At 41.8% G+C, this 72,089-nt stretch overlaps 1 long non-coding RNA gene across 1 annotated transcript; it reads right to left on the bottom strand.

Annotated features, from left to right (window-relative positions):
• Positions 1–9,824: 9,824 nt before the first annotated feature.
• LOC104974280 (uncharacterized) lies at positions 9,825–38,702 on the bottom strand. Its single transcript, XR_001501956.3, has 3 exons — positions 37,855–38,702; positions 23,523–23,658; positions 9,825–10,247 (listed from the first exon to the last, which is right to left on the bottom strand). It is a non-coding gene; the product is annotated as an uncharacterized lncRNA (long non-coding RNA).
• Between the last annotated feature and the right edge of the window lie 33,387 nt (positions 38,703–72,089).

The following is a 72,089-nucleotide window of genomic DNA, read 5'->3' on the forward strand; positions in this document are numbered from 1 at the left end:
CCACCCTGTCTCACGTTGACTACAAAAACATGCTCAGTGTCTTCCACAGATTCCCCTCAGCATGTTCCCTTTTGGAGATGCTTAAGCTCCAGTGAAGACTCTTTCTTGGACACTGGCCTGATATTATTATCTTATACCCTTCCCTACAGGGCTTCCCTGACCAACTAAATTAGTGTTTCATTTAACAGTCATTAACGTAAACAGCAAAAGTATTTGGATCAACATCTCGTGGCTCACCTAGCCCCCCTTGGTTTCTAATACCATTATTTAGTTAAAGATGCAAGGCTTCTTGGTGGAATAGCCAATTCCAGAGCTGAGGCAGGGGAAATATAAAGTGAGTCTGGAGGAACATGCAGTGCCAGATAATAAACAAGAGCTCAAAATAAAAACAAAACAAACAACAACAACAAAAAAGGGTGGTGGGGGAAGAGGCATGTCAAAATTTAGAAGTTTGGGATTATCAGATACACGCTACCATACACACTGCTATCAGATGTATTCAGCAAAGATCTACTGTATAGCACAGGGAAGTATACTCTATATTAAAATAACCTATAAGGGAAAAGAATCTGAAAAAGTATATATATATATATGTGTGTGTGTGTGTGTAACTAAATTACTCTACTGTACACTTGAAACTAACACAACATTGTATATTAAAATACTTCCATTTAAAATATTAAAAAAAAAAATAGGAGTCAAACTGAAAGAGCTTCTAATGGCCTAAGCTAGGACAACTTCATCAGAATAACATAGTATTAGATTATGACCCAAAGTACAAAACATGTTCATGAATCCCCCTCACATAAATTTGTGTCTCTCATGCGTGCATGCTCAGTCACGTCTGACTCTGTGACCCCACGGGCTGTAGCCTGCTAGGTTCCTCTGTCCTTGGGATTTTCTTGGCAAGAAAACTAGAGTGGGTTGCCATTTCCTCCTCCAGGGGATCTTCCTGACACAGGGAACAAACTGGTATCTCTTGTGTCTTCTGATTTGAGAGGCAGATTCTTTACTAAATGCACCCCTTGGGAAGCCACTGCTCAGTGTATCCATGTGTATACATCTTTATGTATATCTGTATGTAATCATACAGATTACAGTTACATCAAAAATTTTAATAACAGTAATTGCTTACATATATTACTATGTGGCAGGTCCTGTCCTTAAACACTATGCAAATATGGATCACCTTAATCCTTAGAGCACCCTATTGGGGTAGATATTATTGTTACCATTTAACAGATGAGGAACCCAAGGTTTGTCACATCAATGCACAAATCACAAAGGATACAATGAGGACAGCACATTGTAGGTACTGGCAGCCATAAGACACCAGTGGGGCACTGGCACCTCAGGCCTGTCCAGCCACTGAAGAGCCAGGGGCATTAGTGTACCCTTTCAAGTCTCATCAAAAGGCTCTGATATAATTTTCTCAATGTCAGCCTAAGATTTAAACCTAACACCAAAATGCAAACTCTCAAGATCTCTGCCATACAACCAAAATAGTAATACCAACACTGTGGTAATAATTATACTGATATTGTATGAAAATGATACAGCTTTACTAAAATGCAATGTAGAGTCTCAGAAGTTGTATGAAGTCTCTTAAGTCTCTGAGGAAAATGTTGTTATTAACCTGTTAAGTAAAAAGACAGTAAAATATCTGCCGAAGCAAGAGAACCAGAAAACTCACTCAATGGAGAGACATAGGAAAACTTCTCAAGCAGAACCTGGTTAACCTGAATGCTGTGTTCCCAGAATTTTAGCTGAGTTCTGCTTTTAAGAGGAGAAACACAATGGAACAAGCTGAATTTTCGTTTCTCTTGAACTAAAACAACAATCACAGCATCCGGAGGTCTTCTGGGTCAGAGCAAAGTCAAGGTCCAGCCTCCAGCCCCTACCACCACATGCCTGTTATGTATTAGAACAAAGAATACTTGCTCCCTGGGGCAGAGCAGAGAGCAGGCAGTAGAAAGGCATGGAATACTGGCTACCAAGTACCTGTTTTGTCCTAAGAACTGGGCCAGGTATCATCCAGAATCCTTTATTGTTTCTCATAACAACCTTTTTAGGAAAGTTTTATTAACGCCATTTCACATGTGAACCCAAGGTTCAGAGAGGTAAAATAACTTGCCTAAGATCACACAGCTAATTAGAGATGAGGATAGTATTTGAATTCAACCAAGACTAGCTCCAAAGACTTCCTCTTTGTAAAACCACAACCAAGAAAGGGTAGTGAAAGATATCAGCAGACCCCTGGGCTTGAGGGAAAGCTAGTTGAGGGAAAGCCCCAGAAAGGACCTTGTGCTTCTATGACAAAATGCAGACCCCAAACTCCATGTTTGTAAGAAGGGGTCAAACCACAATTAGGCAGTGGATGATACATCCTCCTGTTACTGGGTCACCACAGGACAGGCCAGTAATCAAGAGACAAGTTTGGGGCAAGGAATAACGACTTTATTTGGAAAAGTCAGCAAGCCAAGATGATGGGCTCATCCCCACAAAGAACCAGCTTGCCTGAGTTAGAATTTAGGTTTCTCTTATACTAAAAGAGAAGGGAGTAGTCGAACATCTCCTGGCTCCCATCAGCTCCCTAGAGGGGATGTGTTAATTTCTTCCTCCCTGCAGTCATTCACAGATGCAACTGGTCAGGATGTTTGCTGTGAGGTAAACAAATGTAGTTTAGCTTAATGCTCATTACCTGGGAAGCACGGTTTCCAGAGATGGGCCATTATCCATAAATTAAGTTTATAGGCAACATCCTTTTAGTGATTAACTTGTAAAATAATACAAAAAGTTCTTCTCTATAACATTCCTAGGTGGTGGTGGGTATGAGTATGAAATAGCTAACTGGGAGGCACCAGGGAATCTGTCATAGAAAGTCAGATTAGAGAGGTAGATTTCCTGAACCTGGAGAAGAAGAGAATGAGTTTCATTTGCATGTTCCCTGACTATAACCGTGCTTACTATGGGCAGGATACTTTCCTGCTTTTTCTCATTTCATTCTCATTATGTCCAATTCATAAGAAGAAACTGAGACCTAAATTGCTTACCTAACTAACCTAATGTCAGAGAGTCAGTGTCGAGCCAGATACTCTGTTTCCAGAATCCAAGTTCTTAAACACTAGGAACAAAAAACAAAGTTGAAATACTGAGATTTAACCCATATTATTTAGTCTATTAAAAATATTGTTTTATTGCCATTATAATACTGAATTTTATTTTATTCTAGTAATAAATTTTATTAGTATTGAGTTTTATTACCATAGTTTGAATTTTAGTACAACTATAATACTTGGCTTGTTATTAATACTGTATTATATGTATTATTTTAGTACTGTTATTTTAGTTTTATGGCAATAATTATCATCTTTACAGCTCTAGATTTTATTATTGTTTCCATGTTTAGTGTTTTAGCAACAGTTTTTTTTAATTTTATTGAAGTATAGTTGATTTAAAATAGTGTGTTAATTTCTGCTGTACAGCAAAGTAATTCAGCTATACATATATATTTCTATATTCTTTTTCATATTGTTTTCCATTATGGTTTATCACAGGATATTGAATAATATCCTATACAGTTCCCTGTGCTATACGGTAGGACCTTGTTTGCCCATCCTGTATATAATAGTTTGCATCTGCTAACCCCAAACTCCTACTCCTTCCCTCTCCTGCCTGCCTCTTCCTTGACAGCCACAAGAGTGTTCTCTATATCTGTGAATTTAATAACAGTTTTATGGCCTGCGTAGAAATGGAAAATAATGACAATAATGGCATGAAAGTCATCTCATGTTTTTGCTTGTATCAAATGAAGAATGAGTAAATCTAGCACCAGCATCAATGCTGCAATTTGGTTTACCCAACACCTGTTCAAAAGCCTTTCCCAAGTGCCTCCCTAAACAATCATTGCAAAAGTGGAAAGAACTACATTTCCCAGAACTCTTTGCAGCTCGGGTACCCACATGACTTTTAGTCAATGAAGAAATATTGGGTTGGCCAAAAACTTCATTCAGGTTTTACCCTAAGAGCTTATGGGAAAACTAGAACTAACTTTTTTGTCAACCCAAAACATCCACTCAATCCTTGGAAAGCAAAAGTGACATGAGATAGAGGAATATGTTGTAGTGGTCACACTCCATGAGATCAGATCTGAAGCACTTGGTCCTTCTGGGTAGCTATAACTAAAGTTCTGGCACCTCAGGTGATTAAGAGCCAGACATCATTAGCAATGGTATTTCTTCTAGATGACTTCATATTGCAGCTAGAAGTTTCTCCGTGCTGTGTTCTTCCAGTTGTGTAAAATCAAAATAAATTTCCTGGCCTTCATTAACATGTAATAAACCTGTTAATGTCCTATAACAAAACCCATTCCTGAAGTGAATTCTGTTATTTATTTATTTATTACTAAGAATATTCATTAATATATAACACTCCACTCACTGATAGACTTTTGAACTTTTGAAGTGGGAAAGGATATTTAGAGGTTAATAAATTTTAACTATTTCCTACTGTGAGAGAACTTCTTAGAGTAATCTTGACATTCAGCCTTCTTTTTATCCCTTCTAGGAAAGGGGGATTCACTTTGGCTGTTTGAAATCCTTTGCAGTCCACAATGCTCTCATCTGGCATGCCCTAAAATGTCTTCCGTAGGAAAGCATTTGTATATATGCACTTAGGGTTATGTGGTTAGATACATTTGGAGAATAAATGCTAAGCTAAATAGTTACATAGCTTATTGCAGAATTTCTCAGAGCCTTTCATATACCAATATTCATAGACAATCTTCAAGAAGTAGTAAGCAATGCAATTATTTTCCAAACATTTGATGAAACATTTTTCTTTTGTGATGAATCTCCAAGAATTTCTGTCACACGAGATGACTTTCATGATACTTGCCTTAAATTAGTGGATCACCAGAAGAATAGGAATTTCAACTTCAGAATAGATGAGTGAAGAGGTTTGGAAACCAAAGATCATTTGGCCCCCTAAGATAACATTACAGAAAAGCCACCAACTTACCAATCTTGAGATCAATACTTTTTTTCCAAGAGCCCCAACTCAAAAGGAACCCTGCTGTGTGATCTGAGTTGCTGCCTCTCTTCTGGTGTTCCAGGTTATCTACTGATATATCACAGATCATCCTGACTCTTAGTGTTATAAAAATAGTAGAGAGAGTTCCTACACACCCATCACCCAAGGTTCCCTAATATTAACTTCCTATACAACCTGAATACATGACCACAGTTAACTAATTTGGTATAATTCTTATTGACTAAACTGCAGACACTATTAAACTTCACCAGTTGATCTACTAACAATTTTTTTCTACCCAAAGATCCTAGCCAAGATCCCACATTATGTTTAGCTGTAATTTTCCCTTAGTCTCTTCCAGTGTGTAACAGTTTATCAGCTTTGTCTTTCACGGTCTTGGCACACTTCTGACAAGTACTAGTCAGCTATTTTGTAGACCAGTTTTCTCATAATTGGATAGAGATTAGGGTCAAACTACTCACCTGATACCTGGCTTCTAAGAGGAAAGAGAGAAGTTACCTGTCCTCTTAAATCCTGCCAAGCATTACATCACTGCATTCTATTGGTCAAAGCAAGGCATAAGTCCCACCCAGATGCAAGGGGGAGGCGCTGGACATGAGGTGCCAACTGCCCTACAGCCATAAAAGAAATAGACGGTGGCTGTCTTTGAAGACCATCTATCACAACAGGATTTTGAAAAACATTTTAAAAATCCACTTAGCAAGACACATGAAAGCTGGGAATTTTCCACTGTCACACTGAACATCTTTAATTATATGAAACCTGTTTAAAATAGGGCTAGTAGTAACTGCTCCGTATACTTTATGGGGTGTGGCAGCCATGGAGGATTGCTAAGATCATCCTTGAAAAAGAAAAACTTCACGTAGTAGTACAGTTAGCCAATAGATTCCAGCAGCCGCACTTTGGGCATTTGTGATAGCAATTCATGCCAGGGCCACACCCTCCCCAGGCAGCTTTTAGCCAGTGACTGAGTACAGCAGTGAGCTAGAGCCAGGCCATCTCTGCTTGTCACAGGATTTCTCCAAGGAGATCCTCCTCAGCTCACAGATGCATTTTTTTTCCCACATCATAACACCCACCCTCTGAGATTGGATTGCATCTGATAATCATTCTAGAACAGACAACAGTTGTTAACTAATTGCTTTGGCCTTGCATGCACAAACTTGAAAAGCCGCAGTTTCAAAACTGTCAGAATGGGTGTTAGTTTGGAAGAAAATCCCAGAAACAACTGTAGGCCACCCTTTTAACCTCTAGGCACCAAATGCTGTGAGAGGGGATGAATCAGAGGCGCTCAGCAACATTTCCCAAGTAGGAAGCAAAAGACGGCTAATCCCATGGACTCACAAATCCAGCTGAAGAGCCCAGTTCGGATGGCTTTCAGCTCAGCCATGAATTCTTTTATGAAACACTGTATCACCAAGGCTCTTGAAAGTGAAAGTCAGTCAGTCCTGTCTGACTCTTTGTGACCCCAGGGACTATACAGTCTGTGGAATTCTCCAGGCCAGAATCTTGGAGTGGGTAGCCTTTCCCTTCTCCAGGAGATCTTTCCAACCCAGGTCTCCCGCATTGCAAGCAGATTCTTTACCAGCTGAGCCGCAAGGGAAGCCCATGGCTCTTGATCATACTGGAAAAGTTTGACATCCATGCCTCTGAATCAAAACAACTTTCAGGAAAATCTAACAGTAAGTTTCAAGAATACTGAAAACAAACTATTTCACATATATTTTTATTTGGTTATATTTGATAGAGCACTGTATAATAACATTTTTATATGTTCTTTCAAACAGCATTAAAACCATAGTGCTAAAACTTTATGTTGAAGTTCGACTGGCAGTGTTTTTCCCTTCTTAAGGTTACTTATTTCATCTAGTTTGAGACACAATTCATTTTTAAGATATAAAATAAGGGCACATCTTAAAAATGAGTGGTGCCTCAAAGTAGATGAAATACAGTAGAACCACTTGATTCTCTTCCTTTTTCTTGATTCTCTTACTTTCTTCCTAGAACATTTTTTTCTTTCTTTGCCCAATTACTCTTACCCATCCTCTGAGTTTTGGCTTAATTATCACTTCCAAGAAGTCTTCCTTAACCCACCTACCCCTACCCTCAGACTACGTGAGTACCCCTGCTGTGTGTCTCCACAGCACCCCATACTCCACTTTACATACTCATCCTTTACTCGAGCGGTTTGTATGGTTTTCTATCTCCTTCACAGGGGGCTTCCCTGGTGGCTCAGATCGTAAAGTATCTGCCTGCAATGTGGGAGACCCGGCTTCGATCCCTGGGTCGGGAAGATCCCCTAGAGAAAGAAATGGCAACACACTCCAGTACTCTTGCCTGGAAAATTCCATGGACTGAGGAGCCTGGTAGGTTACAGTCCATGAGGTCGCAAAGAGTCAGACACAACTGAGCAACTTCACTTTCTTTTCTTTCTTTCTTTCACAGACTATAAACTCCTTGAAAACAGGAGACTCCTCTGTCTTGCTCACAGGGTGCCCTGCATAGCTGGCACTCAATAAAGATTCATTCAACAAAGAATAAATTATCAAATGAATAAGTGTCTCCATTGCAAGCATATAAATAAGCTCAATCTATTTTGAATGGTGAAGCAATAAGAATTTTATCTCACAGATGAGGAAACTGAGGCACAGCGAGTATGAGGCTAGTTAATGAGAGAGGCAAAGCTAAAATGTCTTAAGGTTCCACACAATAATAGGGATCTCTGACATTTATTGGGTATTTACTGTGTGCCTGGCACAGTTCTGACCTCTGTGTATGTATAATTTCACTTAATTCTCATAGTCACTCAGGGTTAGGTGGATGTTGTTAGTATTCCCACTTTATGAAAAGGGAAATGAGAGTGCAAAGAGGTAAAAATTTCCTAAGATAATGGTGGCTTCCCTGGAGCTCAGATGGTAAAGACTCTGCTTACAATGCAGGAGACCGGGGTTCGATCCCTGGGTTGGGAAGATCCCATGGAGAAGGAAATGGAAACCCACTCAAGTATTCTTGCCTGGAGAATCCTATGGACAGAGAAGCCTAGCAGGCTACAATCCATGGATTCACATATGAGTCAGACATGACTTGGTAACTAACACATACAAGAGAGCTAATAATTGGCGCAGTTGAGATACAAACCAAGGCAGACTCCCAGAAGTTCTACCCTCAGTCACAACATTAGAAACCAGGTAAACTGCATCAAAATATTTAGCAATAGTAAATACTATTAGGTACTAGCAGATGACTTCTTAAGAACATGGTTTCAAGCTGATCCGGGACAAATTGCTTTATCTCAGTGGATATAGATACTAACAAAAACAGAATTAATTCTAGTAGGGTTAAAAAGTCACTTTAATACAAGTTAGGAGCCCTCAGTTCTTTATACACAGCCAACTCTTCAAGTGGCTATATAATCCTGGGTGAATCACTTAACTTCTCTGAAACTCAGTTTCTTCTCTACTTAAAAAAAGTAGGGTAAAGCAACTGAACCCACAAATCCTCTGATGGGGTTCATCACTTTATCTCAAAACAATTAACAGGTACACCAAATGGGAGAGATCAGCAGCGGTTATCATTCTATGCCAAATATTGAATTCGAGGATGTAACTTAAACTCCAGTGTTTGTTCTACAAAATTCAAATAATGTTTGGCAAGGTGAAGGGCTCTTGATCCTCTACCTGAAAGCATAGGTTTTCACATTTCAGCCATGGATTTCTATTCCTTTCCTGCTATAACAATGTTTGCATTAGTAGGGAGAGGGAAGCCCAGACTTGTGTTGACAGAGTTCAACTGTTGGAGAAAAGTACATACCTGGAGGGAGAACAGTGTTTAACAAGAAACAAGGCATCAGTCTCCACCTGACTCATTCCAAGCTGGGCCTCCCTCTGCTGTCGCTTTGTTCCAGCACTAGATCAGAGGTTCATGTGGAAACTTGTTGAAGACAAGCACTATCAAAAACTGCAGCCCAGCTCTGCTGCAGAGGAAAACAAGATTCTAGCCAGATGAGTGTGGGAGCCAAGGCTACTGGGAAGAGCTGGAGATACTTCCCAGGGCTCCAGGGAGAAACAGGGCCTCACTCTTCAGTGTCACAGGACTGCCGAAACTATTCATTTATCCAAACCTTTGGGGAATGCTTTTCCAATAGGCCCTGGAATCCTTTTTCTTTTCTTGACTTGGTAAGAAGTTAAAGGTCATAATAAGTTATTCTCAAGCTTTGCCTTCAAAGCTAGATTCTTATGTCAAGACATCCAGTATTTTCAGGCTTCATGATTGTACTTTGACCAAGATGAATATGGGTGAATTTCTCAACTTCTCAAAGGTTTAGTTTCCTTACCGAGCAAATGAAAATAATAATGCCCACAATTTGAAGATTAAATGAGATTAGAAAGTGTCCCTAACATATAGTGTACTTAACAGAAGGAGCTCCTTTATGATTCCTTTCATGAAGGGTATGCGTGTGCTCACTCACTCAGTCATGCCGGACTCTTTCCCACCCACCAGGCTCCTCTGCCATGGGATTATCCCATCAAGAATACTGGAATGGGTTGCCATTTCCTCCTCCAGGGGATCTTCCCAACTCAAGCACTGAACCTGTGTCTCCTGCGTCTCCTGAATTGGCAGGTAGATTCTTTGTCACTGAGCCACCTTTATACACCTTCATAAAGGGTATCCCAAGATCAAGAAAAAAAAAAAAAAAGAAGATTAAGATCAAAAAAAAAAAAAAATCCCAAGAAAAAAAAATTTTTTTTTTCATTTATTGTCCACACTGGGTTTTTGTGTAAGGACAGACGTTCTCTAGTTGCCGCCAGTGGGGGCTGCACTTCGTTACGGGGCACAGGCTGCTCACTGCAGTGGTGTTCCTTGCTGTGGAGCACGGGCTCCAGGGCGCACGGGCTGCTCACTGCAGCGGTGTTCTTTGTTGTGGAGCACGGGCTCCAGGGTGCGCAGGCTTCAGTCGTTGCAGCACGTGGGCTTAGTCGCCTCTCAGCATGAGGAACCTTCCCAGACTAGAGATTGAACCCGTGTCCCCTGCACTGGCAAGTGGATTCCTAACTATTGGACCACCAGGGAAGTCATCAATCATTTTTTTAATCCTCTAAAACTAACCAAACTTGGGAAAGCAGCCCTTCTACTTAGAGATTTTCTAGAAGATCTTTTTTGGCAGTTTACAACAATTCTTCTTCGCATAAGTAGAACTGAAAAAAAAAAAAGTTGAGATAAATGTATAGAGAGATAGATAAATTGTATTTCCAATTTGTATTTATTCAACAAACATTTAAAAGCACCAGACTTGGAGTAGGATAATAATTGCTTCCTTTTTAAAGAACTTTTATCTTACAATGATTTGTCACAACCATTTATTCATTTGAAATTCCATCATACTTCTTTTTTTATTGAGTATAGTTGATGTACAGTATTATATAAATTACAGGTATACAATATAGTGATTCACAATTGTTAATGGTTATGTGATTCACAATTGTTAAAGTTTATATTCCATCTATAGTTATTATAAAATATTGGCTATCTTCTCTGTGTAGTGTGATATATCTTTGTAGCTTATTTTATACATAATGGTTTGTCCCTTTTAATCCCCTACCTCTAGATATGGCCCCTCCTCCTTTCCTCTCCCCACTGGTAACCATTAGTTTATGCTCTATATCTGTGGCTATTTTTTGTTATAGTCACTATTTATTGTATGTTTTAGGTTCCACATATAAGTGAAATCATACAATATTTATCTCTCTCTGTCTGACTTATGTGGAAAGATACAGCATATTTTTGGATTAGAAGGTTAATATTGTTAAACACTACCCAAGGCAATCTACCACTCAATGCAATCCCCATCAAAACACCAATAGCATTTTTCATAGGCAAAGACATTTACTCATCTATTAGAGGTAAGAGTGAAGTTATAGCAGTCAAGTGAGTGCTAGAAGATCATAGTCTTTAATATCAGATAAACCTCAATTTGAGAATTGGATCTGATACCAGTTCTGTATCCCCCTGAGCAAGTTCCCTTTCTGCACCTCATCTGTGAAATGGGAATAATATGCCTATTTTGTAGGGTTATTGTGACGATCAGATAAAATACTACATAGAAGGTATGATTACACACTCTGTGTGGCATATAGCTTAGCAGACTATCAGTATCATCGTGGCCTTTATTGTAGTTTTTATTGTTGTTCAAGGAGCCAAACTAGCAGAATTAGGACTAAAACTCTTTTTTTTGGGGGGGGGGGTTGACACTCTTTTTTTTTTTTAATTTTTTTTATTTTTAAACTTTACATAATTGTATTAGTTTTGCCAAATATCAAAATGAATCCATCACAGGTATACATGTGCTCCCCATCCTGAACTCTCCTCCCTCCTCCCTCCCCATACCATCCCTCTGGGTCATCCCAGTGCACTAGCCCCAAGCATCCAGTATCGTGCATTGAACCTGGACTGGCATCTCATTTCATACATGATATTTTACATGTTTCAATGCCATTCTCCCAAATCTTCCCACCCTCTCCCTCTCCCACAGAGTCCATAAGACTGTTCCATACATCAGTGTCTCTTTTGCTGTCTCGTACATAGGGTTATTGTTATCATCTTTCTAAATTCCATATATATGCGTTAGTATACTGTATTGGTGTTTTTCTTTCTGGCTTACTTCACTCTGTATAATAGGCTCCAGTTTCATCCACCTCATTAGAACTAATTGAAATGAATTCTTTTTAATGGCTGAGTAATACTCCATTGTGTATATGTACCACAGCTTTCTTATCCATTCATCTGCTGATGGACATCTAGGTTGCTTCCATGTCCTGGCTATTATAAACAGTGCTGCGGTGAACATTGGGGTACACGTGTCTCTTTCCCTTCTGGTTTCCTCAGTGTGTATGCCCAGCAGTGGGATTGCTGGATCATAAGGCAGTTCTGTTTCCAGTTTTTTAAGGAATCTCCACACTGTTCTCCATGGTGGCTGTACTAGTTTGCATTCCCACCAACAGTGTAAGAGGGTTCCCTTTTCTCCACACCCTCTCCAACATTTATTATTTGTAGACTTTTGGATCACAGCCATTCTGACTGGTGTGAAATGGTACCTCATAGTGGTCTTGATTTGCATTTCTCTGATAATGAGTGATGTTAAGCATCTTTTCATGTGTTTGTTAGCCATCTGTATGTCTTCTTTGGAGAAATGTCTATTTAGTTCTTTGGCCCATTTTTTGATTGGGTCATTTATTTTTCTGGAATTGAGCTGTAGGAGTTGCTTGTATATTTTTGAGATTAGTTGTTTGTCAGTTGCTTCATTTGCTATTATTTTCTCCCATTCTGAAGGCTGTCTTTTCACCTTGCTGATAGTTTCCTTTGATGTGCAGAAGCTTTTAAGGTTAATTAGGTCCCATTTGTTTATTTTTGCTTTTATTTCCAATATTCTGGGAGGTGGGTCATAGAGGATCCTGCTGTGATGTATGTCAGAGAGTGTTTTGCCTATGTTCTCCTCTAGGAGTTTTATAGTTTCTGGTCTTATGTTTAGATCTTTAATCCATTTTGAGTTTATTTTTGTGTATGGTGTTAGAAAGTGTTCTAGTTTCATTCTTTTACAAGTGGTTGACCAGTTTTCTCAGCACCACTTGTTAAAGAAATTGTCTTTTCTCCATTGTATATTCTTGCCTCCTTTGTCAAAGATAAGGTGTCCATATGTGCATGGATTTATCTCTGGGCTTTCTATTTTGTTCCATTGATCTATATTTCTGTCTTTGTGCCAGTACCATACTGTCTTGATAACTGTGGCTTTGTAGTAGAGCCTAAAGTCAGGTAGGTTGATTCCTCCAGTTCCATTCTTCTTTCTCAAGATCGCTTTGGCTATTTGAGGTTTTTTGTATTTCCATACAAATTGTGAAATTATTTGTTCTAGCTCTGTGAAGAATACTGTTGGTAGCTTGATAGGGATTGCATTGAATCTATAAATTGCTTTGGGTAGTATACTCATTTTCACTATTTTGATTCTTCCAATCCATGAACATGGTATATTTCTCCATCTATTAGTGTCCTCTTTGATTTCTTTCACCAGTGTTTTATAGTTTTCTATATATAGGTCTTTAGTTTCTTTAGGTAGATATATTCCTAAGTATTTTATTCTTTCAATTGCAATGGTGAATGGAATTGTTTCCTTAATTTCTCTTTCTGTTTTCTCATTATTAGTGTATAGGAGTGCAAGGGATTTCTGTGTGTTGATTTTATATCCTGCAACTTTACTATAGTCATTGATTAGTTCTAGTAATTTTCTGGTGGAGTCTTTAGGGTTTTCTATGTAGAGGATCATGTCATCTGCAAATAGTGAGAGTTTTACTTCTTCTTTTCCAATTTGGATTCCTTTTATTTCTTTTTCTGCTCTGATTTCTGTGGCCAAAACTTCCAAAACTATGTTGAATAGTAATGGTGAAAGTGGGCACCCTTGTCTTATTCCTGACTTTAGAGGAAATGCTTTCAATTTTTCACCATTGAGGATAATGTTTGCTGTGGGTTTGTCATATATAGCTTTTATTATGTTGAGGTATGTTCCTTCTTTCTGCTTTCTATTCCTGCTTTCTGGAGAGTTTTTATCATAAATGGGTGTTGAATTTTGTCAAAGGCTTTCTCTGCATCTATTGAGATAATCATATGGTTTTTATTTTTCAATTTGTTAATGTGGTGTATTACATTGATTGATTTGCGGATATTGAAGAATCCTTGCATCCCTGGGATAAAGCCCACTTGGTCATGGTGTATGATCTTTTTAATGTGTTGTTGGATTCTGATTGCTAGAGTTTTGTTAAGGATTTTTGCATCTATGTTCATCAGTGATATTGGCCTGTAGTTTTCTTTTTTGTGGGATCTTTGTCAGGTTTTGGTATTAGGGTGATGGTGGCCTCATAGAATGAGTTTGGAAGTTTACCTTCCTCTGCAATTTTTTGGAAGAGTTTGAGCAGGATAGGTGTTAGCTCTTCTCTAAATTTTTGGTAGAATTCAGCTGTGAAGCCGTCTGGACCGGGGCTTTTGTTTGCTGGAAGATTTTTGATTACAGTTTCAATTTCCGTGCTTGTGATGGGTCTGTTAAGTTTTTCTATTTCTTCCTGGTCGAGTTTTGGAAAGTTGTACTTTCTAAGAATTTGTCCATTTCTTCCACGTTGTCCATTTTATTGGCATATAATTGTTGATAGTAGTCTCTTATGATCCTTTGTATTTCTGTGTTGTCTGTTGTGATCTCTCCATTTTCATTTCTAATTTTATTGATTTGATTTTTCTCCCTTTGTTTCTTGATGAATCTGGCTAATGGTTTGTCAATTTTATTTATCCTTTCAAAGAACCAGCTTTTGGTTTTGTTGATTTTTGCTATGGTCTCTTTTGTTTCTTTTGCATTTATTTCTGCTCTAATTTTTAAGATTTCTTTCCTTCTACTAACCCTGGGGTTCTTCATTTCTTCCTTTTCTAGTTGCTTTAGGTGTAGAGTTAGGTTATTTATTTGACTTTTTTCTTGTTTCTTGAGGTGTGCCTGTATTGCTATGAACTTTCCCCTTAGGACTGCTTTTACCATGTCCCACAGGTTTTGGGTTGTTGTATTTTCATTTTCATTCATTTCTATGCAAATTTTGGTTTCTTTTTTGATTTCTTCTGTGATTTGTTGGTTATTCAGCAGCGTGTTGTTCAGCCTCCATATGTTGGAATTTTTAATCGTTTTTCTCCTGTAATTGAGATCTAATCTTACTGCCTTGTGGTCAGAAAAGATACTTGGAATGACTTCTAAACTCTTGCTTGCTAAATTCCAGTCCAGTCTTTTCTGCCATACCAATAGTTTTCAAACATATCAAACATTACTTCTTTAAGAAAACAGTATCGTATATTGCTCATGTGTCTATAACACAGCAGAGGTTGTCAGAGTTGGAGGAGGGAAGCTGAAGTGCCTCCTGCCCACCCCTACTTCCCACCACACAGACAGATATCTCTCCACACGTGACGCTGCATTAACTACTAGGTCAGCTACCTGCGGTCACCATTGTCTGAGAGTCACCAGGGACTTGGTCTCAACCAGTTAAGCGGACAGGTAGACAGCAGTGCTTCCATTTGCCTTGTCAGGGCCATTTGTCTCTTCTCCTACTTATCTTTCTTTGCTCCTCATTTGCTGTCAATCTCTTGGCCCTTTGATCATCCACCTTTTTCTGATTCATGGGCTCCGTCAACTTGACCACTTCCTAAGTGTTAGCAAGGACTTGAGCCTTCCTGTTTTGTTCTGTTAACTAAAATCTGCTCTCCTGGTTCATGGACCCTCATCCACTTTGCACCTGTCACTGCCTGTAGGAGAGGGAACACTTCCACCACTCTCCTTCCATCATGCAAGTTTTTGCAATCTCTTCCTAATTCACTCCCTAACTTTTCAAGAGAGGAAGAGTTATTCATCTGATTGATCAAAATTGTAGATCATTTTTCACATCACATTTTCTTTGGGGTCAGATTCCTGTGTGCTGAAGGTACAGACCCATCTATCCCTTTACCTTCTCCAGGTGACTACAAGTAGCCATCCAAGCAGGCCCACTGTGTTTCCATATGCATGCCTAGGCATGCTGGCCTTTGCCTCTATATAATTCATCAGGTTAGAAGGATCCAGATTCAAGTTTCTGAGACCTGAAGCCCAACTTAGTCTTTAAGCTAAAGTCAGCATTCAGCCCAGAACATAACAGTGAGCGTTATTGGATACTCACTCATGCAGATCAGTTGGAGTCCCAATTAACTGCTACTCCTGACTGTATTTCCTACTGGGAAATCAAATGCAAGAAAAAGTGACTGGTGGGGAAGATCTAAGCCTTCCCATGCCCTGGACCAAAAACCTTTAATAATCCCACCTCAAATCTGAGCACCTGTGTGACCGTTCTTCTTTAAGCCTGGCCCCCTTTCTCTGCTCCCAACTGTTCACAGGTCCCTCACCCTACAGTCATTCCCCTGGTGAAACAGAACACGGCAGACACCCCAGTTGATGCTCCTCAGGCCCTGAGCCCAGTGTGTCTTTCCCACCACAAATCCATCCTCCACCTGAAGTCTTCCATTAGCTCAATCAGAACAAGGTATCCCTCCTCTGCTTACATAGCACTTAGCTTTTCGTTCAGTTATAGCACTTGCCTCATTCAGCCTCTTGTTCTAAAAGTTACTTATAACAGGTCAGTCTTACCCTTGAGATGGGAAGCAACACAAAAGCAGGGAGCCTGGTTAATCATTTCTGATACCCCCTCAACTTCTACTGTTGGGCTTTGCAAAGTACAGATGCACAATAGTATGTTGTGACTTGGAGCCAAATAATGTCCCAATAAACCTGATCAGAAGAATTATATATGCAAGAACTTCCAGATATTCAAGCTGGTTTTAGAAAAGGCAGAGGAACCAGAGATCAAATTGCCAACATCTGCTGGATCATCGAAAAAGCAAGAGAGTTCCAGAAAAACATCTATTTCTGCTTTATTGACTATGCCAAAGCCTTTGACTGTGTGGATCACAATAAACTGTGGAAAATTCTGAAAGAGATGGGCATACCAGACCACCTGACCTGCCTCTTGAGAAACCTGTATGCAGGTCAGGAAGCAACAGTTAGAACTGGACATGGAACAACAGACCGGTTCCAAATAGGAAAAGGAGTACGTCAAGGCTGTATATTGTCACCCTGCTTATTTAACTTACATGCAGAGTACATCATGAGAAATGCTGGACTGGAAGAAGCACAAGCTGGCATCAAGATTGCCGGGAGAAATATCAATAACCTCAGATATGCAGGTGACACCACCCTTATGGCAGAAAGTGAAGAGGAACTCAAAAGCCTCTTGATGAAAGTGAAAGAGGAGAGTGAAAAAGTTGGCTTAAAACGCAACATTCAGAAAACTAAGATCATGGCATCCGGTCCCATCACTTCATGAGAAATAGATGGGGAAACAGTGGAAACAGTGTCAGACTTTATTTTTCTGGGCTCCAAAATCACTGCAGATGGTGATTGCAGCCATGAAATTGAAAGACACTTACTCCTTGGGAGGAAAGTTATGACCAACCTAGATAGCATATTAAAAAGCAGAGACATTACTTTGCCAACTAAGGTCCATCTAGTCAAGACTATGGTTTTTCCTGTGGTCATGTATGGATGTGAGAGTTGGACTGTGAAGAAAGCTGAGCACTGAAGAATTGATGCTTTTGAACTGTGGTGTTGGAGAAGACTCTTGAGAGTCCCTTGGACTGTAAGGAGATCCAACCTGTTCATTCTAAAGGAGATCAGTCCTGGGTGTTCTTTGGAAGGACTGATGCTAAAGCTGAAACTGCAATACTTTGACCACCCCATGCGAAGAGTTGACTCATTGGAAAAGACTCTGATGCTGGGAGGGATTGGGGGCAGGAGGAGAAGGGGACAACAGAGGATGAGATGGCTGGATGGCATCACCAGACTGACTCGATGGACATGAGTTTGAGTGAACTCCGAGAGTTGGTGATGGACAGGGAGGCCTGGCGTGCTGCGATTCATGGGGTCGTAAAGAGTCGGACATGACTGAGTGACTGAACTGAACTGAATATATAATGAACATAATAATATATAGAATACATTTGTAGCTTGCAAAGAACAATTATAAATAAAGTGAAAGAAAGTGAAAGTTGCTTTCCAGTCCATGGAATTCTCTAGGCCAGAATACTGGAATGGGTAGCCTTTCCCTTCTCCAGGGGATATTCCCAACCCAGGGATAGAACCCAGGTCTCCCACGTTGCAAGCAGATTCTTTACCAGCTGAGTCACAAGGGAAGCCCAAGAATACTGAAGTGGGTAGCCCAGCCCTTCTCCAGCAGATCTTCGCAACCCAGGAATCTAACTGGGGTTTCCTGTGTTGCAGGAGGACTCTTTACCAGCTGAGCCACCAGGGAAGCCCAATTATAAATAGGTAAATACTAAAAGATACTTACATTTTATATTTATACTTACTGCTTGCTTGCATGCATGGTCAGTCGTGTCCTATTCTTTGTGACCTATGGACTATAGTCCACCAGACCATGTCCATGAAATTCTGCCATTCCCTTCTCCAGGGGATATTCCCAACCCAGGGGTCAAACCCATGTCTCCTGTGTCTCCTACATTAGCAGGCAGATCCTTTACCACTAGCACCACCTGGGAAGCCCAAGTCTCCTCCAAGAACTCACCAAAAACACAAGTGCTGAATGTCTGGAAAATGTGCCCTCTTGTAACAGGGTCGCTACTTTCTCCCCACTTTCACTTTCCTTAAGACTCTAAGGAAGTCTTAGAGTTGGCTCTAAGAATGGAAACTCCAGACAGAAAGGAGCCCAGCCTCTGGGTAGCTCTGGAGAGACTAGGGCATGCTGTTGGTTCCTCTGCCGGAGACCTGCTTTCGAGTTTGGTTGAGGAGGCCCCAGACAATCAGACTATGTTACCACCCGGCTTTTTTTTACTTGTTGAATGCAGGCAGGTCTGCCGAGCCTGCAGCTGACAGCTGTGTTTACAACTTCCCATCACCCTTGTTAATTAATGAATTCTGGGCCTGGTGCTCACCCTGAATAGACGTCTGCATCACGGGATGGTGGCAAGTCATCCTTGCAGGAGAGCCACACAACACCTGGGCACTGGTGTTAATCAGGGGCGTTGCAGGGCATGCGTGGGGGTGGGTAAAAAGCAGCTGAGACGATAGAACGCAAGCCTCATGCATGAAGGTTAACCATCCTAATACAATTCACAGATGCTCTCAGATTTAGTTTCCACAACTTTGAAGACTCTGACTCCTGCTTTACAAATGCACTGCACATATCAGATTACATGCCTTAAAAAGTGTCCCCAAAGATGTGAACTAAAAATTATGACCACTTCCACTGAAATGATCAATTATTTCCTGGATCATAAGATGTATCAATAAATCTTAGCAGAGGGTGTAAAGAAGCAGCTACCAGATCCTACGGTAATTCCAAGGGAGGAAAGGGGTCTGTCTCATGTCCTAAAAAGAGCTACCTCATCATAGACTTCAACCTCGGAAAGCTTTAACATGGAAGTAAGGGAAATTGAAGTAGAAAATGGCCTCAGTCTTCAGAATTTTACTTTCTAGAAAGAAAAATGTCTATTTGTGAGATTGTAATGACAAGTGATTATATCCTCAAACAAGGTTGCTCTGTGTGACTAGAGTCAAACAAAAATAGCATGACAGAACAGACTTGCTATCAAAATATTCATGAAGTTTTAGACGATTACCGTGATTAGAAAAACTTGGGTTTTCATATGTAAAGAAATTATCCCTGTCTTTTGGAATGCAATAGATCTAATAGTTTCTGTGATTATCTAATAGGAAAAATCCTATAATATTAATACCAGGTGCCTAATAGAACTCAGAATTTTCCATCCTATTTCTGGCTGTATCACAGCCAGCTGTGTGACCTTTGACTTCTCGCCTCCCCATCTAGTCTTCACTTTCCCCGTCTGCAAAGTGATAGTAACAACACCTGGCTTGGTTCCTGCATTTCCCAGGACTGTCGATCTCTAACTGAGAATGGATGGGAAACTGATTTGCAAACGTGAAGGAGGAATAGGATGATAACAGTAATATTCTAGAGTAGACTTCTTTTGTGTTTTTCTGTTGCTGTAGTCCTCCTTCCAAGGAACCTTTAGAACTCTGTGTTTCAAAACATTTTTTAAAGTCTGTTCCATTTAGGAATGTTTGGTGGCACGGGGCAGGGATGTACTTATGGGTTCCATCCAAAAGATAATTGACAAAGACGGTTAAGGAATACTGCCTTTTAAAAATATTATTTGAAAAAGGGGAAAAAATGAAATGTTAGCCTAATAAAGCAAGTATGAAGCAGCATTTATAAAATAGAGCAAACACTGAGTAACAATTTAACTCAAGACATCAGATGAATGTGTCTGGGAAGTAAACTTGGAGTATGGTTTCACACTTGAAAGAACATGGAGCCAAATACATTGATATATTCCTAGAACAATTTAGACTGTCAACACTGATGTGAGAAATCACCATTTTTCTATGGAGTCACAGAATTTTACTCTACAGTATTTTCTTTACAGCTGTGAGACAAAGAAAGGTGTTATCAAAATCCTGTTACGAAAGGCATTATGCTGAGTGAAAAGCAAAATTCAAAAAGTTACACATGCTATGGTTCCATTCATGTGACATTCTCAAAAAGACACAAGTATAGTGGCAGAGACTCGATGAGTAGTCACCAGGGCTTCAGGATGGTGGCAGGTGAGCCTAGAGAGGGATAGCAAGAGAGTTTGGGGGGATGAATGAACTATACGGTATCCTGACTCAGATGGTGGCTTACACATAGCTAAGTCACTTCAGTCTCATCCGACTCGGCAACCCTATGGACCATAGCCACCAGGCTCCTCTGTCCATGGCATTCTCCAAGCAAGAATACTGGAATGGGTTGCATGCCCTCCTCCAGGGGATCTTCCCAATTCAGGGATCGAAGCCACATGTCTTATGTCTCCTGTATTGACAGGCAGGCTCTTTACCATCAGCGCTGGCTGGGAAGCCCTACAAATCTGTATCTGTATTAAAACTCATAGAACTATAGACCAAAAATGAGTCAGTTTTATTGTATGACTGTTTAATAATAAAATTAATGAAAGAAGGAAAGAGAAGAAATAATCACATCACTGAATCATATGCAAGAGAACACAGTCCTTGGTTTCTGAAATGTCATGGCTGTGTTTGTAAACAAGCTTGACCTCAGAACTTTTCAACATCAATGGGCACAGAAGTCATTTCAGACTTTACTTACAATGAAGATGCTCATAAAATGGGTCTGGAATGATATCTGGTATTTTGCATTTCTATAAAGTTCCCAAATGATGTCAATGCCTCTGTACATGCATATAACACTTCAGAAAGTCTAGGTTTTGTAGAATTTAGTTCATGTGGAGCAATTGTGACAAATATGTGCTCTCATGCCAACTGCCCACATCCCTTACTCATAATAGAGATCACTAGTCAGTCAAACACACTTTTCTCCTCAGCCTGTATAGGTTCACCAGGTAGAATGCAGTTGAGGGCAGATGATGCTCAATAGGGAAGCTTATGTGCGTTGAAACCTACTGGTCATCTTGTCCTGCAGTATTGATGTAAGTCCCATCCATCAACATTGCAAAGAATCCACTTGGAATACCAACTTTCTTTCTCAGGCCTTAAAGTTCTGGTTCCAAAACTCTGTGTCCTAGACAAATTAGCCGTAGTTAATTACAGATGTATCTTTCCTTTCAGCAGAGGTAAGAAAACCGATCTTTCCAACATGAGTGGGAATATATCATCTGCTTCTTTTATTAACTCCCTTAATATCACATTGCACCTCAGTTTCTTCACCTACAAAATAAGAATACTGCTATCCCTAAGGCTGTTGCGAGAATTAACAAGAAATTAATGTGACTTGCTTAGAACAGCACTCTGCCCAGAATAAGACTCAGTAATGGGTAACTGGTATGGGTATCATACCATGGGTATCATACAATGGGTATCATAATTTCTCAAGGATGCCTAGCACAGTTCCATGTCCGTGACAAATGTTAAAGAAAAATACTATTTCTTCTTACTGTTGATCACTGTGTAAATTAGAATTATTGAATGAGCTCAGCAGGAACTTGCTAAGATGCAGAACTTGGTCATTCTCGTTGTTGCCGTTCAGTCCAACTCTTTGCAACGCCATGGACTGCAGCATGCCAGGTTTCCCTCTCCTTTACTGTCTCCCTGAGTTTGCTCAAACTCATGTCCATTGAGTCAATGTTGCCCTCCAACCATCTCATCCTCCATCACCCTCTTCTCCTCCTGCCCTCAATCTTTCCCAGCATCAGGGTCTTTTCCAATGAGTCGGCTCATCAGGTGGTCTAAGTATTGGAGCTTCAGTTTCAGCATCAGTCCTTCCAATGAATAGTCATTCGTATGCTTAGTAAATTATCTTTTCAGCAGTTAAACTTTTATTATCATTTAACCTTTCATCAGCTTCAAATCAGATCAGATCAGATCAGATCAGTCGCTCATTCGTGTCCGACTCTTTGAGACCCCATGAATCGCAGCACGCCAGGCCTCCCTATCCATCACCAACTCCCGGAGTTCACTCAGACTCACGTCCATCAAGTCAGTGATGCCATCCAGATCAGTTCGAAATTTCTTTGCTGATTTTCCAAACCATAAAATACAGTGAATTTTACAAGACCATGGACCTACTTTGTTATGCATTTCCCCCTGTATTACAAGAGGCTAATTGATGGTATATTTTTTAATGTGAGGTTTTTCTAAAAGGAAGAATGAAAATTCAATATACTTATATATGCCATTGGTTTGAGACAAAATCTTAAGAATTATTTTTGTGGAGATAGAGGAATAGAACATGTAAAAACTCAATATTTGAGACTATATGCCATCTACTGAATGCCCTTCTCTGGTCTGTCATGACAGCTTCTGTTATACATTTTCCTGGTTTTACATGTGTGCACTCAGTCGTTCAGTCAAGCCCTACTCTTGGCGACCCCATGGACCGTAACCTGCCAGACTCCTCTGTCCATGGAATTTTCCAGGCAAGAATACTGGAGTGGGTTGCCATTTCCTTCTACAGAGGATCTTCCCTACCCAGGGATCAAACCCTCATTTCTTGCATCTCCCGCATTTTGGTAGGTGGATTCTTTATACCACTACACCACCTGAGAAGCCTTCTTTATGTATTTAATGTCAAAAAATTCATGACTATTATTTAATGTATTTTCAGCTTTAAAAGGCACAATAGTATATGTGTGACAACATATGACATATGTAACAACATACAAATAAAGCCTAAGAACAATTACAAAAGGAGAAAAGATACTGCTATAGAGAAGCCAAGATGAAGAGTAAAACAAGAGCTGAATTTGGAGTCAGAAGATAGCGGTGAAGCATCAGTTCTCTCCCCCAACCTCTCTGAACTTTCATTTATTAGGATTAACAAAAAAATGTTATTAGTTATCAGATAAGTTATTTTATGATTAATTTCAATTCGGACATTCTAAATATTGATAACATTACATAACACTCATGGGTTTCATTCAAGCATTTGAAAAAAAAATCTGTATAGTTATCCTAAGTATCCAGGTGAGAGCAAAAGAAAAAAAAAAAATTATACTACTTCCAAAGTCTAGTTTAGGTAATAATTGAAGGTTCATTTTCACCTGAGTTACTGGTTTTCTGCCACTGGAGGGCGTGCGGTGCTTGGTTGTAAACTGTCCCTCTGGGCTTTCGCTCTCTTGCTCACAACTTCATTTTCAGTCCACTGCGTTGGAATCACAGCATCAAAGAAACCACCTCCCTCATTTGGCAGAGTTAACATATGAGAGGTAGGCCTGAGAGAATGTGTGAGCTGGCAAAGCCAACAGAGCAAAATCTTAATCTGCATGGTGCCATTTCAACTACCTTTATTTCCCCTTAATAGTCGACCCATACAGACCTTCACACCATGGCCTCGCTTCACACAGTTCTGAGTGCACTTCTGCTCCTCTCTCCTTCACGTGGCTTTTCCAAGTTCCCTTGTATTTTTCACAAGTCTCCAGCAGAGACTAGATCCTGGTCCTCTTGAATATAGCCTAGTGGGTGGAATGGATTTAGTTCACAATCAGAGTCCACTTACTGGTCTCTAGAAGATTTGCTCCATTCTTGATCTAGGATACGAATAGTGTGAAAGGCAGGAGAAATGCCGCTTTCCAGGAAGCTGGTTTTTACTGAAATTCTAGTGTCCACTGAGTACAAGGAATGCGTCCCACCCTTTAAAGAGCTCCCAGACTAATTGGAGGATTAAACAGAGAATGACAGGGATGGGATACAGAATGACAAGTCTTGAAGGAACTTTACAATTCTCTCTTTTTATATGTGAACAACTGAAGCTCTATGTTGAAAACAATTGGTAAGTCTTTTCCCAACTTAGAGAAAATGAGTGCTGTGATCAATTACTCATGTCTGCCATGGGCATGGACTAGAGTGTGATGTGCATGGATTTGCCAACCCTGATTTTCCATGCTAGGCCCCACTTTTTTCTTTTTTTTTTCAGTTGGGGAAACTAAGGCCTAAAAAAGGAAAGGAATCTAGTTGAGGTCATTTAATTAAGTGTGAAAGAATAAGTTTTCAAAGCATTATAACCTTAGGCAAATCAGTCTAGAGTTAGAGGAGGGTGTTTTTTCTATTCTGAAACCCCTGACTGGTTCTTCCACCTCACCTAGTTTTCCTGGCACACTTGGACTGATTTGTTCCTTCTTCTGAAAATATCCTGTGATTTTTTTTTTCTTTTTCATTTTTTTTCTTATGCAATTGTCACTACTTATTAAAGAATGCATGTCACACATATAAATAACAAGGCATAAAATGTAATAAATACTCACCCTGTAATCCACCCCTTAATTTAAGAAATAGAAGCTATTTCAAACCAAGGAGTAGGCTTGCGATGAGATCTAGGCTGAAGGTCAGATTAACCTCAAGATTTACACCCCAGGGGCTCTAAGAGCTGGGATGAAAGTGAGTGGCTATCTGTGAAATCATCTTTAATAATGGGGGGCAGAACAAAGATTAAATTAAAAGTTATAAAATAACAATATAACTCTACTAACAATAGAGTTAGTAGGCTTCTGTTAGAACCAGGCAATAGTTACTGCCAGCTTTGAAAGAGATGCATCCAGTAGCAATACTTGATGATTTCATGAATCAATAAATTCTTAGAAGGAGAAACAAACTAGTCAAGTGAGTGAACTTGCCTGATATAAAGCTACAAAGCAACCTGATGTAGGGAAATGATTCCCAAAAGACAAGAAACCGAAGACTCATCCCATGACTTACAGTCCCCAAAGCTAAAGTGTCGATCTCTTGTCATTCTCATCTTCCAGCAGGAGGGTTCTTCTCGGTTCTTTTACTGCATCCTCTAAAGGGGATGTTCAGTTCACCCTGAATTGACTTCAGAAGTCCAAAGAGACTCAAAGGCTCTGCAGTACAAATAAAACCACCTATGTCCTTAATTCTTTTCCTTCCCTTGTGCATATTTTTCTGATTTGAAAGATACTGGGGAAAGGTCTGGGACCTAATCAGATAAACAGTTCCTCCATGATACAGTCCCTTTACGAGGAAAGTTTCAACATTTCGTCCTTCCCAACAATAGTGTTGCCTGCCACTCCAGTGCCATGAGCGTCTCTCTGTGTGATCTGTGTCCCATTCCCTCCCAGTCTCCAGCGGGGCATGCGTGTCCCTCTTTCTCTGCAGTGATTGCCAGAAATCTCTTAATCTCCTTTGCATATAATCTCCTGTTCTATTTTAGTCTTCACGTTTTCTTTTTTTTCAATCTCCAAAGAAGCCTAAATTGGGCCAAGGTGGTTTGGTCAGTTTATTTTCAAACTCACCTGAGGGGAAATCTTGAAAGTAATCACATAAGAAGAGGATAGCTTTCTTCTCTTTCTATTAAAAAGAACCTCAGGGCCTGATCTAGACCACCCCTCAAAGGCAAGATCTAGCCTTTTTTAAAGCCTACTACAACCTTTGGCTTTTTCAAGACCAGCCCCCACCCCCCACATTGGATCTGCTCTCCAAAGAGTCTGTTAAACTAACTGTAAAGAAACTATACTTCCATAAAATTAATTTAAAAAATAAAAATGGACAACCAATAAGAACCTACTATATAGCACAGGGAACCTACCATATAGCACTGCTCAATACTGTGTAACATCTAAATGGGAAAAGAATGTGGAAAAGAACAGATACATGCATGTGTATAACTGACTTGCTTTGCTCTACACCTGAAACACAACATTGCTAATCAACTATTCTCCAAAATAAAAATTAAGGCTTTTTTTTAAGTCTGTTAAATGAAGATGAAAATAAATGCCTAGTAACTCTGCTGTGTTCATAAAGACAATGTACCCTGCCCTGCCTCCACAGTTCTCGGTTTTGCAAATAATGCTCCCTGAATTCTCTCCCTTCCCTAATTATTGCTAAGAACTTGGTGTTCTGTGTGAGTTGTCCAGTAGAAGATTTTAAATAGATAAGGAGTCCTGACTTTGCCCCAAGCCCTACCCCCAGGATACTAATTACCCAGCTAGGTTGAAAAGTGATTTAACACAACTTTTATGCTCTACAAGCTAACAGTAAACTTCTATTATTTGCCTAACACATGTCCTGAGATCCTCCCAAATCTCCAGTTTCGAGAACACTCATGGCATCTAGTTTTCCCTGGTAAATGTTTATTTAACTTTGCTGTGCAATCTTATTTTACTTGATCCCCACTAATAAAATCCCCTCCTTTTTGAAATATTCTTCCTTTGGTTTCCATTCTCTCAGTTTCCTTTATTGGCTCCACCTCCTCTGCTAAAAATTAAAGTCCTCAAAGCACAGTACTGAGTCCTTTTCCTTTTCACTTGACATTTTTACCACAACGGTTCTTACCCATTCCCCAGACATCAAAGACCATCCATATGCAGATGACTCCCATATTTATCTTTCTATTCCAGATAACTCCTTGACCTCACAGCCAAAACTTGCAACTGCGTATTGCATGCTTGTGCTGGGATATCTGCTTCACATTTCTATAATCAAACTCGATTACCTCTATTAAGCCTTTTATTCTGGCAACCTTCTCCATCTCAACAGATGTCACTTTTATCTACCCATTTGCTCAAGCAAACGCGAGTCATCCTTAATTCTTCCTTCTCCCCCACCACCATCTTCCCATATTCAGTCAATCACCAAATCCTCTAATTCCTACTTCCATATATATCTCAAATCCATCCCCTCTTTCCCATCATTGCCATTCCCCAAATCTAAGATGCCATGACCTCTTTTGTCTTCTTCTAATGCGTACGTACACAAGCATTAAATACACAAAGCAGCCTGGATGATTCTTTAAATTATACATCAGATCATATCACCCTCTGGCACCAATCGCTTAAATGGCTTCTCTGACCTGTAATAAAACCACAGATCTTTCCAGGGCCCACACAACATGCTCTGATCTCGTCATCCACCTCTCTAGCCTCATCTACCACTCTCCTGGCTCTCACTCTGCTCAGCCACCATATACCAAATCAATACACAGAAACCTTAATGAGCTGGAATGCTCCGGGTCACTGAGGAATAAGCAAAGCAAGTTTTGTGTTTCCACTCTTTGGGGTTGAAAGTCTTTCCCGAAAGTGGGAACCCTCTGTGCTACTCTGAATGTCAAAGTCAGCAAAAAATAACAGTAATGTTCTTCATAAACTGAAAATATGACAGGCCTTTGGCACCATTTTTCACCAGTAATAAGTGCACGAGTTACTGTTCAGGGTAGTGGGTAAAGGTGAAAAAGGCATAGGAATGAATTTTACTGTTTTCACAAAATTCACTGGGGTGACTTTTGCTATGATTGTACTTGTATTTTTGAGGAAACTAAGCTATTTTTGTAGCTGTCTGTTAATTGGCCTCTTGCTCTTAACAGTAGAATATGGGGAGAGATTCTTAATAGTTAACGCACATGGCTCATTAATCCCACTTAGTCTAGACAGCTTTCATCTGTGGATGTATGTGTCTCTGTGTATGCAGCTCTGTGTCATGGGAAAGTTATTTAAGTTTTCTGACCCTCAGTTTTCTCATACATAAAAAGGGATGATAAAAATCAAGGTTGTCCAAAGTCTATATGAAGCATTTAGAACGGTAAGCCCTGAAGTTAATAGTTATTGTTAGCCAGTGGAGAGGGAAGATTCATAAATAAATCTCCCTTAATATTTTGGCTTACTTTCTCCCAAGCCAAGATCATTTCACTTTGCTATTACCAACTGTTAAAATTCTATGTAAATACTATATAATTTCCTTTTCCCAGTGACATCTTTGTCCTCTCCAAAATAGACATTCTAGGATTGGACAGTGGTTAGGGAGACATCATTCATGCTACAATGGCCGTGCTTTGGGGCTTTGTGAAATTCTTTTTCTGAACGTAAATACTTTTAAAACAGAGTGCTGTTATCTCAAGGTCTGGCCTCTGGGTTTTAGATAAGCTGGGACTTTCCATCAGTCTTCTTGCTCATGGTAAACATCATCTCTTTCAGAATGCACCCTGTCTCTCTTGTAGGGCTCCAAACAAGTCAGATATTCAAACAGAAGGTTCCTGACACTGCCGTGAAGAAAGATGACTCTGGGAGGGATTTTCCATGTTACACCAGATTTGAAGGCCAAAGGGTCAGCTTGGGCACCTCGAGTCCTCCATCAATAATTCCAGCCAGGACAGGATCATCAATTCCCTTCATCTTAAGCAAGACCTGGGATCACTCTGTTAGAAGCTGAGCCAATGGCCTCAGATAATTTAACATTCTTCCCTTTACTAGGTTATCCTCAAATAGAACATCATGGGCCCATCTAAAGCCAGCAAGATTTAAAGGAAGTTGGAGAGTTTCCAGCTGTATACAGAAAACAACGTCTTTACTATACGGTAGATAAAAGTGAAGGGGAGAGGTCTCTTTAGGAAAATGTATTGAATCTTTTTAAGGAGTGATGGTACAGGGGTTCAGATGTCAAAAGCAAAAGCCTACCTAGAGAAGACAACCATGTGACTATTCCTTTCAGTTCCCATAATTAACTTGTGCTGCAAATCTGCATAAACGAATGTTATGAAACAGAATGTGAGAATGACTCTTCCATTTCTACAAATGAGACATTTATGCTAGCAAATTATAGGTCATTGTCCAAATGCTAACCATACCAGAAATTCCTTAAATACGATGATTATGTCACCTGTCTTTATTAGTATTCATTTATAAACAAGAGTCAATAAACTCCTAGTCAATGTGTAAGACATTAAAAGACCAATTAGCAAAAATTATCTACACCAAAAGAGCCACAGATAAACCTGGTTCCAGTTACTAAAAGGGGAAAACACACACATGTGAAACAAAACAAGTATGATCTGTAATTTTAGAAGAATTGGAAACAGCGATGTTTAAGGGAAACCAGTTGTTGACTGCCTGGCAATATTGGTACAACACGTACTACTTTGGGGTTCATTCTGTATTGGTGACAATGTGAAAGAGATGTGATATATTAATATCACCAGGAGATCTCTGTCCTGATGACAGTCTCACACGTGTCTCAATTTGTTATATTAAATTAATCTAAAAGAGAACAGGAATTTTTCTAAAGTTTTGTGTCTGTGAGGAATTAATTTTTAACCTTCCAGCTCACTTCCATATCTGTTATCTTCTGTCATTTCCTCTCCTGGGTCCAGAAGGAGGCCTGCCTATGAACTGAAAGATGAAGAGGAAGGCTCCTGGTTTGGGATGGGCACCTACTCTGGTCACATGTCATGCTGGAAGCCAGAATATTATGGCTCTTGAATTCCCTTCTACATGATCCTAAAGAAGGAAATACAAAGAGACAGATACAAGAATTTAATGTAATTATGAGTTATCATTTTGTCTCTAACAGATTTACAGAGAGATGAAAAAAATTGCTCAAAGGAGAATTTGCTTCAGAAAAAAAGGACTTGAAAGATCACACTCAAGCTTTCAATTTCTCTTCTTTGTTCACTTCTTACACACCTCTCCTTTCTTTGATTTGCCTTTTCTTTGTTAATATATTTCTAACTTTGTAGATTTTCAAATGCGACATCTTTTGCAGAACTAAACTGTAGTATTCATTTATTTTTAATCAGAAGGCAATGCATAATATTTATTCTTCCTGAAACATAAGGTCAGACTATTATTATTCATTCAACATTTTTCAGACTGATGATTTGAAATACAAACTGAAACTGTCTTCTTTTAAAGCTAAATTAGTAATTTTTTTTTCAAAATTCAATCTCCATATTTTTAACCCCAGGCCCCCCAAAAAGGTAATAAGCAGTTAATTTTGCATTACAATGTCATCAGCACTTCTGGCTGGTCCTCAGCTTTATTCTCAAGCTCTTCTAGGTTTCCACACAAAGGCCAACACCACAAGGGAAACCCTCCCTACCCCACATTTTGAATTTTAAGGAGTAAATACTCAGGCAGACACAAACAACCATGAACTTTCTCAATCCTCTCTTCTTACTTCCCATAGAAAGCAGGAGGATGATAAAGACAAGAAGGACAAAGATGAGATGGAACCAGGATGATTTTCAAAAAATCAAATCTACTAACATCCTCCTTCTCAAAAGCCTTCATGTCGACTCACAACCAAAGGGCCAGCACAACCCCAGAGAGAGAAATTCAAACTGATGACTTTTGAGATACAAATCGAAAACTCTTTTCTTAAAAGCTAAACTAGTAATTTTTTTTTTCCAAAATCAGTCTCCATACAATCAAGCGCCGAACACCCAGCCTTCCTCTGTCTCTCCTCCTGTTATCCAATTTGCTCCAGCTATGCTGTCTATTGGTGCTTCTCCAGACACATTCTGTTCTTTCCTGTCCAGGTCCCTGACTCTTCACAGGTGTTTTACAAACCATGACTGGTCTTCATAGCATTTGTCTTCCCGCCAGCTGGAAGAACGCTCACTCCTACTTATCGTTTTCAGGTGTCTTCTAAGCTGAGCTTATGTGTGTAAGCTCAGGCACTCCATCATGTTCAACTCTTTGAGGCCCCATGAACTGTAGCCCGCCAGGCTCCTCTGTCCATGGAGTTTTCCAGGCAAGACTACTGGAGTGGGTTGCCATTTCCTCCTCCAGGGGGTCTTCCCGACCCAGGGATCAAAACTGTGTCTCTTGCATCTCCTGCATCGGCAAGTATTTACCACTAGCACCACTTGGGAAGTCCTCAAGTTGAGATTATTGAACAATATTTAAAGTCTCCAACTTTGTCAGTGTTCTTACACTGCTTATTAGTAGGCTAGGAAGTCATGCGCATGGGCAAAATGTAAATAATGTAACTTTTCAAAGGAGGAAATTTTACATTTTAAATTTATATTGGCATATAGTAGATCTACAAGATTAGTTTCAGGCATACAGTAAAGTGATTCAGTTATACATATACATATATTTATTTCTTTACAGATTCTTTTTCCATACAGGTTATTACAGAATATGGAGTAGAGCTCTCTTTGCTATAGAGTAGGTCCCTGTTGATTATCTATTTTATATATAATAGTGTGTATATGTTAATCCCAACCTCCTAATTTATCCCCCGCCCCTGCCCTCCATTTCCCCTTTGGTAACCATAAGTTCGTGTGCTCTGAGTATGTTTCTGTTTTGTAAATAAGTTCATTTGGGCTTCTCACTTTCCACAATGACCCACATTCTTCCTACGGAGTGTGTATCTCTCTTACTTCATACCTTTAAAAAAAAGTTCATTTGTATCATCCTTTTAGCTTCCACACATATCATATGATATTTGTCTGACTTACCTCATAGAATAAGAATTTGTATTTTCATGTATTTGTATTTTCATGTATTTTCAGAAGTGGAATTGTCACCCTGGCCCAGCAACTCCACTTCTGAAAATTTACTCTAATGAATAATCCTATATTGACACAAGCAAGTGTATCATAGCAATGCTTCTACTACCAAAATGTTATTTTAAAAAATCAAAATTCCCATCAGTGAGATTCATGAACTAAATGATGGCTCATTCATCCCATGGAATGGAAGGGGATCTAGCACTGCATCAGGGAGTGTGTGTACTCAATCCATGTGGGACAATGAAAGCTAAATGAAATAAAAGTATTTGCAGCCTTGCAGAAGAAAGAAGGCACTTATGTCAATAAATTTAAAAAATTGTAGTCTGCATATTATAATCACTTTTTAAGCGGAAGTAATGTATTTTATTTATAGAAAATGTCTAAAAGAGTATGTGGTTATTTTTCATTAGCTGGGTAACTGTTTAAAATGTTTAGATAAGATACTGTGAAGTCAGGTAAACACCGTACCCTAAAAGGAACATATTGGATGGCCAAAAGCAAGGCTTTCCAGGAACAAACCAACCCAGACAAAAACCAGTAGGTTGCAAGCCTTGGAAAAGTCTAATCTATGTCTGTGGGTTAACCCAAGGACGTGCTAGGGAACTCCCCACCATGGAAAGCTGAAACACCCCATTATATAAGCCACAGTCGTCTTTACATCAGCTAATACGTGTTTTTAAAAAACAGAATTTTATTAGTTTGTTTTTTTTTTCAGAACTCCTCTTATTGCACCCATCTCACCACCCACATGCTCAGCTGAATCATTTCATCAAGGTGAGAATGAAACTCTTTTCCTACATTTTACCTCCAATCCCATTTTAACAGTTTGAAATCCATCCATCAACCAGAAAAATCTCAACTAGTACATCTTAAAAACACACAGAAAAGGTAAACTGAAAGCTGAATTGCACTTTCTTGGACATTTCATCCCCCAGTAGATTTTTCAAATTCCATGCTAGGTCATGATTGGGTAGCTTCATTGATTCACCACTAACCAGTCACCTGATGGCTTAAAACAGAGCTCGAAGTCTGTGAAAACAGAGATGTTATCACCAAAGTCAGGGGCCTGGGAGACAGCTGGCTTCTTTTACAGAAACTGACGTATCTGGAAGGAGATTCAGCCTGGCTTCTGAATGTAAACAGGAATTAGTCAGGTAGAAGCAGAACAAATAAGCACGCTGATTGAGAGATCTTTCCCAAAGAGCGGGCCCCGGGAAGTAGAACATACACCCAAACCCTCCCTGGGGTTTCAACCAGACTCAAGAGTCCAGAGAAGGAGGACAGGCTTTGGAGTGGACAAACCTGACTTAGAATACTGGTCCAGCCAGCTCCTAAGAGTATGTGCCAGGCAAATTGCAAAACTCTCTGAGTCTCGGTCTTCCTGCCAGGAAAATGGATGCAATTGTATCTACCTCACAGGGTCGTTGGGAATAACTAGAGCTAAAACGGGAACTCATAAAGCCTAGCACATCATGAATACTAAACAAATGGTGATACCGTTATACGAAGAGAAGAAAAGCCAAGTGGGATACCAGAAACATCCTTAAGGAAGAGGAGATTTCCAAACATTCTCTGTTCATTTCACACCAGTCAACGTCTGACAACGTCCAGCCAGAGTAGAAGGCACCAGCTGAATTCACTCACTCCATCCAGCTAGAGGTCAGTATTACACCAGTCTCCCAGAGGAGGAAAGTAGGGATCCTATTTCTAAAGAATTCTTCTGACTTTCCAGCCTCATGCCTGCCCTTCAGTGTCTTTTCCTACAATATTCAGGACAAATTCACCATCATGAGGAAGCATCTCCATGTCATCAGAGAATTTCATTAACTCCTCACTCATGGTTGTGATTGAGGGACTAGAGGCACAGATCTAAAAAATAAAGGGGGAAGGGATTTGAGAGAATAAGAATTACCAGCTGAATCTGGCATTCTTCACAGAAGGTTCATTTGAGTTACTGGAGCTTAATCATAAACCCATTATTTGGAAATGCAAAATTCATTGATGTTCAGGGACCTGGCATTTTTCAGCCAGCCTACTGCCTGCCAAATGAGATCCCACTTGCTTGAATGAGGCTAGAAAGGAGACCACTGTCGTTTCCAGGGGCCTTACTGGGTCATTTCCCATCACCTTACATGCCAGTGCAATCTGTTTTTCCCTCTCTGTCTCTCTGTCTCTTTCTATGTGAGTCTCTTTGTCTCTCTGTCTCTATCTTATGTCTCTCTGTTAGAAACACACACACACACAGAGTTCCCCAGGAGGATGATAAAAGCAATGGCTAAAGCAAAGTGACAAACAGCATTTCTGGAGCAAAAGGCTCACTGGCCTGGAAGAAATCTCAGACATCGTGTCCCCTATCTGTCTGATACGATTTCATCTAAAATCCTTCCCAGCTGAATGGAGATCAGGCCAGTCTAAATGATTGCCACAAAGTCGAACCTTCTTTTTTATTGCTTCATTCATTCATCCCAACAACAGACATTTATTAAATGTTAATAACAATAATAAAAGCCTACACTTGTTAAGCTCCTACAATACACTAAGTTTGCACTGCCAAGGTGGCTCAGCTGTAGAGAATCTGCCTGCAATGCTGGAAATGCAGGAGATGTGAGTTCGACCTTTGGGTTGGGAAGATCCCCTAGAGGAGGACATGGCAACCCACTCCAGTATTCTTGCCTGGAGAATCTCATGGATAGAAGAGTCTGGTGGGCTACAGTTCATAGGGTCACAAAGAATCAAACGCAACTGAAGTGACTGAGCACGCACCAACAAGCACCAAGTATAATGGTGGGGAAAAGAGCCAAGGTGCCCAGAGGTACAGGTCTTTCCTAGGTATTAAATAAATAGCTACAAACAAAAATATAGCATTACAGCCTCTAAACAGTGCTGTGAAGGAGCTCAGAAAGCTGTAAGTGTTCAACTAGAAACCTGACTTCATCTGGGGAAGACCATGATTTGTCCACGGAACTAAAGGAAGGTTGTGTCCTTAGAGCAAGTGGAGCAAAAGTCTAGAGAAGTGGGCTTGGGCTGGACCATCCTGATCTCATTAAGTTTAGAAAGGCTTTTGTCTTTTTCCTGAGCAGTGGGAAGACACTGAAGGACATCCATGGAATTAATCTTAAAAGAAAGCAGACAGCATGGAGTTAGTTTATAGCCACTTCATCAGAGCTTGGGCAGCTGGATTCCAGGCCTAAAGACTCAGCCTCCTTAATGCTAAACAGCGTCACAGAAAGGTAATAGTCTATACCCCTCCCCCCTTCCCAGCCACCCTTTCTCATAGGCTATCTATGATCAACAACAATTTGAATCCAATACATTTATTGAGTTCTCCCCCACTTCTACCCCATGCCTCTCCCTGTGAAGCTAAGGAGAGGCAAATAATCAAAATAAGACATGGATAAATAATCCCAAACCAAGGCAAAATATTGCAAGGGCTATAAAAGAGGTACTGAAACGGCAACTAAAAAAGGATAGCAGAGTTCAACCAAAAGATACAGAATGGAGACCGTGACTTTAAGTGGTGACTGTGCCACTTACTAACCATGTGATCCTGGACAGGTCAGTTCTGTGGGTTTAAGGTATCCTGATGCCCTAAGATTGAATTCTGTGTACCAAAATGATCACTGAGACATCTTCCTTGGATTTTTAAGTTAATAGTCAATTTTCTAAAGTTACACATTTAAACATATATTTTCTCCTTAGATTTTATGTTCCACATAAAAAAAAGCAACAAATATTGTTTTCCAGTTTATAAGCGGAGCAAATTTTAAGTATCAATTTTCTTAGTCACTTTTAAAGAGCCTTTCACCAATACTTGGTTACATCTAAAAACTTAGGTAATGGGATTCCTTCAGATAGTTTAAGCTTCATTTATAATTCAATTTTTCATTTTAAGATCAACTGTCTGACCAACAAATACTCCCAAATAGTTAACCTGATAAACTATGCTTATAAATGTGATTGAGATGAATTTCCACTTAAAGATATATCTCAATAATTTGTCAATTATACATTTTAAATTAGAATCACAAGAATATCATTTTAATAGGTCAAATTTTCTTAAGCATTACAAGTATATAAGGATACCAGAAATGGCCTCTTCCTTAATACAAAAATATTTATACTCTAGTCCTGATTACTTTAAACATGTATATATGTAATCTAAAACTTCCAAGGAATGAAAGATGCTTGCCCAGTAAGAAAGGCAACCATACCCCTGTTAACTGAAATTGCCTTGCACAGAGCTGTTTGGCTGGACAAGAGATTGGGCTCCTTGGGTGGTGCTTTTTGCAAACACTAAGAAAACTATTAAAATTGTTAAATCATCTCAAGGAAGTATGGGAGTTGCCATCTCAGCATTCTTGGGATTGCTTGTGATCAGAGATTTTGGCAACCTTGATGTGATGTCCTGAACTCAATTTTTAGAGGTTATGTCAACGAATCTGTAACTTCAAAAGAGACACAGTCATACTGTGGGACTCAAGTTATACACAGCCCCTGACCCAGCCTCACAAATGTCTACTCAACAAATGTCTGCAACTCCAATTCAACCTGATCTCTTGATTAGATCACAAGTTTTCTTTGGCTCCTAAGATCTCTGCAGGCCTCTTCCATCTAATGTTATAGGCACTTTAATGTAATAGAATCTAAAGCAATGTAAATGTCCTTTCTATTTAACTCTTTACAGAATCCTGCATTCTTTGGCTACTGAATTTAGATATGTCAGATGATTTTGTCTGATTTGTAATCATGGTTTACAAAGCCAGTCTAGCAATCTCAACGCTCTGGGCCTCTTTTTCCCTATGCTTAGTGTCACGTCACAGAGTTGCTGAGAATGAGAAAAATGTACAGGAAAGTACTTTGTGAATTACAAAGCATGGTACAAATACTAGTGCCCACCAGAGTCAGGAGAGAGATTGAAAGAGTGAATTAGGGGCACCATGAGAACACCGAGAAAGTAGTGATTACTTCTGTCTGGGCCTTCAACAGAGCTTCAGAGACAATGGAGCGTTTAGATGGCTGCCATCCACCATGACTAGTGATTACTTCTGTCTGGGCCTTCAACAGAGCTTCAGAGACAATGGAGCGTTTAGATGGCTGCCATCCACCATGACTAGTGGCTTCTCACCAGTCAGGTTTCAGTTCACATATCATCTCCTTTGGGAGGAGGCCCCCTGTCTAAACCAAACGTCCATCTTCAACCTCCCCTCCCATGTCATCCTACCTGCTGGTGTTCACAGGGCATTTATCACTCTCTCTAATTACCTAATGACCTTGCTCATTCATTTGTTATTTCCATTGTGCCCTCACTAGTATGGAAGTTCCAGGAGAGTTCAAATATCATCTGTGAAGTTTTGCATTGTGTCATCATATGTTAGGCCTCTGGTAAATAATAGGCATTCGATAAGTATCAAATAACTAAAATCACTCATTTCTTCAACAAATAGCCATTCAAAGTGTATCACAGTTCAGTCATAAAAAAGAATGAAATAATGCCATTTGCAGCAATATGGATGCACCTAGAGATTGTCATAGTAAGTGAAGTGGGTCAGACAGAGAAAGACAAATATTATATGATATTGCTCAAATGTAGAATCTAAAAAAAAAAGGTACAAATAAAGTCACGGATGTGGAAAACAAACTTATGGTTACCAAGGGGGAATGGGAGAGAGAAGGAATAAGTTGGGAAACTGGAAATGACATATATATACTGTGCTAAGCTGTGCGAAGTCGCTTCAGTCAAGTCGGATTCTGTGTGCCACCTGGGAAGCCCCCATATATATACTACTATATATAAAATAGATAATTAACCTACTGTATAGCACAGGGCACTCTACTCAGTACTCTGTAACGGGCCTATATGGGAAAAGAATCTAAAAGAGAGTGGATATATGTATATGTATGTATACATATATACATATATATATATAAAACTGATTCGCTTTGCTGTACACCTGAAACTAACACTCTAAATCAACTATATGCCAATAAAAATCAATTTAAAAAATAAAGTAAGCATAATCTTAAAGTTTTTAAAAAAGTGTATCAGGAGCCAGGAATTGTGCCTGTAAAGGAGAATTTCATCCATTTATGAAAAATGTCACTCTGCCTCCTTACCACTTCCTGCCTCCTCTTGCCACACCCTCCCTCAATCCCCACAAACAGACATGCAGAAGTTGCCTCTGCCTGGCTGCCTCCTGGTCCAGAGAAAAGAAGACCAAAGGCAGTGTGACCCTGTCCCCCTACCCAACTGCCACCAGAGGCTGCCCTGGCATCTGGCCAGACAGTGAAGGCTGGCTGACAGTTTCCGGGGCCCAGCCTGGTAAATACTCAGCTGCAGCAAAAGCCCCAGTTCAGGGAGCAATTAGAGAATGGGGCCCAGGTGTTCCTGGAGCCGCTGGTTCCTACTGACCAGAACATGCGGAGGCCGCCTATGACACAGCCCTCTTCCTCGGCCTTGACTTGATCACAGCAAACATGCCTGACCACGAGCTGTCCCCCAGGCACTTGCAGCTGGTTGGAAAACAAGCATGATCGTAAACACGTGTTGCCACGCCTGTAACCAAGACAAATCAGATCACCTGCCTCAGACCCACACGGTGCGGCGGGGGCGGGGAGGGGGACATGACTGTAAAATCCAGTTCTCTGAAGGTTCGACTGGTTTGTTATTGTTGTTTGGGATCTAATGTGACTCAGGATGCCTCGGTGGTGAGGAACAAAGTATCTTTTATTTGATTGTCCCCTGTTCATCAGCCTTGCTCTTGTCAAGGAGCCCAAACATTCTCATTCAAAGGCTGTATTTACAAATGAAGCGGGATGGCCATAAAATTGATGACCTTGCTGCTTCTGGAATCTCATAAAAAGTTTCCAAGCTGCTCCTCCCCAGAGCAAATAAGGGCGTTGCAGTTGCTGGTCCCCTGGCAGGACTCCAGCTGCGGCTATTACTTTCCTCCCTCGTCAGCTTTCCTCGGCAGACTTGCCTGCGTGTCAGGGTGCTTAACTCCAAAAGGGCTGCTGAGTTCAGAGCATTCAAATCCAGAGGTGGGGGCAACACAGAAAGCAAAGGGAGAAGGGAGCAAAAAGGCAGCATTGATCGAGATGCTGTTATGTGCCAGGCACTGTGCAAACGATTTTTTTCATGAATTTTCTTATCCAAGCTTTATCATTTATTCATAGGCTAGCCCACCCTGGAAGCTCTATCCCATGCGCCTATGTGTTGAAAATGTTTGGGGCAGATATTGCTCATTTTGTTGGGGTCCCATGAATATGGTTTATTAAGATATGTCTATTTTCTGATGGCTGGTATGGTAGAAGCAGCCAGGTGACACTGATGAGGTCAGTGAGAAGCAGTGTGCTTGCGTGTAGATGGGACTTCTGGGAATCTATTGTATTGCTATTTCATGGGCATGTGTCCTTTGCACTTTTCCATGCTTTCTTCTTTGAATATGGGTGTGTTTAGAGGAGCACACTCATTTTACGATCAAAAGGATAGTAAAATAGAAGGAAAGACCCTGGGACATAGATGGCAAAATGGAGATGCTCCCTCAACCTCCATCTCCCTGGCTCAGGATTCTTGTTATCATGAGAAATTAGTCCCCTTCTTTTTGGTGGCAACAGACTTGAGAATGGGCCCAGGTTTCCCACCTACTCCCCTTGCTTCTAAACCATAGAATAGGGCAAATGTGATGGGCTGTCCCTCCGTGATTACATTCAGTTCAGTTCAGTCACTCAGTCATGTCCGATTCTTTGCAACCCCATGAACTGCAGCACACCAGGCCTCCCTGTCCATCACCAACTCCCAGAGTCCATGTCCATTGTGTCGGTGACGCCATCCAACCATCTCATCCTCTGTCATCCCCTTCTCCTCCTACCCTCAATCTTTCCCAGCATCAGGGTCTTTTCAGATGAGTCTGCTCTCCGCATCAGATGGCCAAAGTATTGGAGTTTCAGCTTCAACATCAGTCCCTCCAATGAACACCCAGGACTGATCTCCTTTAGGATGGACTGGTTGGATCTCCTTGCAGTTCAAGGGACTCTCACAAGTCTTCTCCAACACCACGGTTCAAAAGCATCAATTCTTCGGCTCTCAGCTTTCTTTATAGTCCAACTCTCACATCCATACATGATCACTGGAAAAACTGTAGGCTTGACTAGACAGACCTTTGTTGGCAAAGTAATGTCTCTGCTTTTGAATATGCTGTCTAGGTTGGTCATAACTTTCCTTCCAAGGAGCAAGCGTCTTTTAATTTCATGGCTGCAATCACCATCCACAGTGATTTTGGAGCCCAGAAAAATAGTCAGCCACTGTTTCCACTGTTTCCCCATCTATTTGCCATGAAGTGACGGGACCAGATGCCATGATCTTCGTTTTCTGAATGTTGAGCTTTAAGCCAACTTTTTCACTCTCCTCTTTCACTTTCATCAAGAGGCTTTTGAGTTCCTCTTCACTTTCTGCCATAAGGGTGGTGTCATCTGCATATCTGAGGTTATTGATATTTCTCCTGGCAATCTTGATTCCAGCTTCTGCTTCCTCCAGCCCAGTGTTTCTCATGATGTACTCTGCATATAAATTATATAAGCAGGGTAACAATATACAGCTTTGACGTACTCCTTTTCCTATTTGGAACCAGTCTGTTGTTCCCTGTCCAGTTCTAACTGTTGCTTCCTGACCTGTACACAGGTTTCTCAAGAGCAGATCAGGTGATCTGGTATTCCCATCTCTTTCAGAATTTTCCACAACATTGGGTTATATGTAACAAGATTTCCTCTAGTTTCTGGACTTGCTTCTTGCAAGGACTCTCCTTTCTGAAAAAGTCAACAGTCAAGTTGGAAAAGCCCACATGGCCAGGAAATATGGATGGTTTCTAGAAACTACAGAAAGACTACAAACTTTAGGAGGCCTCTAGAAACTATGAGTGCCCTTTAGGAATTGAGAGGGGCCTCCACACAGTAAGAAATCAGGACCTCAGTCTTATTATCGTTGTAAGAAAATATATTCTGCTAACAACGTGAATGAGCTTAGAAGTAGATTCTTCCCCAACCAAGCCTCCAGATGAGAATACAGCCCAGCTGATACCTTCATTGCAGCCGTGTGAGAGCCTGAGCAGAGGATTCAACCAAGCCAAACTCTTGACCCACAGAAACTGTGAATTTAATAAATGCATGTTTTTTAGACCCCTAAATTTGTGGCATTTTGTTATACAGCAATAAATCACTAATGTGCTCCTTTATACCTCTTGGATCAACTTTCTGTTATGTACAGCCAAATTGACACAGTTGGTAGATACACAGATGGGCATCTCAGGAGACCTCCCAAAGCAATGAAAGATGAGAGTAGAGTCTCAGGGTTTGTGGGCAGATAAAGGAAGAGTCGGGGTCTTAGACTTTTCCCTAAATAGAAGAGCTGGGTATTCTCATTCGCCCGAAAGTCTTTCGGCTGCTGTCTATGTAACTGCTTTCCAAAATAACATAGGTAATTAAGGACAAATAAAAAGAAAGATTGTTAAATAACACTTCGGGGTAAGTCTTTGACTGAATTAAAGGTAGGAAAGCAACCTATATATTCCTCTTTTTATAATTTTGAGTTTTGTTGGAGGTACTTTTATCAGGAAAATAGCGACACCAGCTCACATCCCTTGAGTGCTGACTATGTACAAAGTTCTGTGTCAAGCCTTTCACCTGGATTCTCTTTCATGCTAATATCCATCCTACAAACTAGGGATGACTATTATTCCCACATGACAGACCAGAAAACAGATTCAGAGAGGTTAAGAAGTTGGCCATAGGCAGTCAGCCTTCATACCCAATGTATCTAAGCACTATGCCATTCTTCTGGCTGTAAGAGACAGAAAATAGAGAAAAATACTAATAAGTAGGGGGAACCACTTTTCCATATTTCAGACACTCGGGAGCAAGCACAAAAAACTTTTTGATATATTTCCTAACAACATAGAGATTAGATTGCTTATAGAAATGTGTACCCTGAATCTTTGTTTTCTCAGTTAATGTGCTCTAAGCAGTTCCTCATGTTATGCAAAGCTTCTTATAAGCATTGGCTGCCTTTTATTCCATTATCTGGATGTGTTGTAATTCACTAAGTCCTTCTCCTAACACAGCCAAATTGAGATGCTTTCCATTTAGGAACTTTTGTATATAAAGCTGCAATTAACATCTTGGTGCATCAAATTTTTCCACATTTTAGTTTAGGGTAGAATCCTCCAAGTGGTATGACACCGCAGCAGAGAGGATGAGTCCACTTACAGTCACCACCACCGGAGTCACAGCACTTTAGCCCAAGATGCCACCATGAGACTCTGAAAACTAGAGAAGAGCGATGTATCTCTTGAGAAAGAATGGCCCCTCCCTTGAACATTCCTGTGGGTTCATGTATTCAAAAGTGACACAAGGGGCCAGGTACCTTTAGAAGGCCAGATTTTTATTGTCATCTGGAATGTGGTGCTTCTTCCAAAAGCAATAAAATTCAAGGCTGATCTTTAGTCAACTTCCCTAATGTTTGTGTTTCATAAGCTGTCTCACAGCCACAGCCTCAGACCTTTTTATACGTTCCTAAATAAACACCAGGGCCTGCATGCTGCCGCCTGGTGTGAGCAGACCCCTGCCGTCTGCAAGCCTCCTCATTCTCCTTGGTACCCACTGTATTTCCTATTTTTCCCATGAGTCTCTAAACCCAGAGGCACAAAAATATGCTTTGTTTTTGAGGTCAAATAACTGAAACATTTTAAAATTTTCAGAGTGGTGGTTAAATGACCCAGGAAAACCAGGTGGTTTTTTTTATCCCTTCTGCTGTATATATGTTTTGAATTGCAGGTAGTGAAATGGAAAGGCTCCTTAGACACCTAATAACAAAAATAACTAATGTTTGGTGAAGGTTGACTGTGTCCCAGAACTAGGCTAAGCATTTTGCATAGATTGTTTCCTTTAACTTCAGCACAACCCAGCAGACAGACATTACCACCTTTTGCAGTTGGGAAAATGAAGGAACAAAGAGATAACTTTTCAAGGTCACAGAACTATTCAGTAAAGTTGTTCAAGCCCAGAAGAGATCGTAGAGACCATTGAGATATTTTATTTTTTATTGAAGTATATAGTTGATTTACAATGTTGTGTTATTTCTGGTGTACAGCAGTAATTCAGTTTTACATGTATCTATATATATGTAAATACATATGTGTATACACATGTATATATATGTATATATATATGGTTTTCTATCATGGCTTACTACAGAGTAAAAATATAGTTCCTGTGCTACATAGTATTAATAGGACCTTATTGTTTATCTATTTTGTGTATAGTACTTTGTATCTGCTATTCCCAAACTCCTAATTTATCCCTCCCCCTTTTTCCCCTTTGGTAACCATGCATTTTTTCTATGTCTGTGAGTCTGTTTGTGTTTTGTAAATAAATTCATTTGTATCATTTTTTAGATTCCACATACAAGCGATACCATATTGGATTTGTCTTTGACTTGTTTCATTTAGTAGGATCATCTCTAGGTCCATCCATGTTGCTGAAAATGGCATTATTTCATTCTTTTTTATGATTAATATTTCATTGTGTGTATATGTGTAGATATATATATTATATATATGTACCACATCTTCCTTATGCATTCATCTGTTGACAGACATTTAAGTTGCTTCCATATCTTGGCTATTGTAAATAGTGTGGCAATGAGCATTAGGGTGCATGGATCTTTTCAAATTAGAGTTTTCTCTGGATATATGCCCAAGAGTGGGATTAGTGGGTCATATGGCAACTCTATTTTTAGTTTTTTGAGGAACCTCCATACTGTTTTCCATAGCAGCCACTCCAATTTACATTCTCACCAGCAGTGTAGGAGGGTTCCCTTTTCTCCACATCCTCTCCAGCATTTATTATTTGTAGACTTTTTAATGATGACCATTCTGACTGGTGTGAAATGGTACCCCATTGTAGTTTTGATTGACATTTCTCTAGTAATTAGAGGTGTTGATCATCTTTTCATATGTCTATTGGCCATCTGTATGTCTTCTTTAGAAAAATGAGAGATTGTTGAGATCTGTAACTCGGCTCTAGGACTTCAGGGAACACTGTGAGGTCAAGGGCTGCCCAAGAAGGTAAGCCAGAGTGAAAGGCTTCTATCAAGCCCACTTTGCTCCCACTGACTTGCAGTAGCAAAATAATGGTCCCCACAACGATGTCAATGTTCTAAGCCTCAGAATCTGTGAATATATTGCCTTGTGTAGCAAAAAGGTGTGACAAAGTTTGTGGCTATGATGAAGTTTATAAATGAGATGAAGCTAAGGACCCCGAGATGGGGAGATTACCCAGGATTATCCACTGGGCCCAATCTAATCACCCAGGACCTTAAAAGTGAAAAATCTTTCCCAGCTGTGGTCAGAGGGAGCTGTGGTTATGGGAGGATGGTCAGAGAGAGGCCACAGTGCTAGCTTTGAAGACAGAGGAAGGGCCATGAGCCAGGAACTGTTCACCCCTCCAGGCTTTCCATGGCTGTAGCCCTGCCAACACCTTGATTTTCACCTAGTGAGACTCCTCTGACTTCTCACCCACAGACCTGTAAAATACTCAGTTCACTTGGTGTTAAGCCACTAACTTAGTGGTGGTGACTTCTTATGACAACACCAAAAACTTGGTGTGCCCCTGCTTCAGCCAGAGCCTCTCCAGTATTACATTTTTGAGATCAGACTTTAGTGTGATATTTCTTTGGGGAAATAAAACAAAGGAGACATTTCCTGATTTTTATTTTTGAAAGTTGAAAACAAATTCTTTTCCCTGCTCCCCCACCTCTCTCTCTCTCCCCCTCTTTAAAAAGAGAAATATTGGTGCCCAAAGAGAGGACATGCTTTGTCCAGGGTCACACAATGACAGGGCAGCCGACCCAGGGTTTACTCTACTACAGCCTTACTGAGTGCTCAGTGATCTCCTCCTCTGGACCAGGGCTGCACCTGTGGGCTCTGCCAGCTGATATGGCACAAAATGTTTGATTAAAAAAAAGCTTTTGTCACTCAGCCATTCAGGCAGGATGAATCAGGCACTGTACCCAGCATCGGCAATGAAGGGGTGAATGCAACCCAGTCCCACCGCTGGGAAACCCAGAGTGCCACTACCAAGAGATATGCAGAGTGTGAAAGAACACAGAGCAAGGCTACTGAGCCCAGTCTGGGAGCTGGCAAAGGCTTTCCATTGGAAGTGACACCTAAGCTAAAGCTGGAAGGGTGAGTAGAGGTTGACCAGACACCGAAGGGAAAGAAGAGTGTTCTGTGCAGAAGGATAGTGGTGCATAGGTGTCAAGAGGAGAGAGGGGCAGCTTCCACGAGTTGAGTGTGTATGAAATACAGGAGTCAAAGAGAAGCAAGTGGGGAAAGGTGAGACTGAAGAAATACCTTGGATTGAGCACAAAAGGCCTTGTGAGCTTAGTTAAATGATCACCTGGGTTTACCTTCAATGAAAGCCCATTCCTGGGTGACAATGGGAAGCCATGGAAGATCTCCCAGCACTGATGCAGAAAGACGCAATACACAGGACTGGGACTGAGTAGGGACACAATAACTTTCTGTTGACTCTGAATTCAGTGTGGTGATGGGTATGATCAATGAGTGTGCAGAGTGCAACAGGAGCAGGGAGAAAGATCTGGGACTCTACCTGGGGAAGCTGGGAAGGTTCACAGAGGATGAGAATAGCAAAGGGCATGTTAAGTGATGTTGTTTTTCTCTGCAATCTTCTATGAGCACCCGCTAAGTCTCTGGGATACATCACATCCCTGTAGATCTTCTTGCCTTGAAAATTCTACTTATTCACACCTCTATCCCTGTTTTTTTTAATTTTATGTTAATGATGTGTCTTCATAGTATAATGTTTAAGTAGCTTTCTAAGGGTATATGGTAAAAACCATTCCCTGCCTTCAGTAAATTTCTTCCTTGTCAACAGACAAGACAGCAAAGTGTCCAGGCTTGTAGGGTTGAATCATAATGTCTAAGTCATTCACGGCTGTTCATTAACAGTTTCATTTTGCCAGTCTCCCTTACAGCTAAGGGTAGATGGACACATGACCCAATTCTGATTAATAGTGTCCTGATCAATTATATATAAGTGTAAGTCAACTGGGAGGGCTTCTGTGATACTTTTGTTCTTTCATTGATAAAATGGCATAGTCATTCCAGGGAAAGGACCCTTTGCCTCTCTACACCCCACCTATCAGCTTTCTATTTTTGAATACTGTTGTGATATCTAGGAATATGGTAGCCATCTTGCAGCCACAGGGAAACCAGGAGAATCAATGACCCACATATGTATGGAGAATGGAAATGTTCCTGGCGTCTTGATGACATTCTTGTGCTAAAGCTCTCACTTTAGAGTACTTACTTCCAGTCTTCATATTACATAAGATAGTTAACCATCTTTATGGCTTAGGCGCTATCAGTCAGATTTTTTGTTACTTGTAAGCAAATATATCCTAAATTATACAATTATTTCCAAAAAGAGGATCATGTTTCTTCTCATTGGAATTATGAGACTCTAAGGCTATTAACAGAGAACAAAGTGGTAGTCTATGGCCAACTAGCCACATGAAGAAACAAGATAACCACTCCAATTCTAGAACAGCAAAGCTTCCTTCCTCCATTCCTTCCTTCCCAGTGACGATTCTTCCTTGGCTGGGAGGAGATGTCTGCTTTTCTGATTTCATAGCTTTCAAGAGCACCCATTGCTTCATTGCCCTTTGCCTTTGGCCAGGTTCATGGTGGTCCCTCTGGAGGGCCTGGCTTGTTAAGAAAATCTGACTTGTCAAAAATCAGAATCAGGTTTTTTTTTTGGCAACTGCAAAGGTAAGCTGTCACCAGTTCTGTCAACAGTCACAGCAGAAAGAGAGCTATTTATTCATCTGCGACCTTCATGAGTCACAGTCTAAACATTCTATGAACCCTCCTGTGGCAAGTCATACCCTGCCCTGATCTCTGGAGAGAGTGCTTCCCACCCAGCACCACTTCAGCACAACAGACTCTCGGCTTTTGGCTGTCTAATCTTGGCACTGCACAAGTGGTCATGTTATTAATGACTCTGAGTCATCATATAGGGCATTCCATCTGGAATGTATGTACTATTTAATGAGCAGGAGGGGGATGGAGGTCTACTCTGTCCCAGGCAAAATGTGAGGTTTCTCATGGCTCTGCTGCTGCCTTACTGTATCCCCTTTAAAATACAATCCTAAATATTTGCATGTCTATAAATTGGTTCAATTTTTTTTAAGAGAGCAATGTGAAGTAAGTCTCCCTCTATTCCCCTCCCTGTCTTCTAGACCCCCTTTCCTGTGTCCCTTCCCTGGAGACAATCACTATTAATCATTTTTAGACATCGTGCCAGAGACATTTTCCTCCTCTCCTTTGTCTTATTCCTCCCTCCTCCCTCTGTATCCTCCCACCCTCTCTCTCGCTCTCTCATTCTCACTCTCTGTATGTGTGTGTATATATACACACACACATATATATACACACACACATAAATGTATATGCATACTTTTTTTTTTTTACACTGGTGAAAGTCAGCTTTATACACTGTTCTCTGTCTTGCTATGTTCCCTTATATTCACTTATCAATACTTTCTGGAGATCATTCCACACGATTTCATACAGGACTTTCTTATTCTGTGAATGTCTGCACATCTCTCTACTATAGACTGTAATATATTCAGCCAGATTCCTAACTGAGAGCCTTAGATTTTTTTTTTCCTAGTCTTTGTTAATGTTTCAACCAATGGCTTTTCACAACTGTCTTATTGTGAGAACATTTCTGAGGGATTAATTCTTGGACATAAAGTTTCTGAATCAGAGTAGATGCATGTAAATTTTTGGTTGATAGTAACACATTTTTATCCAAATATGGAGCTAATTTATACCTTATCAAGAATGTATGAGACCTTGAAATTATTACGTTAAGTAAAAGAAACAGGAAACCAAAAGGCCACGTGTTATATAAGTCCATTTATAATGAAATGGCCAGAATAGACAAATCCTTAGAGATAGAAAGTAGATCGCTGGCTGCAAGGCGCTGGAGGGAGAGAACAGTAAGGAGTGACTAATAGGCACAAGTCTGCTTTGAGGACTGATGAAAATGTTCTGAACTTACATAGTGGTGATGGTTGTGCAATCTCCTAAAATCCACTGAATTGTGTCCTATGTAATGAATTGCATGTGAATTATCTCAATAAAGCCGTTATTTTTAGAAAAGAGTAATCTGGAAATAATGCATATTTTTAAACATTGTAATAAAGAAAATATTCATGCCTTTAAAAAATACAGTCCTGTCCTTGTACGACAAAGGTTCAAGTCTCTCCACCTCTTGGCGACCCCCTTTTTTAAACATCCTCTTGTTTATCAATGTCAATTAAAATTCAAAAGATTTAACCATACCCAGGTTAAATTATAGGTCTGCCCACCCCTAAGGGTGAGGGAGATGGTAGGGAGAAACCTAGACCTTTTTTAATTTTAGACATGAGTCTTTAATTAGAATTTTTCAAATTATTTCAAATTTCTGCTCAATCTCCATTTATACAGTGAATTTAACTATCCCCTTTGAAGTAAGAAAACGTTCAAACCTTGATGACACAATTCATGGAAATTTCACTCATCAACGCCTCACAAGTGTCGGCATAGTTTAGTAGTTACTTCTATCAGGAAGTCTTCCGTGATCTCATTAGGTAGTGCTCCATTTATGAATTCCTGTAGCACCTGCTGCTTCCTTGATGAGAGTGCTTGTCATATTGGTAATTGCCTTTACTAATGTCAATCACCCTTATAGAATTCGAAAGTTCTGTGAAAGCAGGGTCTATCTCATATCACTACCATCTGGAACATCCCCTGACACATAGTAGGCTCCTCAAGTCATACAAATTGAGTGAATGAGGTAGAGGGAAGGAAGCACCTTCCACAGCCAGGCAGATACCAAAACTAGCTCTCAGGCCCTAAACTTAGAAGAGAGGATGGGAAACTAGACTGACCACAAGGCTGTTTCTAACATCCTATCCAGCTGTGTCCATGACAATATCCACATCTAGAGGACAAGGTGAAAGTGTAAGCCAAGTTTTACACTTTTCTGTTCAATAAAAAGGGAGTCCGCAGACTTAGAGAATGAACTTATGGTTGCCAGGGAGGAAAGATGTGGGGAAGGGATAGTGAAGAAGTCTGGGATAGACGTGTACAGACTGCTATATTTAAAGTGGATAACCCACAAGGTCCTACTGTAGACCAGGGAACTCTGCTCAATGTCATGTGGCTGCCTGGATGGGAGGGGAGTTTGGGGGAGAATGAACACAGGTATATGTATGGCTGAGTCCCTTTGCTGTCCATCTGAAACTATCACAACATTGTTAATCAGCTATCGTGCTCACGTTCATGCTTAGTTGCTCAGTCGTGTCCAACTCTGTGTGACCCCATGGACTATAGCACACCAGGCTCCTCTGTCCATGGGATTTCCCAGTCAAGAATACTGGAGTGGGTTGCCATTTCCTTCTCCAGGGGATATTCCTGACCCAGGGATAAAACCCAGGTCTCCTGCATTGCAGGTGAATTCTTTACCAGCTGGACCACCAGCCCTGTTAATCAGCTATTCTCCAATATTAAATTAAAAGTTTTTTAAAAAGGGAGTCTAATCTTTTTTCCAATCTCTAAGTAGCCATGAGAATATTGCCTGAGGTGTTCTGTTGGCATAACAACCCAAAAGACCTTGAGTAAAGTGTTGCAAGGACATTGGGCCAGGCAGACGTCCCCCAGAGCCCTGGGATGAATGCTGCAAGACACAGGAAAACAGGCATTAGTGGGGAAGACTTATCAATAGGCAAGGGCATCATTCACTGGAAGGAGAACATGTCTCAAGGTTCTCTCCTGAAATGTCATTAATTGCCGGCGGGCTGGTCATGCTTGTGAGGGACCCTATACAGTGCTACTCAAGGGTCCTCTAGCCTAAGGTCAGGAAACTTGTGCCCCCTTGAAATCCTAACACTAGTAGGAGAAGCTGTCCTTAAACCAGGTGGCCAAAGTTGGTAGAGGGAGAGAGGGCACACCAGCTCTTCGTTAAGAACTTGTAAGTGGGAAAAATGGCAACAGACAGCATTTTTCTGGTTACTAATTAAACCACAAGAGCCTTCTAGGACCTGGCCAGGGAAAAAGAAGGGATGTGAATGGAGAAAGAACAGGAGCCCAGAAAACACGCCAAAAGAGGAAGCCCAGGAGTTGGAAATCATTGGTTTAGCCCTCATGTTTTCTAAATATTTGACCAACACTTAGTCATCCCATATTCCTGAACTCCAGAGGTCCTTTGTCTATAAGATGGAGAAAATAGGTTCTAATGTTGTAGGCTTGCTCTGGATATTAAAGGAGATTGCGTGTTCACAGCCCCTGTGCTGCTGTGCTGTGTAGTCCCTAAGTCGTGTCCAGCTCTTCATGACCCCATGGACTATAGCCCACCAGGCTCCTCTGCCCATAGCATTTTCCAGGCAAGAACTCTGGAGTGGGTTGCAATTTCCTTCTCCAGAGAATCTTCCCATCCCGGGAATTGAACCTGTGTCTCTTGCTTGGCAGGCGGGTTCTTTACCATTTAGCCACCAGGGAAGCGCTCACAGCCCCTGACCCACAGTAAATGTTCAATACATACAAATGTTATTATCACCATGTAGGCGGGGGCAGAAGCAAAGTCAGTTTTCCTTCCTGTTTCAAAGTGGCCCCCACCTAAAATGTCTGCCCCTGGACTGGTTTAGCAAGAGAATTTCAGGTTTTATCTGGCTCTCTTCCAATGCTGAATATACCACCTGAGCCCTATCCCCACCCACTGTCTTCAGGCTAACACCTGGCACTCACAGCCGTGCACCTCTTCCCGGTTGGCACCCGTGATAAAGAATCTACCTGCAAGGCAGGAGACACCAGTTCGATCTCTGGGTCAGGAAGTTTCCCTGGAGGAAGACATGGCAACCCACTCCAGTATTCTTGCCTGGGAAATCCCCTAGATAGAGGAGCCTGGGGGGTTAGAGTCAGTCCATGGAGTCACAAAGAGTGGGACCCAACTGAAGCAACTAAGCACGCACACACATGTCTACCTGGGCTTATCTAGAACCTTCCCCACTTGGATCTCAAGCTTCTCCAGATCCAATCCAGCTTTCAAATTTTTATGTATCCTCCCTGTCCCTCCTGACCTCACTGGACCCTGCATCTGGACTCTCTGGCAAATGACTCCAAGAAGCCATCCTGGAGGCTGGCTTGGGTTTATCTGCTGGTGATCTTGGCTTCCTGCTTCCTTAATAGGAAGCCTTAGCCAGTTCCTCAGGTCTCACAGCCAAGGCCACAGCCAATCATCCAGTTGGCTTCACGGTTAAACAACCAAGTCCCTAGATTCAGACACCTGGCATGGAAATGGTGCCCAGTAAAAGTGTATGGAACCCAATGGTCTCATATTTCATATCCATTTCCAGCTCATCACTGAAATGGAGTTGAGACCCTACCCCTAACAAGGCTAAGACTTCATGGGAAATGGCCATTTGCCTCAGACCAAAGGACCAGGAAAATTGCTCTTTGATAGACAAATGCAGCTTGTCTGAAGAACCCAGAGAATAAATATATCCCAAACTACTTTTAAGGTGTGATTAAACAAATTCATCTTCTTGCAGCCATGAGAAAAAGGGGGGAGAAACTCACTGAGTGCCCAATGTGTGCCAGCCAATTTCTCATGTAATTGATAAAACACCCTATAATCTTGACAGTCCAATTTTTTTAATTGAAGTATACAGTTGATTTACAATGTTTAAGGCATACAGCAAAGTGATTCAGTTAGAAATATATATTTTTTCTCAGATTCTTTTCTATTACAAGTTATTATAAGATATTAATATAGTTCCTTGTGCTGTACAATACATCTTTATTATTTCTTTTATATATAGTAGTATGTATCTATGAATCCCAAATTTCCAATGTATCCCTCCCCACCTTCCCCTTTGGTAACCCTAAGTCCGTTTTCTATGCTGGGTGAGTCTATTTTTGTTTTGTAAATAAGTTCATTTGTATCCTTTTTTTAGATTCTACATATACGTGATATCACACTACCTTTGTCTTTCTCTGTCTGACTGACTTCATTTAGTATGATAATTTCTAGGTCCATTTTTCAGGTGAGCTATGAAGCTCAGATCAGATTAGTAATTCACCCTAATAGTTACACAAGTAGCCAACCCTAACCTAAGTCCATACCTGTCTCCCAGCTCAGGGTCTCAGCACTCGAATTCCCCAATAGTAGCTATAAAAATGAAAAGTTCACCTTCCAAAAGGGGCAGTTACCATAGAGACATAATATCTCCTTGGCCACCACTCCCCACTTCTCTTTCCCAGACTCTGTTGAGATCCTGGCCAGCCAGGAAGCAACTGGGCTGTCTTCTTCTTAAAGCTCTTCCCAAGCCATGTGCCCCCTACCTTGAGAGACAGTATAGTGTAGCACAGTTATTAAAACCGATTCCAGAGCCAGGCAATCTGTGTTCAAATCCTGGCTCCACCACTTAGCAGCAGTGTGACTTTGGGAAGGTAAGGTGCTTAGATTTTTTACACCTCAGTGTTCTCATCTGTAAAATGGGGGCAATAACAGTAAAATCTATCTCATAGGTTGCTGGGAAGATCAACAAAGTTCATAGAAGTACTGACAAGTAGTAAGGACTCCATGAGTTCTAGAGATAGTTACTACATGTTAATTTTACAATACTTTAATGAGTTTTTTTTTTTTTTTTTTTCATTGAACAAATGAAGAAACAGAGGCTGAGAACTGTTACTTTGTTGTCCACAATCATACACAGCTAGTCAGAGGCAAGGCTAGGATTAGAAAGAAAGTTGCCCCCCATGGCTCATTCAGGGCTCTCTCTTCTCCTGCTCACTGAACCAAAAGGCAAAAGAAGCAGTTAAGCTATTGATTCAAGGCACCGTCTCCTCTCCCCACAGTTCACCCCGTCACATGAACCATGGTGAAGTCACCACATACATCCATTTATTTATAAACCTACCACGTTAACCTCTTCACTTAAAAGCCTCTTGGAAACTTGCTGGTTAAAAGCATTTCAGATTGTCAGAGAAACAAGCTCACACTGACATCTTGTCTCCATATGCCTTTGAAAACCTGTCCAGAACCCCCTAAGCCTTCACCGAGGGACGTTCCCCTGCGCTCCACTCTTCTAAGGTTTCCACCGTTGGGTGTGGGTGTTCTCTGAAAGCTTTCTCTTTTGACAAATTTCCGTGCTTTGAGTCATGGCAAAAGCGGAGGGAAATGAAGGGCTGCCAAAGGTTTCGACATTTACATAAGCTCTTAATCAGCCCTCCAGTTCATTACAGTGGGATGGATCAATTACACCGCTGTCCAGGCAAAGAAACAGGGGTCTCAGTTCTGCTGTTTTGACTTAGAGCATAGAGGGACAGCTTCTCCCTGTCTAAGAATTGTATCTTATGCTGTATTCTTGATATTCATTCATTTGATGAATATTTATCGGTTCTTAACCTGGGGATTATACTAAGTGCCACAGATATAATAATAAGTAAAAATAGATATGATCTCTGGCTTCGTGGCGCTTATAGCTGACCTGGAACGACAAACACTAACCAAAATAAAGGGTACTAGAAAGCGTATAGCAGGGGGACATAAACTTGACCACGCCTGTGGTCAGGGAACGGAGAAGGCAATGGCACCCCACTCCAGTACTCTTGCCTGGAAAATCCTATGGACGGAGGAGCCTGGTGGGCTGCCGTCTATGGGGTCGCACAGAGTCGGACATGACTGAAGCGACTTAGCAGCAGCAGCAACAGTGGTCAGGGAAGACTTCTCCTGGTAAATGATGTTTCACCTGTGATCCAAAGGTCTGGAAGTAGAGCCTTCCAGCATAGATGTAAACAGGATAGCTAAAGTAGAAAGCAAGCAGGAAAGATGAAGACAGGAGATGAAGTCAGTGAAAAAGCACTCTTTGTTGTAGGAACCGCTGAGAGGATGTAGCCACAGTACCCAAGGGCAGCATCTTCTTGATTATTATAAGATATTTGCACTTATATTAATATTGGGGTTATTTCTCTTTCATCTTATACCAGCTGCCATCATAACTACCATTTTTCTAACACTGTGTTTGCAATGCTATTTATATTATATATATTATCTCAGTTGATTCTCACCCTGACCATATAAGAAATGTACTGTCATTACACCCATTTTACAAAGGAGAAAAGCGAGGCTCAGGAAGGGCAGATAATTTGCCCAAGATCACACAGATGAGATGAGACTGGAATCCACGTGTCTCTGATTCCAGGTCCAAGTTCTTACCAACTCAGTTCTGCAGATTTCCCAAGGGCAGGAGCTGGGTCTTTCTGATTCTGCTTGGTTTGCTAGAGTGTGTGTGTGCGTGCTCAGCTGCTTCAGTTGTGTCTGACTCGTTGCAACACTATGGACTATAGCCCACCAGCTCCTCTGTCCATGGGATTCTCCAAGCAAGAACACTGGAGTGGGTAGACATTGCTTTCTCCAGAGGATCTTCCCCACCCAGGGTTTGAACCCAAATCTCCTGGGTCTCCTGCATTGGCAGGTAGATTCTTTACCACTAGCGCTACCTGGGAAGCCCACTTTGCTAGAGCCTGGCCCTCAATCAGAGCTCATTTCCCCAAGCTTCCCATTGCTATCCCTACCTCTCCCTAGCTATGACTTCCCTAGGGCTTACTGCACACCAGTCACAGCCCTGAAGCACTTCTCATGTGTTAGCACATCATAATCTTTATCACAACCTATGAAGTACAGACTGTTTTCTTCATTCTCTCCATTTTATAGACAAGAAGAGTTCCTTACAGAAAGTTTGACAGTTTGGCCAAGCACACACAGTAAGAAGTGGCCAAGTGAGGACTCTAACCCAGGCGGGCTGGAGTCACGACCACTGGAGGTGATCATTCCTTTCGCGAACTGGGCACAGGGATGAACTTTATGTTTCTTGGAAAATGTGCATTCCTATCCCATCCAGCTTCCCAAATGCCAATATCTCTTCTGGGAGAACTTCCCCCACTGCACAGCCTGAGTTATCTTCCCCTAGGTTTCCTCCAGTTCCTTCTCTCGGACTCTTGACCGGGGTCTACAGCCCTTCTGCATGCCCCTCATCGCCTACACTTCCCCTTCTAGCACTCATCACATAAACTGGGTATTTCTACTCCTGGCTCACTTATCTGCCACCCACACTGGGCAGACCCCAAGCCACCCAGGCATCGCCACATCCACAGCACCTGGCCCTGGGGCAGGGCTGTGTCATTTGTAGGAAAAATAGATAAATTGATTAAATGAGTGAATACTGAGTCATCCGATGTTGTTCCCCATTGTCTTTTGTACATACCAGGCCTCATTCAGTGTTGCTGAATGATTAAATGAGTGCCTCATCTGATTCCAGAAATTATTTCTTCCTTTTGGCGGTTTTTTTTATTTTTTCCTTTTCCCTTTCCTTGTTTACAAAACCTAAAGAAAAATGATAGAGGTACAAAGATCAAGGATGAGGCAGTTGGTTTACAGGAAAGGTAAGGAAAAGTGAGAATCTAGGATTTTTCCATCCAGCTTCAATGTGAAAAAGGAAAAAAAAAATCTGAGCTCCGTCCTGCACTGTGCAGGCTTGTGGTCAGTCTGAGCCCTGCTCTTCTGGTCTGCCTGGCCCTCCTGACCCTCCCAGCCCTCCTGGAGCCTGAAGTCTCAGTCCCTGAGGCTCCCAGGAGGGCGGGAGCTGGCGTGCACTGTGATTGTTCCTGCGCCCCAGGACGGCAGCGGCTGTTCTGGGCACTTCAGGAAGTACTTGCTCCAAAAGGCCCTTCCAGCTATTGTTACAAGGGCCAAGCCCGCTGAGCTGGCACTGGGACAGGCTGCCCCCTCCAGGCCAAGGGTCTGTCCAGGTCCCTGGGAGCCGGAAGGTGAAAGATGGGGTCGGCCAGCGAGGGATACTCGAACAAGGAAGGAGTCTGGAGCTCAAGCTTCCCCTTTCGTTAGGCCATCAGCGCCAGGAGCTGGCTGCCTCTTCGTCAATTTCTGCCTCCTCTGGAACGCACGTGTTGATTGAGGATAAGCCAGATGATGCCGCTGATATGCGGCTGGGCCAGCGAGGTCTATCCAATGCCATGAAAGGAAGGTGGGCCTCGGCATCGAGACTCCAGGCTTGTAGGCTGGCTCTGTGCCTCCCTGTGCCCTTGGACACTTCTCCTCTCCTCTTCCTCTTCGGTTTAAAAAAAAAAAAAAGAACCTCTCAACCAGCTTGAGAGGTTAAGAGGATACACTGAGCTAAGATTGATGAACCTGTCAGGTACACAATGGTGGTGGGAAAATGCTAGTTTCCTTCCTCCTCCCAAGCAGCTGGACGAGGGGAGGAGGGTGGGTCACGGTTGTGCAGGGTTCCTCCCTATTGCAGGCTGCCGGCCCCGGGCACTAAGCCCACCCCAGCCTGAATTCTCCTGACAGCTGCCCTGCTTCTCTGCTTGGCCTTGCTTGTGACTCCTGTTTGAACCAAGAAAAGCTTCAGCTCTGTTCCAGCCACAAAAAAATAGCCAGCATGATGCAATATGTGTCTCTCACAGCCACCACCACAGAGGGTTCAGATGTCCATCCCAAATCCATGCCAAATAAGTCCATGCCCTCCTGTTCCCATGAATTCTGGGTACTCTCATGCCACCAGTCCACCCACAGCTGCTTAGCTACCCCCTTGTCTTGTGACCAAGACCACCAACTCAACCGCCAAGGCACAAAATTAGCCTGGGGCAAGAAAAGCTTCCAAGTACCTAGACCATGCACCTGACCTTTAGGAATAATGATAACAGCAATGTTTATTGTGTATTATGTGCCCAGCACTGTTCTGAGCTCTTTATATTAACTCAATAATTTTCATCAGCACATTTTGAGGTGGGTACTCTTTACATCCCCATGTTACCAAAGAGGAAACTGAGTCTCAGGGCCAATGTCAGCATCATGGCAGCTTAAGACATTCTTCCCCTCCCCGTTTTTAACAACTAATTACACATCCATCCATGAACAAAAGTGACCCATGGGAATTGTGGGACTCAGCACCACACGCAGGGGATTCAGGAGTACCCTAGCCCACCTGTGCACCCAAAAATAGTTAGACAGACCTTGGAAAGGACTGTGGAAACTGAATCTGAGTTTAGTCACTGACCCGAAACCACAGAATTGATGATTTACAGGCAAAATCTGAACCCATGTCTGCAGCTGCCACGTCCAGTGCTTGTTTCCCTCCCCCCATCATGCCGTTGACTCCCAAATCAAATAGAACTGGAGACCAGGACCCCTTTCAAAGAGGTTCTGCAAAATAGAATTTCCCCTCACAAATCCAGGCTTTAAAACCCCAAACTAAGTCTGATGAGCAAAGCAGAATGGTCCTCAAAGGGAGAGAAGGCAGGCAGCGTGATGTGGTCAGCCCTCTCTGCCACGAGCTAGGAGTGTGGTCCTGGGCCAGCCAGTGGTGCTCTCCGGCCCTCAGACTCCTCACCTGTGAGAGGAGATAGAATTAACCTGGCTTCAGACGAGATCCCTCCCAGTGCTGGCATTCCAAGACCCCATGGGACAGCTGCCGTTTATGAAGCATTTCCTCAGTGCCGGGTACTGGGCTATTTTTATATAATCACAAAATAATCATAGCCATTTGCCAGGCTCTGCCATAACTTCTTTCCCCGGTGTTGTCTCATGTCATCCTTAAAATAACTCTGAGAGACAGGTATTACTATCCCTTTCCCCTTTCAAGAAAGTGATTACAAATTCACCCAAGTTGTCCTGCCAGTGAGTGATGGGATCTGAACTCTTTGTCTGACTTTAAAGCCCATGCTGCTCATTGCTGGACTACTTACAATGCCCTCGCCCAACCTCAAGCAGGGACGGATGCCAGGAAAAGGCACTTGTTTTTCGCTTATCCCAGATGCCTGTCCATCTGCAGCGGCCTTTTTTTTCCATTCCAATCATCATTCACAGTGGGACTTACACGGGGCAGGTCCCAACTGCCCATGTGCAGCCGCAGCAGCCCGCAGCCCATGGGGGCCTCCCTGCCAGCCCCTTGGCCACATCTGTGAAAGCCCTATCCCTGAAAATAAACTGATCAGGCTAGGGGAGGGGGTCCCCCTTATTTATTTAGTCCCAGCCCTAAGGCTAAACTGGTGGCCTGACAGCTCAGAGTGTTTTTCTCTGAGCTGAAAAGCCAACTCCAAGTGCTGGGGTGAGCAGGTTAGGAAACTTGAGAACCACACAGACATCAGGGAAAATTCCATGGGCCGTAGCCTGTGGTGAAAGGACTATATGGCCTAGAGTTCCTTCTCCCCAGGAAAGATTGCAAGCTGCCCCTCCAGTCTGTCATACAGGGTGAATAAGAAAGAGAGAAACAAATATTTTGTATCAACACATATATATATATGTATATATGGAATCTAGAAAAATGATATCGATAAACCTATTTGCACGTGAATAGAGATGCAGACATAGAAAGCAGACTTGTGGACACAGCTGGGAAACGAGAAGGTGGCATGAACTGAGAGGGTAGCATTGACATATATACACTGCTGCTGCTGCTGCTAAGTCGCTTCGGTCGTGTCCGACTCTGTGCGGCCCCATAGACGGCAGCCCACCAGGCTCCCCCTGTCCCTGGGATTCTCCAGGCAAGAACACTGGAGTGGGTTGCCATTTCCTTCTCCAATGCATGAAAGTGAAAGTGAAAGTGAAGTCGCTCAGTCGTGCCGGACTCAGCGACCCCGTGGACTGCAGCCTACCAGGCTCCGCCGTCCATGGAATTCTCCAGGCAAGAACACTGGAGTGGGTTGCCATTTCCTTCTCCAATGCATGAAGGTGAAAAGTGAAACTCCCGTGTATGAAATAGCTAGCTAGCTAGTGGGAAGCTGCTGTATAACACAGGGCGCTCTGCTCTGTGCTCTGTAACAACCTAGAGGGGTGGGATGGTCTGGGGGTGGTAGGGAGGCTCAAGAGGGAGGGGATATATATATACTTATAGCTGACTCATATAAGTATATATATATACTTATAGCTGTTGTACAGCAGAAACCAGCACAACATCGTAAAGCAATTATCCTCCAGTTAAAAATAAAGTTCAAAAAAAGAGAAGGGAAAAAAAACTAAAGGATCACTAGACACACACGAAAATAACCTAAGTAAACCAAGAAACTCCAGGAAATAGCTAAGGGAGCTGGTGGCTGTTTGTGTCATGGTGGTGCGTCATTCAGGAATTGCTGACCAGCCCTCTAGGGGCAGAGCTCACTGGCTGGTCACAAATCCCACTAATCCCCGTGGGCTGTGCTGCCCCAGCTGACTGCAGAGAGCAGCAGAGACAAGATTCTCCCAGGCAGAGCAAAGGTGTCTGGCAAGACTGCCCAGAGGAATTGCAGATGGAACCATCCAGAAGCCAGCAGAGTTTGAACCAAGAAACTTCCGGTAGGAATTCCTTTCTGGGAGGTCACTCAGTACCCACATATTTACCTTGGTTGGTTGTACCAACCAAGCTTAGATTGCCCAAAACAATTTCTAACTCATTCAGACCCTTCTTCATTCTGACAACTGAAATGGGAAACAAACAAGCAGCTATTTTTGGAACAAGATCACTTCCACACACAGTGTGGACATAGGCAGAATTCCATTTCTTTCCCACAAAGGACTGACCTTGATCCCGTACTGTGGGTTTTGGGCTGCGCTGGGCACCAAATGTTGGTCCCACTGGATGCAACAACACACCTAGACCTCATCTGTGATATGTGGTCTCCAGTCACACTCTTGTCCTTTCATGCCTGGGTCACAGAGAGATGCCAGGCTTTGGGGTCCCAGGATCTATTTCAAATCCCAGCTCACCCATTTTCGTTCTTTGAGATCCTGAACAAGTCACCCATGCTTCCTGAGCCTTAGTTTTCCCATCTACAAAATGGGGCTGGTACGTACACTCTACCTTAAAACGTGGTACAAGGCTCAAAAGAAATAATGTTGGTACAAAGCATCAGGAACCTAGTAGGAACTCTGTAAACGTAATTCTTTATCCCTTCTCATAACAGGCAAAGGAGATACTGTTAACGAAAAGAAGGAAGGAAGATTGGAAGAAAGGAAGGAGGGAAGGGAGAAAAAAGGAAGAAAAGGAAAAAACCTTGCAACACAAACCCCAATCGCTTCAAGATTTACTGTGATTCCATTTTCATTTTCTAATCTCATTGCCTAAGCCCTAAATCACCACACTTTGGTTTCAGTGCAAAGAAAAAAACGTTTGCAGTTCTCTCCTACCCCATGCCTATCAGAGTACGTCTTATACAAAGAGAAGGCAAGAGGGTCTGGGGGACCGAGGATATCAAGTCCCTACAAAAGCTCCCAGCCCTCACGCCCGTGCTCTTGCTCCCGGTCTGATGTCTCCATGACTCAGGGCTCTGCAGCAATGGCCCCCTACCCACGGATGCCAGAGCAACTTTTACCAGTGTCCCTCTTTGGATGACCATTCCACATTCTTTCAAAGAGGATCCCATCTATTTCCACCCCAACCTAACTCACACCCTGCAAAAGCATTAACACCATGAAGAATGACCTCTTTTAGCAAAAGCGAGGAAGAATTCAGGCTCAGAACTGAAGAAGCCTAAGTTTTCGCTTCAACTTTCTCACTTACTTGTGTACCCTTGGCCAGGTTTCCTCGGCCAAGCAGAATCTTGTCCAATGATGACCTTACATTGTACATCACACCAGGCTTCCATGAGGACTCATATCATTTACTTAAAATGTCTAGCATAGTACTTGGAGCATAGTAAGTGCACAGTAGACAATTGTTTTTATGACCTGGCCATTAAAATTTACAGACCATATGCATTTCCTAAAATTCCAGTTTTTGCAACTCCTACCCCAGTTTCTCCCCCCCACCCAAAAAAAAAAAAAACAAGAAAGCACAAGTATAATAAAATTTAGAAAGGAAAATTTTCTAAGAATTTTTTTTTTAAAGTAAGACATACGGGTTGGTCAGGTTCTGCTCTAGGCACTGTATGTAAATTCCCATTCCATCTTCAGGTTGCCCTTTTAGTAAATACTCCCCCCACTGGAAGGGTAAGCAGAAGAACGGTTGGGAACAGACTATCTGAATCTGAACTCTGACTTGGCCACTTAGTGTGACCTGGGGCAAGTGGCTTCACCTCTCTGAGCCAATTTCTTTGTCCTATAAAGTGAAAATTATGATACCCATAAGGTGTTCATGAGGATTGAATGAGTTAGTACATGCAAAGCAGTAAGAAGAGTGTTATGCACCTAGTAAACACTCAGTACCTGGAATAAAAGGACTATCAGCTTTCACAGAGACTGAAACAGATTCAAGGAGATTAACTAGTGCATCCAAGCTCTCACACTGGTTAAGTGGCAGGAGCAGAATTTAAATCCAAGTCAACCTGACTTCAGAGCCAAGGGTATGTTTATCCTACCACTCTTTATCACATACCCGGTAAGAAAATATTTGAGACTTTTTCTAAGGAGAAAAGACAGGGCCAACGAAAGTGGAGCCTGGGTATTCGGGACAGTGATGGTATTTCTGGCAGAAGTAAGAAGGACAGAAAAGGGGAACTGGTTTGGGGAGAAAGACGGTCCATTCCAATAGAACATCTGAAGCTAACTTGCAAATAACCCTGTTTTTGACTGTATTGCCACCTGAGAGTACAGTGGGCATTCAAACCAATTTGCAAGCCTCTTGTGGGAGCAGTCCAGACATGCGTGCGTGCATGCTCAGTCACCCAGTCATGTCTGACTCTTTGCGATCCCATGGACTTGTAGGCCGCCAGGCTCCTCCGTCCATGGGATTCTCCAGGCAAGAATAATAGGAGTGGGTTGCCATGCCTCCTCCAGGGGATTTTGCTGACCCAGGGATCAAACCACTATCTCTTATGTCTCCTACATTGGTCCTTTACCACTGCTGCTGCTGCTGCTAAGTCACTTCAGTTGTGTCTGACTATGTGCGACCCCATAGACGGAAGCCCACCAGATTCCCCCGTCCCTGGGATTCTCCAGACAAGAACACTGGAGTGGGTTGCCATTTCCTTCTCCAACGCATGAAAGTGAAAAGTGAAAAGGAAGTCGCTCAGTCGTGTCCGACTCTTCGTAACCCCATGGGCTGCAGCCTACCAGGCTCCTCCATCCATGGAATTTTCCAGGCAAGAGTACTGGAGTGGGGTGCCATTGCCTTCTCCGCCTTTACCACTAGTGCTACCTAGAAAACCCAATACTCAGTACCAACTTCAATGCGGAGTCATGAAGTCTGGGTCTCTGATGCACAGCCCCTCCCTGGAGCCCAGCCCTCAGGGAAGCATCGTTCTAAAACGCTAAAGCAAGTACTCTGTGCCTTTCTGCCAGGCCTGGTGGCTTCAACACACAGAACTTGTAATCCTGGTTCATGGGGACAACACCACGGTGAGGAGAGGCAGCAAGCGGGCCGGGCCGGCAGGGCAGACCTTCAAAGCCTTCCCGTGACGCTCCTGGGCTGTAGGATTAACCACACTTAATGTCTCTTTCTGCCTGTTTGCTTGAGCACTGAGCATCTTTCGCTTTGGTGATTAGAAAAGAAGTGGTTGAAACAAAACAGAACACAGGCATGTGGTCATCCCAGCTTGGAGGATTACTGGCAATGTGTGTTCCCGCTTCTTTCCTTTGTGTGTTTTCTGTTTTACCACACTTTCTGCTTTGAACATGTAATGCTTGGGGATTTAAAAAGAGAAAAAGAACAAACGTTATGAAAAGTCAAACAAGAATGATTTCACGTGAGTGTGCGCTAACCACCCAGGCCTCCCTGGCTCCTGCCACAACCTGCTGAAGGTGGGATTAGGTCACGTGCTCCCTCCATGAAGAGGAGAACCTGCCAAGACCTGGGTGGCTGCACTCCCAGGGGTATCGCACACAGGTCATTCATTCCACCTGCGCCACCAGACCGAAAGCTGAGCACATTTTTTTTTTTTCAATCATTGTCTCTGTTCAACTGACTAACCTGATTATTTTTTACCAAATGGAAAAAAAAATTTTTTTTTCTACCTGCTCAAAACTCACATTGTGTCATTTAACTCCATTCTTCAAACCAGGAAGGACATGTTCAGATTCCTTAGAGAAACCTTTAAGGGCTGTTGATTCAAATGTGAAGATAAATGAGCCCCACGGGGGTATAATTTCTGCCAGGAAGAACAGATTGGGCCAGAGTCAAAGCACTCATGTTTTGTGTTTTCTTCTTTCGAAAGAGAGAAAACGAAGAGAGAAGAAGGGGAGAGAGAAAGAGAGGAGGGAAGAAGGAAAGAAGGGAGGAGAAAGTGTGTGTGGGGTGGGGGAGAAGTGAATTAAGAAAATAAATGAATAGTGTTGACTCTTAGAACGCAATGGTGATATCTAGAACAAAAATGACCTTCACTTGGCTCTTTCTGCCCCTTCTTTTTCAGATGAGAACACTAGGCTCAGAAAATTAAGTAATTCACCTATTTCAAACAGTCATACAAGCGAGATTAGAAGCCAGATTTCCCAATTCCGGACCTGGACCACTTTCAACCCCACACACTCTGCCTTCAGGTGCAGGGAGGTATGTGTGACCTACCCAGCTTACTACAAAGGCCTTGACATTTAAAGGATTAAGCATTTGGATGATGCCTTGAGAGTATTCCTTCAAAGACAGTTCTCTCAAAAGAGGTGGATCAAAGCAGGCTGGTGGAAAGAGGGGTCTGTATCAGTTAGGGCACTTTCAACTGCCAGCAGCAGAGCATCTGACTCAAACTGGCTTAAGTCAGAAAGGGGATTTTGTGGAAAGTGCAACGGTCTGGCCACCTTCAGAGGAGGTTCTGTTCCCCGAGGTTAAATTAAATCACCAAAGATCCAGTTTCTCTCCAACTCCTTTGCTCCGCCTTTGGCAGCGGCCTCTTCCTGCTATGGCTCACTTCCCTTGCAGCCCTAACTCAGATACTCTCAGGACGGATCCCTTCCCTCCCCGGACCTCAGTTCCCCAATTTGTCCAATGATGGGACTGGTCATGCATGAGCTCTCAGAGCCCTTCCACCACCAAGGGTGTTTCTCAAAATGTGGTCCACAGGTCATACGCACTAAAAGTGTCATTTAGAACATTTGTTAAAACATGTAGTTTCTACACTCTAGCTTAAGTCACTAAACTTTAATCTCCAAGAAGCACAGGAAGCTATAGTTTCAGCAGACTCACCCAGAATATCCTCATACCCATAAAAGTTTGTTAAACATTTATTCCCAAGGCAAAGGAGCCTAGAACAAACAGTAAGCCATGGCTGGTGAGCCAGATCCTGCCTGGAGAGTTCAGAATGGTTTTACATTTTTTAAACATTGTATTAAAAAAAAAACCTCTCACAAAGAAGAACATGAAACAGAGACCTTCCATGGCTCACAAAGGCTAAAATATTTACTACCTGGCTCATTTTGGGAAAAAGTCTGCCAACCCGTAGCCTAGAATAATGAGGTCATTGGATGGTGGAAAGAAAGGCAGGAGGTGAAACTGAACAGTTTATAGGACTGATGAGGCCAAGAATTCCTGGGAGCAGGAGTTTTCAATGTTCCGTCAGTTCCATGGAGAATCGAGCAAGGAAAAAAAATAAAATGTGCTCAAGCTCTGGTACTTAGTTTAAAAAATATCTTTCTCAGGAGACCTCTTGGAGTCTCTGGTTAGGTCAGTGTCTATTATTGACGTCAGGGCCAGCAGGGGCTCAGTAAGGGCTCAGAAAGGATGGGGTCAGTGTGTGACCTCTTTGTCCTAAAAGCTCTACCCTGTACCATTGGGAACACTGGCGGGTCAGCTTATCGGGGCTCCTTTTTATCCCTTACCTCCAACCACTGTGCAAATACCAATCAGCTAAGGACACAATGCTGAGAGTGCTGTCCTGAATCAGAGAGGTACTTCCTCAGGAACTTGCCCAGAAGTGATCCCAGTTCTTCTCAGGCGCTGGGCAAGAGCACTAGTGGGCAAGCCCACGGCTGCGGAAGTCAGACAGACCTAACGTCAACTGCTGCCTCTGAACTTGCTCTATGGTTTTAGTTTTGCACTAAGATGGTTGCCACTAGCTCCCATGTGGTTATTTATATTGAAATTCATTCAAATTAAGTAAAGTTTTTAATTCAGTTCCTGTCTCATGCTTGTCACACTAATAGTCACACTAATGGCTATTATCAGACCATGCCAGTACAGGACACTGCTACCACCAGAGAAAGTTCTACTGGACAGCGCTACTGTAGACAGTCTTCGACAATTAGTTCAAATCCAGCCTCTGGCTTTCTTTCTACCACCCAACGGCCTCATTATTCTAAGCTCTATTGCCTTGGGAACATATGGTTGTCAACCCAAGCCTCAATTTGTTCATCTGTAAAATGGGTGGAATATCAGTAGTATATCTACTTGTAGAGATTACAGGTGATAAAACAGGTAGACGGACTAGCACAATATGTGGTCCATACAAAGTGCTCAGTAAAGGGTTCTTACTATTAATATTATTGTGTGCAAAAGTCTCACCCTTGTTTATTACTGGTGCTCTCCCATCTTGCTCTAGGCCAGAAGTTCTTAAATTCTAGCATGCGCAAGGCTCTCCTGGAGCTCTGGTTAAACCCCAGATTGCTGGGAGACACCTACCTCCAGAGTTCCTGATTCAGTAGGTCTGAAAGCCTGTAATTTGCATTTCTAACAAGTTCCTAAATCTTGTTGATACTGCAGTTCTGGGAACCACACTTTGAGAACTGCTTCTGTAGACACCTCTTTTGTTGGGGGTTGGCGGGGGGCGGCGGTCCATGGAGGGGTAGTTAGGGAGTTGTGATTTCTTTGTGAATATTTTCCTTTCCTGAACATACAATGCTAAGTCATCCACCTGCCTTTGAATAGGCTAGTCCCTCTACCCGCAAAGTCCCCTTTATCTGCCTGTTTCCAACCCCAATTCAGACTCTGATAAACCTGGCCAGCGGCTTCTCTCGGACTCTCCACTGGAGTCACTCATTTCCCTTGGCTGCCTCTCACATTTTGCTGGTTGGTTTGTTCTGCATAACAGTTATATGTTTCCCTGTCTGCATTTTCTAAGGTGTGGAAAGTATTTCACTGGTGCTACCTAAGGCCAGATTTTGTGGTACATCCACATTTTAGATGATACACAGAGAAACAAACAACACTGAACCAAATTCAATGAACGTGTAATTATTGTTTTCAGTTCTTTCCAAATTCTGATTACATCCAGGAGAAAGTCTGGAGGATTTCATCTCCTTGCTATTAACTCTCCAGCTCAGAGCCTGAGTCAGGTAATTTCATCACCACCACCATCATCATCACTGTCACCAAAACGATGGCAGCTGAAATTCATATGAGGCTTTCTGTGTGCCTGGAAGAGCTCTAAGGGCTTGACACATATTTGCACTAATTAATTCAGTTAATCCCCACAACCCTATTAAGTAGATAGAATCATGATTCCCAGTGTACAGATGAAGAAACCGAGGCACAGAGAGGTTATGTGACTCAGTCTTGGTCACACAGCCTGAAAGTGGGCAAAGCAGGATTCCAACCTAGATAGGGTATCCAGTGTGCTCGTAACCACAACACTGCTAAGGTAAAGTTTAACAATACTGTTTTGTTTTTACCCTTGTCTTCTATTTTGGCAAGTATGGTCTTTTTCTATTTAGCTGGTGATAAAAAGTCTCTTTTTGAACCTAAATTAATATATGGTAAAAAAAAAAAAAAAAAACAACAGTGGGGCAAGTGAAGCACAAATATTTAGTGCATAATAGAACTGGTTTTTGGATATAGCAGCTGTGAGGTGGCACGCCCCTGACAGATTTTGAGATAACCAGTCCAAGCCGACTGTGAGCTTCTCTGAGGCAGGATCCTGTCTGGGTCAGTCAGGGTCCAGCCAAGGAACAGATGGTTCGCTGAACGTCTTAATTCAAAAGAGTGTTGTGATTTCCCTGGCAGTCCAGTGGTTAAGACTCCACATTTCCACTGCAGGGACACAGGTTCGATTCTTGATGGTGGAATTAAGATCCCACATGCTGCACTGGACGGCCAACAAAAAGTACAGTGAAGGTGGTGTGTAAAAAGATGTGGGCAGGACGAGGGAATAGCAGGAGGTAGTGACCTGCCAGGGACTAGCCACAGAGGAAGGCTGCTACCGTCCTGGAAGGGACAAGGGGCGAAAATGGTATTACTAGATTATAATGGGGAGGCACCCCATAGAGTATGTAGTCAAAGGAGAACTAGCTATGAGTGGGGAGGGCCCACCTATTTCTCCTCTAGCCTTCTGAACTCTGCCCTGCCAACTACTGCCACAGACAAATTAAGCTGCAGGCCAGAGGGCAAAAGAGCCTGGTGATGTCATCGATAGAGATCAACCACGAGGCACAGAGCAGGCCGGAGGGAAGCAGGCATGAGAGTGCAGCAGCCCGTGGGGGATAACCAGCACTATGGCAGGTGCAGCATGGAACACAGAGGGCGGACGTCTAGGAAGCATGCAAGATGCATTTGCTGCTTTTAATCCAACTGAACCAGATGAAGAAATTGGTTTTGAGTAAAAGATGCTGTGTGCTAAGGGCAACTGGACCCTGGACCTCTAGAGTTTCACTTCCAGCTTATCTGGGCAAGCAAGTCATCATATTTCACTGGCCTCCTGGGGCTTGAGTCACACACGTTCAGGGGGAGTGGAGTTGCTGATGCCTGTAAAGGGTTTCAAGCTGTAATTATATCCCCCACCTCCTCAGAGTGTCTAGACAAGATTGTAAGAGCTGGGGAGTGGGCGGGGGGTGGGGGATGACCTCAGCTTCCTGTGGCCCTTGAACAAGTGGAAATTCCTGGCAGAGGCCCTCCTCCCAGAGTGCATAGGAACGGATCCTCCGCAGCAGCAGCAGCCTTAGTCTGAGGCATGAAGACCAAATGAGAAAAAGACTCATTTAAGAGTCTCAAAAGGAAAGGGAGTCCAGTCGTGCACTGACAGTAGGGAGGAATCCTGCTGATGTTCTCCAGGAAGCTTTTATATGACTTATTATTAGCGATGCTAATAAAATCTCATATTCATCACAAACGCATTATATGCTGAACACTAAGCATCTTACATATTTTGCTGCGTTTGATCTCCACAACCACCCTATGAAGTAATAGTAACCGTACTTTTATTAAAAGTTTATTTTTAATTGGAAGGTGATTGCTTTACAATGTTGTGTTGGTTTCTGTCGTACAACAACATGCATCAGCTTTAAGTACACACACACACACACACACACACACATATATCCCCTCCCTCCTGAGCCTCCTCCTCAACCCCCCATCTCACCACTCTAGGGCGTCACAGAGCACCAGGCTGAGCTCCCTCTGTTACATAGCAGCTTCCCACTGGCTCTTCTACACATGGTAGTGTATATATTCCAATGCTGCTCTTCAATCCATCCCACCCTTTCTTTCCCCCGCTGTGTCCGCAAGTCCATTCTCTATGTCTGCGTCTCTATTCCTGCCCTGCAAATAGGTTCATCAATATCATTTTTCTAGATGCCATATATACACATTAATATACAATGTTTGTTTTTCTCTTTCTAACTTACTTCACTCATGCAACAGGCTCTAGGTTCATGCAACTCAAAAAGAAGAAAATGATGCTTAGAAAGCCAAAGAAAACATGGTTTCAGTTACAACTGACTGAACATTTATTACGGGCCTGGCACCATCTTTTTTAGGTACTTATATCAGGCTATGTATCAAAGCGAGGCTGTGTCTCCCCGATAGGGGATCTACAAGGTCAAAACAATGTTCATAATAACACTAAAATGGTTATTTTCCTTTCCCAGTGTATTGACATTTGCACTGAATGGTGTAAAAGAAAAGGTGGGGGAAAATGTCACTGCCGTAGCATGAATCAAGGCAGTGTACCAAAGGATACTCGTGGTCCCTGTGTTCTTCCAACGGGAAAAAAGTGCTAATTCACTTCATTATGATTTTGATGAAGCCAAATAATTATTACCTTTATTAAATCTCAACCCTTGAGCACATGTCTTTCTGTATTCTTCATGAGGATGAGGGAAGATGGCATCATTCACTTCTACACGTGTTCAAGTTCCTTTGTTTTCTCAAGGAAAGACACCTGCACAAACCACTGAGTTGATATCTGATCTGAACTCTTTTTTTTTCCTGGATTACCATTTGTATTTAAAAGAACAAATGAAAAACTATAGCCATTCAGATGTAAGTAATTGGCAGATGGTCTCAAAAATTAAGTGAATGTGTTAGAGAAAAGCACAGCTAATAGTATCTGTTGCTAATGGTAACAATCGAGCTTTCAAGTGAAAACTAGAACTTTGGAAAACACAGATGTTTCCATTAACTTGCCAGCTTCCCAATCCTTACAGATTTTTCTGATGAGATCTGTGGTAACGATAATAAATGTGATATTTTGATATTATCAAAAAAATGTGTGAGTATCTCAAATATCTGCATAATTCAGGGCACCAATGCTTCTTAAATGTCCAAAGCATCAAGTTGCAAAATCATGCACAGGTAAAACATGGATTCAAAGTATAAAATAGCCTGTGGATTTTAAGGTAATATAGTATAAAAGTTTCACTGATATGATTTCAGATTCCACATTACAACAGTTTAAGAACCTGACAGTCAAGGTTCGATTATCAAAAAGCCTATTGAGTATCTCCTTTTTCCAACTACATAGCAGCATAAAGCTAATTTTTTTTCCTATACTGCAAGAAAAACAGTATATGGCAACACAGTGAAAGCAGAATTATGAGATTATAAGAATCTGTCTTCCATTAAGACACACATTAAAAAGATTTACAAAAATGCCACTCTTCTCAATGACTTGTTTTGGAAAATATAATTATTTATCATAAAAATGTTATTTATATAATGTAATTAGTTCATGATTGTTATCTTTAAATGAATTAGTAGATAAATGATTTTTAAATTTCTCAGTTATAATTTCTAGTACATAAATATTAGTAGATTTAACCCATATTTCAAAATAAAAAGTAAAAAACCTCTTCAGGGCCCGCAATCACTTTTAAGAATGTAAAAGGATTCTGAAGCCACAATGTTTGAGAATCACTATTATATCAGAACCTGTCCCAATGCAATGAGATCCCCAATGTAAGATCCTTTCATAGGCCTAGAAAAAAATGTATGAGACCCAAATAGAAAACAGTCATTGGCTCCAAATCTACCAAAAGAAAACAATAAATGTAAAACTGAATAAAAGCTTAATTAAATGCCTACGAAACGTACCAACATGCCAGCTTCATTCACTGTTCAATTTAGTATTCATAACGATTTCATTCCATCAAATATAGTTTACAAGTTCAATTTTCTTATTTCACAAACCCCCCTAAGCAAGCACAGTAATTATTAGGAACTCATAGCCAATCATAAATTAAATGAGTAATGTAGAGCCAAATAATTCCTAAAGCACAAATATAAAAATCTTTATAAAAGTTATTTAAAAAGTATATGTTATATGGGATATGGGTGCAGCTGGTATGTTTGATACATTACGTGGTGGGGACTCCAACAGTAAGAAAAGGTAGGGCTCACCAAGGCCCCGCTTTAAACACAGTGTCCTGTTGCCTTTAAACTATACCCCTCCTGGAAACACTTCAGTGAAAGGAGATTTCTTCACCAGGAGAAATATTTCCCCTGACCTTTGGCAGGAGTAGAAAGAGAAGCACATAAGGAAGATACAGTAAACTGTTAGCAGAGGAACAAAATCCCAGCGGATAGAGAGACCAGCAGCTCTGTGGTTTAGGTCTGAGAAAGGCTCTGATGGCTCATCCTCTGCCTCCTGGCAGGGAGTTGGGGGGTAGCGGGGGTGAGGGGGTAGCATGCTCTTCCCCCCAGGTGCTCATCATTAGGTGTGCAATGGATTGCACCAAAGGCAGAGCCAATGGATTAGAAGAGCTTGGGGCATCTCACCAGGAAAGGCTGTGCTGTGCTATGCTTAGTCATTCAGCCGTGTCTGACTCTTTGCAGCCCCATGGTCTATAGCCTGCCAGACACATCTGCCCATGGAGATCCTCCAGACAAGAATACTGGAGTGGATTGCCATGCCCTCCTCCAGGGGATCTTCCCAACCCAGGGATCAAACCCAGGTCTCCTGCATTGCAGGTGGATTCTTTACCATCTGAGCCACCAGGGAAGCCCCACCAGGAAAGGAGAAATATTGAAAGAAAAGACTGGGGGCCACTTTCTAAAGAGCAGCCCCCCATCCTCCCCACTTCTGTTCTGGGAGGCCCTTGCCTTCACTGATACCTCAGAATTATGCTCCCTTGGCAGTGAGTAGTGCCTACTATTGGAGAGACCTCTCTTGACTTCATTCCCTGAAACAGCGTCTTCTTCACTTTCTTCCATGCCTTCTGTCCCATGGGCCAGGGAGAAGCAGTGTTGGTGCTTCAGCCGACTTTGGGGCACCATGATTCTGAGATCATATGGTTGCTTTCCAAGAGGGGTTTCCAGTGATGGGATTTCCTGCAGTGTTACAGGTTAACTTATTTTCTTCTTCATCTGATTTCTCTGTAGTTTCTGCTATAAATGCATTTACTTTATTTTTTTTTTTAATTTTAAAGACTATGGGCAAAGTAACTCGCTCATATAGGTCTTCAATAAAGAGTGAGTGAGTGAAGTGAATGAAAGTCGCTCAGTCGTGTCCAACTTTTTGCGACCCCATAGACTATACAGTCCATGGAATTCTCCAGGGAAGAATACTGGAGTGGGTACCCTTTCCCTTCTCCAGGGGATCTTCCCAACCCAGGGATTGAACCCAGGTCTCCCGCATTGCAGGCGGATTCTTTACCAGCTGAGCTATCTAATTACTATTATTTGGTCACTCATCAGCCCTAACATTTCCTCTGTTGCAATCTGGAGCTCTACACTGTCAACAGGGGGCAGATTCACATTCGCTCTCTGAAACTGCCTTGTTTAGTACAAAAATAAAATTGAAATTTAAAAATGGAAAAACAGGGTATGGCCAGGTACTCACGAAGGCTGTTCTCTTGCTCACTATACATCTTCTGCTCAAGCAGTCCCAATTATCTAAAGTTCCTATTAGTCTTTAGTCCCCAACCAGTCCTTGCTCTCTGTACATCTCCTGCTTCACTCACATGATACCCAATCCTCTTAATTATAGGGCTTCATTAGTGTGTGATAGCTGATGAGCCCACCTGCCATCAATTCCCCCTATAAATGGTAGCCTCCTCCTCTGAGTAGCAGACTACTCCTCTGTCCGTCCTTCCTGCTCATCATCTACCACACACGGTGGGGTGTTCCTCCAGGATCTTGCTTCAGACTTGTAAGATTCCCTGTCCCTTAAGCCATTAATGTCTCTAGTTGCTATCTCTGGGCTCTTTCTTCGGCCTCAAGGCTAAGCAACTATAAAGCTTACAGGTCTGCAGGATGAAGCCCAACAAACAGGATTATAAAACATGTCATCTGCTTGAAATGTTTTGTTTAGCAGATCATTCATACACATGCAGAGCCACAGGTGTGCAGTTGACAACATAATTTCAAGATTTATGGAAAACAAGTAATGCACTGAGCTTACATTGTGTAGACAACGTGGCCTGGTGAGGAGACCAAAGTGTAAATCTCTCTAATGTACA

The sequence above is a fragment of the Bos taurus genome, chromosome 15, assembly GCF_002263795.3.
Source record: "Bos taurus isolate L1 Dominette 01449 registration number 42190680 breed Hereford chromosome 15, ARS-UCD2.0, whole genome shotgun sequence".
Classification (NCBI taxonomy): Eukaryota; Metazoa; Chordata; class Mammalia; order Artiodactyla; family Bovidae; genus Bos; species Bos taurus.